Here is a 72089-nt window from a genome sequence, read left to right as displayed (position 1 = left end):
CACTCATCTTCACCCACGCTTCACCAACTCATACATTCACGTAGAAACTCCGTTCCAACCCTGAAACGTTGACATTGCCGTCGACTTTCAGTGACCGATTCGTATTTTCCATATCTCTTTTAGTTTTTCTACACCAGCTGTTTAAAAATCATGAAATTTTCAGCCCTTCTCAGAATTTATAATGGGTGTGTATTGCGTGGAATGTTGCAACTTAGAGTGGGTGATGTCATCGCTAGAGTGCACAGCACCTCTGAAATCATCGAGAAATTTTCTCTTAAACTCGCCATTGCGGCCACATCGTTCACTCTACATACACAAGTTGTACACCAAATTGTAGGAAAAGCCGTTCCGGTCGCAGAGGTGCGACCGCTGAAGAAAACGGATTTAGGGTTTTGGCCGCAGGCGGTCTGAAACGACAACAAGTCCGACCGCCTGCCCCATTCGCTCCCATGTTAAGGGAGAGCCCAAACTTCTGGAAGAAAGCAGACCCTTCCAGTTATGTCCATCGTGGCTCTGGCCTCATTTTTCACACCACAGAAATGAAATTTACACCTTTGCGATCCGCATCCCGTCCTCTCGCCGACGGTGTGCTTTTTGTAGCTGTAGCACTTACGGTTTTTCATTAAACAGTTGGAGTTTGAGAGGAACTTTTGGCTCAGTTTCTGCCTTTTCTCGGTGTATTTAAATATGACTGTGCCATTGCCAACCGGCGATTGGCTGAATCGACTCCAGGCGTTCGGCCAATCGTCTGTGTGTCACAGCACAGTTTAAACAGTTGGAGTTTGAGAGGAACGTTTGGCTCAGTTTCTGCCTTTTCTCGGTGTATTTAAATCTGACTGTGCCATTGCCAACCGGCGATTGGCCGAATCGACTCCAGCCGTTCGGCCAATCGTCTGTGTGTCACAGCACGGTCAAATTTGGAAAACAGAGAAGTGGCTTTGAGGTATACTTAATTAAAGAGACGGTCTTCCTGTCTGAACTTTCACTTACCTTCATTTAGGTCAAATCATAATAGTACACTCACATCTGTGTCTTTAGCCTTACAGAATATTTTACAGCCTCTCCCATACACAACCATTGTAATCTCCACATTTCTCCCAAAATTATCATGATCATGGAACTGTGATTGCTTAAACATTAAAATACCTATTGAAACTTTGAAATACACATCAATAGGTGTATGTTTTGATGTTCAAATGGAGTCTCTGTGTGAAAGTATACCACAAATGTCATTAGCGTGTAGGCTGGCTGAAAAGCCGATTTCAAGAAACGTGTGACTTGGAAAGAGTATGTGTCGCTTGGAGCTTTCGGGGACAGGGTGGGGAACGTCTTGCACTACGGCAGATGAGGGTCACGCTGGGTGGTGAGGGTCACGGTGGCTGGTTTGGGGCGGAACAGGTTAGAACCCGCAAATTGCCGCTTGCGGCTATATTTATTATTATTATTATTATTATTATTATTATTTTTTGTTGTCTGCCGCTTGAGCTAAAATTCCCGTGAGCTGGAATGAGCCAGAAACCTGAAACTTGGCCCATTGATTGGAAATGATGTGCATCAACTTTTATTAAAATATGAGCCCAGTCGGCCACATGGTGGCGCTGTAATTAAGGCTTAAAAATGACTTTTTTGGGAGGCCACGCCCCTCACACCATAAGTCTGATTGACTTGAAATTTGACACACAGGTCCAGCTCAATGTCCTCTACAAAAAAGCCTCTAGGACCATGAAGGTCCGTCATATTAGATTTTTTGCTAATTTGCATAATTTGAAAAACAGTAAAATGACATAAACTTTTACAATTTTGACTCCATCAACACCAAATTTGGTACAGAGCTTTGGGGGATGACTAGACATATTTCTATTACAAATGAGCCAGATTGATCAAAAAACACGGCCGCCACGGACCAATGAATCTTCGCTGTGGGCGGAGCTTAGAATTGATTGGCCATAACTCCCACACCCTTTGACCTATCGTCACCAATCTTGGTGGATAGGTCCACAATGAGACTTGGCAGCTGCCTATCAAAGCATTTTGAGCTCAGCCTATAGGGGGCGCTATAAATGCCACACATCTGTATCTCAAAGACCGTTGGATGGAATTTCACCAAATTTGGTATGCAAGCTCTAGGGGTGGCTATTAACTAATATCTTGGGTGCCATGTTGATAGGTGCAAGTGGGCGTGGCCTATTCGTCATAATTTGCGTTTTATTAATTTATGACCAGCTGGAAGGACCTAGGGACATGAAACTTAATACATGGACTATAAATGACATCCAAATATTGCTCAAAAAAATTGGTCCCAATCGGCCTCATGGGGGCGCTATAACATAGAGTTTAAGTTTGAAAGGCTCTGCCCGCCGCACCGCAAGGGCTATTGACTTGAAATTTTACACACACGTCCTCCCGATTATCCTCTACAAAAAAGCCTCTTGCACCATGAATGCCGCCCTTACAGAATTTTTGCTAATTTTAATAATGTTAAAAACAGTAATATGACATAAACTTTTACAGTTTTGACTCCATCGACACCAAATTTGGTACACGGCTTTGGGGGATGACGAGACACATTTCTATTACAAATGAGCCAGATTGGTCAAAAAACACGGCCGCCACGGACCGATGAATCTTCGCTGTGGGCGGAGCTTAGAATCGATCGGCCATAACTCCCACACCCTTTGACCTATCCTCACCAATCTTGGTGGGTAGGTCCACAATGAGACTTGGAAGCACACCCTAAAAAAGATTTTGAGATTGGCACATAGGGGGCGCCACCGCCATTCCCAGATATATCCTGTTTTTCCCCAAACCGTTTTCCCATTGAAAATGAATGAAGGAATCTTCAAAAATCACCTTTTTTCAAACGGTAACTACCGATTCATACTTTCAGCTAGAAACTCCATTCAAACTGGAAAATGTTCAGCAATTCCTTGACTTTTTACATATGATTCAACTTTTCAATACCATTCAAACTTTCCAAAATATTCAGTGTTTTCTGAAACTTGGTTATAATGGAAGTGGATGAGAAAATCCTTCAAACTCACTCATCTTCACCCACGCTTCACCAACTCATACATTCACGTAGAAACTCCATTCTAACTCTGAAACGTTGACATCGCCGTCGACTTTGAGTGACCGATTCGTATTTTCCATATCTCTTTTAGTTTTTCTACACCAGCTGTTTAAAAATCATGAAATTTTCAGCCCTTCTCAGAATTTATAATGGGTGTGTATTGCGTGGAATGTTGCAACTTAGAGTGGGTGATGTCATGCTAGAGTGCACAGCACCTGTGAAATCATCCAGAAATTTTCTCTTAAACTCGCCGGTGCGGCCACATCGTTCACTCTACGTACACAAATTGTACACCAAATTGTAGGAAAAGCCGTTCCGGTCGCAGAGGTGCGACCGCTGAAGAAAACGGATTTAGGGTTTTGGCAGCAGGAGGTCTGAAACGACAACAAGTCCGACCACCTGCCCCATTCGCTCCCATGTTAAGCGAGAGCCCAAATTTCTGGAAGGAAGCAGACCCTTCCAGTTATGTCCATCGTGGCTCTGGCCTCATTTTTCACACCACAGAAATGAAATTTACACCTTTGCGATCCGCATCCCGTCCTCTCGCCGACGGTGTGCTTTTTGTAGCTGTAGCACTTACGGTTTTTCATTAAACAGTTGGAGTTTGAGAGGAACTTTTGGCTCAGTTTCTGCCTTTTCTCATATGACTGTGCCATTGCCGACCGGTGATTGGCTGAATCAACTCCAGCTGTTCGGCCAATCGTCTGTGTGTCACAGCACAGTTGAAACAGTTGGAGTTTGAGAGGAACTTTTGGCTCAGTTTCTGCCTTTTCTCAGTGTATTTAAATTTGACTGTGCCATTGCCGACTGGCGATTGGCTGAATCGACTCCAGCCGTTCGGCCAATCGTCTGCGTGTCACAGCACGGTCAAATTTGGAAAACAGAGAAGTGGCTTTGAGGTATACTTAAGTAAAGAGACGGTCTTCCTGTCTGAACTTTCACTTACCTTCATTTAGGTAAAAGTACACTCACATCTGTGTCTTTAGCCTTACAGAATATTTCACAGCCTCTCCCATACACAACCATTATCATCTCCACATTTCTCCCAAAATGCGATTGCTAAAACATTAAAATACCTATTGAAACTTTGAAATACACATCGATAGGTACAATTTCAATGTATGTTTTGATGTTCAAATGGAGTCTCTGTGTGAAAGTATACCACAAATGTCATTAGCGTGCAGGCTGGCTGAAAAGCCGATTTCAAGAAACGTGTGACTTGGAAAGAGTATGTGTCGCTTGGAGCTTTCGGGGACAGGGTGGGGAACGTCTTGCCCTACGGCAGATGAGGGTCACGCTGGGTGGTGAGGGTCACGGTGGCTGGTTTGGGGCGGAACAGGTTAGAACCCGCAAATTGCCGCTTGCGGCTATATTTAGGGTTCTAACCCCGAAGGGGTAGAACCCTTCTAAGATTGTACCGGTTTATTATTATTATTATTATTATTATTATTATTATTATTATTATTTTTTGTTGTCTGCCGCTTGAGCTAAAATTCCCGTGAGCTGGAATGAGCCAGAAACCTGAAACTTGGCCCATTGATTGGAAATGATGTGCATCAACTTTTATTAAAATATGAGCCCAGTCGGCCACATGGTGGCGCTGTAATTAAGGCTTAAAAATGACTTTTTGGGGAGGCCACGCCCCTCACACCATAAGTCTGATTGACTTGAAATTTGACACACATGTCCAGCTCAATGTCCTCTACAAAAAAGCCTCTAGGACCATGAAGGTCCGTCATACTAGATTTTTTGCTAATTTGCATAATTTGAAAAACAGTAAAATGACATAAACTTTTACAAATTTGACTCCATCAACACCAAATTTGGTACAGTGCTTCGGGGGATGACCAGACATATTTCTATTACGAATGAGCCAGATTGATCAAAAAACACGGCCGCCACGGACCAATGAATCTTCGCTGTGGGCGGAGCTTAGAATTGATTGGCCATAACTTCCACACCTTTTGACCTATCGTCACCAAACTTGGTGGGTAGGTCCAAAATGAGAATTGGCAGCTGCCTACCAAAGCATTTTGAGCTCAGCCTATAGGGGGCGCTATAAATGCCACACATCTGTATCTCAAGGACCGTTGGATGGAATTTCACCAAATTTGGTATGCATGCTCTAGGTGTGGCTATTAACTAATATCTGGAGTGCCATGTTGATAGGTGCAAGTGGGCGTGGCCTATTCGTCATTAACCGTCATAATTTGCATTTTATTAATTTATGACCAGCTGGAAGGACCTAGGGACATGAAACTTGGTACATGGACTATAAATGACATCCAAATATTGCTCAAAAAAATTGGTCCCAATCGGCCTCATGGGGGCGCTATAACATAGAGTTTAAGTTTGAAAGGCTCTGCCCGCCGCACCACAAGTGCTATTGACTTGAAATTTTACACACACGTCCTCCCGATTATCCTCTACAAAAAAGCCTCTTGCACCATGAACGCCGCCCTTACAGAATTTTTGCTAATTTTAATAATGTCAAAAACAGTAAAATGACATAAACTTTTACAGTGTTGACTCCATCAACACCAAATTTGGTACACGGCTTTGGGGGATGACAAGACACATTTCTATTACAAATGAGCCAGATTGGTCAAAAAACACGGCCGCCACGGACCGATGAATCTTCGCTGTGGGCGGAGCTTAGATGGATTGGCCATAACTCCCACACCCTTTGACCTATCATCACCAATCTTGGTGGGTAGGTCCACAATGAGACTTGGAAGCAGACCCTAAAAAAGATTTTGAGATTGGCACATAGGGGGCGCCACCGCCATTCCCAGATATTCCCGTTTTTTCCCAAACCGTTTTTCCCATTGAAAATGAATGAGGGAATCTTCAAAAATCACAACATTTCACCTTTATTCAAACGGTAACTACCGATTCATACTTTCAGCTAGAAACTCCATTCAAACTGGAAAATGTTCAGCAATTCCTTGACTTTTTACATATGATTCAACTTTTCAATACCATTCAAACTTTCCAAAATATTCAGTGTTTTCTGAAACTTGGTTATAATGGAAGTGGATGAGAAAATCCTTCAAACTCACTCATCTTCACCCACACTTCACAAACTCATACATTCACGTAGAAACTCCGTTCCAACTCTGAAACGTTGACATTGCCGTGGACTTTCAGTGACCGATTCGTATTTTCCATATCTCTTTTAGTTTTTCTACACCAGCTGTTTAAAAATCATGAAATTTTCAGCCCTTCTCAGAATTTATAATGGGTGTGTATTGCGTGGAATGTTGCAACTTAGAGTGGGTGATGTCATCGCTAGAGTGCACAGCACCTCTGAAATCATCAAGAAATTTTCTCTTAAACTCGCCGGTGCGGCCACATCGTTCACTCTACATACACAAATTGTACACCAAATTGTAGGAAAAGCCGTTCCGGTCGCAGAGGTGCGACCGCTGAAGAAAACGGATTTAGGGTTTTGGCTGCAGGTGGTCTGAAACGACAACAAGTCCGACCGCCTGCCCCATTCGCTCCCATGTTAAGGGAGAGCCCAGATTTCTGGAAGAAAGCAGACCCTTCCAGTTATGTCCATCGTGGCTCTGGCCTCATTTTTCACACCACAGAAATGAAATTTACACCTTTGCGATCCGCATCCCGTCCTCTCAATGACGGTGTGCTTTTTGTAGCTGTAGCACTTACGGTTTTTCATTAAACAGTTGGAGTTTGAGAGGAACTTTTGGCTCAGTTTCTGCCTTTTCTCAGTGTATTTAAATATGACTGTGCCATTGCCGACCGGCGATTGGCTGAATCGACTCCAGCCCTTTTGGCCAATCGTCTGTGTGTCACAGCACAGTTTAAACAGTTGGAGTTTGAGAGGAACTTTTGGCTCAGTTTCTGCCTTTTCTCTGTGTATTTAAATTTGACCGTGCTGTGACACACAGACGATTGGCCGAACGGCTGGAGTTGATTCAGCCAATCGCCGGTTGGCAATGGCACGGTCAAATTTAAATAATGGAGGTATATTTAAGTAAAGAGATGGTCTTCCTGTCTGAACTTTCACTTACCTTCATTTAGGTAAAATCATAATAGTACACCCACATCTGTGTCTTTAGCCTCACAGAATATTTTACGGCCTCTCCCGTACACAAGCATTATTATCTCCACATTTCTCCCAAAATGATCATGATCGTGGAACTGTGATTGCTGAAACATTAAAATACCTATTGAAACTTTGAAATACACATCAATAGGTACAATTTCAATGTCTGTTTTGATGTTCAAACGGAGTCTCTGTGTGAAAGTATACCACAAATGTCATTAGCGTGCAGGCTGGCTGAAAAGCCGATTTCAAGAAACGTGTGACTCGGAAAGAGTATGTGTGCTCGGAGCTTTCGGGGACAGGGTGGGGAACGTCTTGCGCTACGGCAGGTGAGGGTCACGGTGGGTGGTGAGGGTCACGGTGGCTGGTTTGGGGCGGAACAGGTTAGAACCCGCAAATTGCCGCTTGCGGCTATATTTATTATTATTATTATTATTATTATTATTATTATTTTTTGTTGTCTGCCGCTTGAGCTAAAATTCCCGTGAGCTGGAATGAGCCAGAAACCTGAAAATTGGCCCAATGATTGGAAATGATGTGCATCAACTTTTATTAAAATATGAGCCCAGTCGGCCACATGGTGGCGCTGTAATTAAGGCTTAAAAATGACTTTTTGGGGAGGCCACGCCCCTCACACCATAAGTCTGATTGACTTGAAATTTGACACACAGGTCCAGCTCAATGTCCTCTAAAAAAAAGCCTCTAGGACCATGAAGGTCCGTCATACTAGATTTTTTGCTAATTTGCATAATTTGAAAAACAGTAAAATGACATAAACTTTTACAATTTTGACTCCATCAACACCAAATTTGGTACAGAGCTTTGGGGGTTGACCAGACACATTTCTCTTACAAATGAGCCAGATTGACCAAAAAACACGGCCGCCACGGACCAATGAATCTTCGCTGTGGGCGGAGCTTAGAATTGATTGGCCATAACTCCCACACCCTTTGACCTATCATCACCAAACTCGGTGGATAGGTCCACAATGAGACTTGGCAGCTGCCTACCAAAGCATTTTGAGCTCAGCCAATAGGGGGCGCTATATAGCCACACATCTGTATCTCAAAGACCGTTGGATGGAATTTCACCAAATTTGGTATGCATGCTCTAGGGGTGGCTATTAACTAATATCTTGAGTGCCATGTTGATAGGTGCAAGTGGGCGTGGCCTATACGTCATTAACCGTCCGGAAGGACCTAGGGACATGAAACTTGGTACATGGACTATAAATGACATCCAAATATTGCTCAAAAAATTTGGTCCCAATCGGCCTCATGGGGGCGCTATAACATAGAGTTTAAGTTTGAAAGGCTCTGCCCGCCGCACCACAAGTGCTATTGACTTGAAATTTTACACACACGTCCTCCTGATTATCCTCTACAAAAAAGCCTCTTGCACCATGAGTGCCGCCCTTACAGAATTTTTGCTAATTTCAATAATGTTAAAAACAGTAAAATGAATAAACTTTTACAGTTTTGACTCCATCAACACCAAATTTGGTACACGGCTTTGGGGGATGACGAGACGCATTTCTATTATAAATGAGCCAGATTGGTCAAAAAACGCGGCCGCCACGGACCGATGAATCTTTGCTGTGGGCGGAGCTTAGAATCGATCGGCCATAACTCCAACACCCTTTGACCTATCGTCTCCAATCTTGGTGGGTAGGTCCACAATGAGACTTGGAAGCATACCCTAAAAAAGATTTTGAGCTCAGCCTATAGGGGGCGCCACCACCATTCCCAGATATTCCCGTTTTTTCCCAAACCGTTTTTCCCATTGAAAATGAATGAGGGGATCTTCAAAAATCACAACATTTCACCTTTTTTCAAACGGTAACTACCGATTCATACTTTCAGCTAGAAACTCCATTCAAACTGGAAAATGTTCAGCAATTCCTTGACTTTTCACATGTGATTCAACTTTTCAATACCATTCAAACTTTCCAAAATATTCAGTGTTTTCTGAAACTTGCTGATAATGGAAGTGGATGAGAAAATCCTTCAAACTCACTCATCTTCACCCACACTTCACCAACTCATACGTTCACCTAGAAACTCCATTCCAACTCTGAAACGTTGACATCGCCGTCGACTTTCAGTGACCGATTCGTATTGTCCATATCTCTTTTAGTTTTTCTACACCAGCTGTTTAAAAATCATGAAATTTTCAGCCCTTCTCAGAATTTATAATGGGTGTGTATTGCGTGGAATGTTGCAACTTAGAGTGGGTGATGTCATCGCTAGAGTGCACAGCACCTCTGAAATCATCGAGAAATTTTCTCTTAAACTCGCCATTGCGGCCACATCGTTCACTCTACGTACACAAATTGTACACCAAATTGTAGGAAAAGCCGTTCCGGTCGCAGAGGTGCGACCGCTGAAGAAAACGGATTTAGGGTTTTGGCCGCAGGCGGTCTGAAACGACAACAAGTCCGACCGCCTGCCCCATTCGCTCCCATGTTAAGGGAAAGCCCAAACTTCTGGAAGAAAGCAGACCGTTCCAGTTATGTCCATCGTGGCTCTGGCCTCATTTTTCACACCACAGAAATGAAATTTACACCTTTGCGATCCGCATCCCGTCCTCTCGCCAACGGTGTGCTTTTTGTAGCTGTAGCACTTACGGTGTTTCATTAAACAGTTGGGAGTTTGAGAGGAACTTTTGGCTCAGTTTCTGCCTTTTCTCTGTGTATTTAAATATGACTGTGCCATTGCCGACCGGCGATTGGCTGAATGAACTCCAGCCGTTCGGCCAATCGTCTGTGTGTCACAGCACAGAGGAACTTTTGGCTCAGTTTCTGCCTTTTCTCGGTGTATTTAAATATGACTGTGCCATTGCCGACCGGCGATTGGCTAAATCAACTCCAGCCGTTCGACCAATCGTCTGTGTGTCACAGCACAGAGGTATACTTAACTAAAGACATGCTCTCCCTGTCTGAACTTTCACTTACCTTCATTTAGGTCAAATCATAATAGTACACTCACATCTGTGTCTTTATTTTACAGCCTCTCCCATACACAACCATTATTATCTCCACATTTCTCCCAAAATGATCATGATCGTGGAACTGTGATTGCTTAAACATTAAAATACCTATTGAAACTTTGAAATACACATCGATAGGTACAATTTCAATGTATGTTTTGATGTTCAAATGGAGTCTCTGTGTGAAAATATACCACAAATGTCATTAGCGTGTAGGCTGGCTGAAAACCCCATTTCAAGAAACGTGTGACTTGGAAAGAGTTATGTGTCGCTTGGAGCTTTCGGGGACAGGGTGAGGAACGTCTTGCGCTACGGCAGATGAGGGTCACGCTGGGTGGTGAGGGTCACGGTGGCTGGTTTGGGGCGGAACAGGTTAGAACCCGCAAATTGCCGCTTGCGGCTATATTTATTATTTTTTGTTGTCTGCCGCTTGAGCTAAAATTCCCGTGAGCTGGAATGAGCCAGAAACCTGAAACTTGGCCCACTGATTGGAAATGATGTGCATCAACTTTTATTAAAATATGAGCCCAGTCGGCCACATGGTGGCGCTGTAATTAAGGCTTAAAAATGACTTTTTGGGGAGGCCACGCCCCTCACACCATAAGTCTGATTGACTTGAAATTTGACACACAGGTCCAGCTCAATGTCCTCTACAAAAAAGCCTCTAGGACCATGAAGGTCCGTCGTACTAGATTTTTTGCTAATTTGCATAATTTGAAAAACAGTAAAATGACATAAACTTTTACAATTTTGACTCCATCAACACCAAATTTGGTACAGAGCTTCGGGGGATGACCAGACACATTTCTATTACAAATGAGCCAGATTGATCAAAAAACACGGCCGCCACGGACCAATGAGTCTTCGCTGTGGGCGGAGCTTAGAATTGATTGGCCATAACTCCCACACCCTTTGACCTATCATCACCAAACTTGGTGGATAGGTCCACAATGAGACTGGGCAGCTGCCTACCAAAGTATTTTGAGCTCAGCCTATAGGGGGCGCTATAAATGCCACACATCTGTATCTCAAAGACCATTGGGTGGAATTTCACCAAATTTGGTATGCATGCTCTAGGGGTGGCTATTAACTAAGATCTTGAGTGCCATGTTGATAGGTGCAAGTGGGCGTGGCCTATTCGTCATTAACCGTCATAATTTGCGTTTTATTAATTTATGACCAGCTGGAAGGACCTAGGGACATGAAACTTGGTACGTGGACTATAAATGACATCCAAATATTGCTCAAAAAAATTGGTCCCAATCGGCCTCATGGGGGCGCTATAACATAGAGTTTAAGTTTGAAAGGCTCTGCCCGCCGCACCGCAAGTGCTATTGACGTGAAATTTTACACAACTGTCCTCCCGATTATCCTCTACAAAAAAGCCTCTTGCACCATGAATGCCGCCCTTACAGAATTTTTGCTAATTTTAATAATGTTAAAAACAGTAAAATGACATAAACTTTTACAGTTTTGACTCCATCGACACCAAATTTGGTACACGGCTTTGAGGGATGACGAGACACATTTCTATTACAAATGAGCCAGATTGGTCAAAAAACACGGCCGCCAGGGACCTATGAATCTTCACTGTGGGCGGAGCTTAGAATGGATTGGCCATAACTCCCACACCCTTTGACCTATCGTCACCAATCTCGGTGGGTAGGTCCGCAATGAGACTTGGAAGCACACCCTAAAAAAAGATTTTGAGATTGACGCATAGGGGGCGCCACCGCCATTCCCAGATATTCTCGTTTTTTCCCAAACCGTTTTCCCATTGAAAATGAATGAGGGAATCTTCAAAAATCACCTTTTTTCAAACGGTAACTACCGATTCATACTTTCAGCTAGAAACTCCATTCAAACTGGAAAATGTTCAGCAATTCCTTGACTTTTTACATATGATTCAACTTTTCAATACCATTCAAACTTTCCAAAATATTCAGTGTTTTCTGAAACTTGGTTATAATGGAAGTGGATGAGAAAATCCTTCAAACTCACTCATCTTCACCCACGCTTCACCAACTCATACATTCACGTAGAAACTCCATTCCAACTCTGAAACGTTGACATCGCCGTCGACTTTCAGTGACCGATTCGTATTTTCCATATCTCTTTTAGTTTTTCTACACCAGCTGTTTAAAAATCATGAAATTTTCAGCCCTTCTCAGAATTTATAATGGGTGTGTATTGCGTGGAATGTTGCAACTTAGAGTGGGTGATGTCATCGCTAGAGTGCACAGCACCTCTGAAATCATCAAGAAATTTTCTCTTAAACTCGCCATTGCGGCCACATCGTTCACTCTACATACACAAATTGTACACCAAATTGTAGGAAAAGCCGTTCCGGTCGCAGAGGTGCGACCGCTGAAGAAAACGGATTTAGGGTTTTGGCCGCAGGCGGTCTGAAACGACAACAAGTCCGACCGCCTGCCCCATTCGCTCCCATGTTAAGGGAGAGCCCAAATTTCTGGAAGAAAGCAGACCCTTCCAGTTATGTCCATCGTGGCTCTGGCCTCATTTTTCACACCACAGAAATGAAATTTACACCTTTGCGATCCGCATCCCGTCCTCTCGCCGACGGTGTGCTTTTTGTAGCTGTAGCACTTACGGTTTTTCATTAAACAGTTGGAGTTTGAGAGGAACTTTTGGCTCAGTTTCTGCCTTTTCTCGGTGTATTTAAATTTGACCGTGCTGTGACACACAGACGATTGGCCAAACGGCTGGAGTCGATTCAGCCAATCGCCGGTTGGCAATGGCACGGTCAAATTTAAATAATGGAAAACAGAGAAGTGGCTTTGAGGTATACTTAAGTAAAGAGATGGTCTTCCTGTCTGAACTTTCACTTACCTTCATTTAGGTCAAATCATAATAGTACACTCACATCTGTGTCTTTATTTTACAGCCTCTCCCATACACAACCATTATTATCTCCACATTTCTCCCAAAATGATCATGATCGTGGAACTGTGATTGCTTAAACATTAAAATACCTATTGAAACTTTGAAATACACATCAATAGGTACAATTTCAATGTATTTTTTCATGTTCAGATGGAGTCTCTGTGTGAAAGTATACCACAAATGTCATTAGCGTGTAGGGTGGCTGAAAACCCGATTTCAAGAAATGTGTGACTTGGAAAGAGTTATGTGTCGCTTGGAGCTTTCGGGGACAAGGTGGGGAACGTCTTGCGCTACGGCAGATGAGGGTCACGCTGGGTGGTGAGGGTCACGGTGGCTGGTTTGGGGCAGAACAGGTTAGAACCCGCAAATTGCCGCTTGCGGCTATATTTAGGGTTCTAACCCCGAAGGGGTAGAACCCTTCTAAGATTGTACCGGTTTATTATTATTATTATTAGGGTTCTAACCCCGAAGGGGTAGAACCCTTCTAAGATTGTACCGGTTTATTATTATTATTATTATTATTATTATTATTATTATTATTATTATTTTTTGTTGTCTGCCGCTTGAGCTAAAATTCCCGTGAGCTGGAATGAGCCAGAAAACTGAAACTTGGCCCATTGATTGGAAATGATGTGCATCAACTTTTATTAAAATATGAGCCCAGTCGGCCACATGGTGGCGCTGTAATTAAGGCTTAAAAATGACTTTTTTGGGAGGCCACGCCCCTCACACCATAAGTCTGATTGACTTGAAATTTGACACACAGGTCCAGCTCAATGTCCTCTACAAAAAAGCCTCTAGGACCATGAAGGTCCGTCATACTAGATTTTTTGCTAATTTGCATAATTTGAAAAACAGTAAAATGACATAAACTTGTACAATTTTCACTCCATCAACACCAAATTTGGTACAGAGGTTCGGGGGATGACGAGACACATTTCTATTACAAATGAGCGAGATTGATCAAAAAACACGGCCGCCACGGACCAATGAATCTTCGCGGTGGGCGGAGCTTAGAATTGATTGGCCATAACTCCCACAACCTTTGACCTATCATCACCAAACTTGGTGGATAGGTCCAGAATGAGACTGGGCAGCTGCTTACCAAAGCATTTTGAGCTCAGCCTATAGGGGGCGCTATAAATAATACACATCTGTATCTCAAAGACCATTGCATGGAATTTCACCAAATTTGGTATGCATGCTCTAGGGGTGGCTATTAACTAAGATCTTGAGTGCCATGTTGATAGGTGCAAGTGGGCGTGGCCTATTCGTCATTAACCGTCATAATTTGCGTTTTATTAATTTATGACCAGCTGGAAGGACCTAGGGACATGAAACTTGGTACATGGACTATAAATGACATCCAAATATAGCTCAAAAAAATTGGTCCCAATCGGCCTCATGGGGGCGCTATAACATAGAGTTTAAGTTTGAAAGGCTCTGCCCGCCGCACCGCAAGTGCTATTGACTTGAAATTTTACACACACGTCCTCCTGATGATCCTCTACAAAAAAGCCTCTTGCACCATGAATGCCGCCCTTACAGAATTTTTGCTAATTTTAATAATGTTAAAAACAGTAAAATGACATAAACTTTTACAGTTTTGACTCCATCACCACCAAATTTGGTACACGGCTTTGGGGGATGACGAGACGCATTTCTATTAGAAATGAGCCAGATTGGTCAAAAAACACGGCCGCCACGGACCGATTAATCTTCGCTGTGGGCGGAGCTTAGAATTGATTGGCAATAACTCCCACACCCTTTGACCTATTATCACCAATCTTGGTGGGTAGGTCCACAATGAGACTTGGAAGCACACCCTAAAAAAGATTTTGAGATTGGCACATAGGGGGCGCCACCGCCATTCCCAGATATTCCCATTTTTTCCCAAACCGTTTTCCCATTGAAAATGAATGGGGGAATCTTCCAAAATCACAAAATTTCACCTTTTTTCAAACGGTAACTACCGATTCATACTTTCAGCTAGAAACTCCATTCAAACTGGAAAATGTTCAGCAATTCCTTGACTTTTTACATATTATTCAACTTTTCAATACCATTCAAACTTTCCAAAATATTCTGTGTTTTCTGAAACTTGGTTATAATGGAAGTGGATGAGAAAATCCTTCAAACTCACTCATCTTCACCCACACTTCACCAACTCATACGTTCACCTAGAAACTCCATTCCAACTCTGAAACGTTGACATCGCCGTCGTCTTTCAGTGACCGATTCGTATTTTCCATATCTCTTTTAGTTTTTCTACACCAGCTGTTTAAAAATCATGAAATTTTCAGCCCTTCTCAGAATTTATAATGGGTGTGTATTGCGTGGAATGTTGCAACTTAGAGTGGGTGATGTCATCACTAGAGTGCACAGCACCTGTGAAATCATCAAGAAATTTTCTCTTAAACTCGCCGATGCGGCCACATCGTTCACTCTACATACACAAATTGTACACCAAATTGTAGGAAAAGCCGTTCCGGTCGCAGAGGTGCGACCGCTGAAGAAAACGGATTTAGGGTTTTGGCAGCAGGTGGTCTGAAACGACAACAAGTCCGACCGCCTGCCCCATTCGCTCCCATGTTAAGCGAGAGCCAAAATTTCTGGAAGAAAGCAGACCGTTCCAGTTATGTCCATCGTGGCTCTGGCCTCATTTTTCACACCACAGAAATGAAATTTACACCTTTGCGATCCGCATCCCGTCCTCTCGCCGACGGTGTGCTTTTTGTAGCTGTAGCACTTACGGTTTTTCATTAAACGGTTGGAGTTTGAGAGGAACTTTTGGCTCAGTTTCTGCCTTTTCTCTGTGTATTTAAATTTGACTGTGCCATTGCCGACCGGCGATTGGCTGAATCGACTCCAGCCGTTCGGCCAATCGTCTGTGTGTCACAGCACAGAGGAACTTTTGGCTCAGTTTCTGCCTTTTCTCGGTGTATTTAAATTTGACTGTGCCTTTGCCAACCGGCGATTGGCTGAATCGACTCCAGCCGTTCGGCCAATTGTCTGCGTGTCACAGCACATCGAATTTGGAAAACAGAGAAGTGGCTTTGAGGTATACTTAAGTAAAGAGATGGTCTTCCTGTCTGAACTTTCACTTACCTTCATTTAGGTCAAATCATAATAGTATACTCACATCTGTGTCTTTATTTTACAGCCTCTCCCATACACAACCATTATTATCTCCACATTTCTCCCAAAATGATCATGATTGTGGAACTGTGATTGCTTTAAACATTAAAATACCTATTGAAACTTTGAAATACACATCGATAGGTACAATTTCAATGTATGTTTTGATGTTCAGATGGAGTCTCTGTGTGAAAGTATACCACAAATGTCATTAGCGTGTAGGCTGGCTGAAAACCCGATTTCAAGAAATGTGTGACTTGGAAAGAGTATGTGTCGCTTGGAGCTTTCGGGGACAGGGTGGGGAATGTCTTGCACTACGGCAGATGAGGGTCGCGCTGGGTGGTGAGGGTCACGGTGGCTGGTTTGGGGCGGAAACAGGTTAGAACCCGCAAATTGCCGCTTGCGGCTATATTTATTATTATTATTATTAGGGTTCTAACCCCGAAGGGGTAGAACCCTTCTAAGATTGTACCGGTTTATTATTATTATTATTTTTTGTTGTCTGCCGCTTGAGCTAAAATTCCCGTGAGCTGGAATGAGCCAGAAACATGAAACTTGGCCCATTGATTGGAAATGATGTGCATCAACTTTTATTAAAATATGAGCCCAGTCGGCCACATGGTGGCGCTGTAATTAAGGCTTAAAAATGACTTTTTGGAGAGGCCACGCCCCTCACACCATAAGTCTGATTGACTTGAAATTTGACACACAGGTCCAGCTCAATGTCCTCTAAAAAAAAGCCTCTAGGACCATGAAGGTCCGTCATACTACGTTTTTTGCTAATTTGCATAATTTGAAAAACAGTAAAATGACATAAACTTTTACAATTTTGACTCCATCAACACCAAATTTGGTACAGAGCTTTGGGGGATGACTACACACATTTCTATTACAAATGAGCCAGATTGATCAAAAAACACGGCCGCCACGGACCAATGAATCTTCGCTGTGGGCGGAGCTTAGAATTGATTGGCCATAACTCCCACACCCTTTGACCTATCATCACCAAACTTGGTGGATAGGTCCACAATGAGACTTGGCAGCTGCCTACCAAAGCATTTTGAGCTCAGCCTATAGGGGGCGCTATAAATGCCACACATCTGTATCTCAAAGACCGTTGGATGGAATTTCACCAAATTTAGTATGCATGCTCTAGGGGTGGCTATTAACCAATATCATGAGTGCCATGTTGACAGGTGCAAGTGGGCGTGGCCTATTCGTCATTAACCGTTCGGAAGGACCTAGGGACATGAAACTTGGTACATGGACTTTAAATGACATCCAAATATTGCTCAAAAAAATTGGTCCCAATCGGCCTCATGGGGGCGCTATAACATAGAGTTTAAGTTTGAAAGGGTCTGCCCGCCGCACCGCAAGTGCTATTGACTTGAAATTTTACACACACGTCCTCCCTATAATCCTCTACAAAAAAGCCTCTTGCACCATGAATGCCGCCCTTACGGAATTTTTGCTAATTTTAATAATGTTAAAAACAGTAAAATGAATAAACTTTTACAGTTTTGACTCGATCAACACCAAATTTGGTACACGGCTTTGGGGGATGACGAGACACATTTCTATTACAAATGAGCCAGATTGGTCAAAAAACACGGCCGCCACGGACCGATTAATCTTCGCTGTGGGCGGAGCTTAGAATCGATTGGCCATAACTCCCACACCCTTTGACCTATCGTCACCAATATTGGTGGGTAGGTCCACAACGAGACTTGGAAGCACACGCTAAAAAAGATTTTCAGATTGGCACATAGGGGGCGCCGCCGCCATTCCCAGATACTCCCGTTTTTTCCCCAAACCGTTTTCCCATTGAAAATGAATGAGGGAATCTTCAAAGATCACAAAATTTCACCTTTTTTCAAACGGTAACTACCGATTCATACTTTCAGCTAGAAACTCCATTCAAACTGGAAAATGTTCAGCAATTCCTTGACTTTTTACATATGATTCAACTTTTCAATACCATTCAAACTTTCCAAAATATTCAGTGTTTTCTGAAACTTGGTTATAATGGAAGTGGATGAGAAAATCCTTCAAACTCACTCATCTTCACCCACGCTTCACCAACTCATACGTTCACGTAGAAACTCCGTTCCAACTCTGAAACGTTGACATCGCCGTCGACTTTCAGTGACCGATTCGTATTTTCCATATCTCTTTTAGTTTTTCCACACCAGCTGTTTAAAAATCATGAAATTTTCAGCCCTTCTCAGAATTTATAATGGGTGTGTATTGCGTGGAATGTTGCAACTTAGAGTGGGTGATGTCATCGCTAGAGTGCACAGCACCTGTGAAATTCTCAAGAAATTTTCTCTTTAACTCGCCGGTGCGGCCACATCGTTCACTCTACATACACAAATTGTACACCAAATTGTAGGAAAAGCCGTTCCGGTCGCAGAGGTGCGACCGCTGAAGAAAACGGATTTAGGGTTTTGGCCGCAGGCGGTCTGAAACGACAACAAGTCCGACCGCCTGCCCCATTCGCTCCCATGTTAAGCGAGAGCCCAAATTTCTGGAAGAAAGCAGACCGTTCCAGTTATGTCCATCGTGGCTCTGGCCTCATTTTTCACACCACAGAAATGAAATTTACACCTTTGCGATCCGCATCCCGTCCTCTCGCCGACGGTGTGCTTTTTGTAGCTGTAGCACTTACGGTTTTTCATTAAACAGTTGGAGTTTGAGAGCAACTTTTGGCTCAGTTTCTCCGTGTATTTAAATTTGACTGTGCCATTGCCGACCGGCGATTGGCTGAATCGACTCCAGCCGTTCGGCCAATCGTCTGTGTGTCACAGCACAGAGGAACTTTTGGCTCAGTTTCTGCCTTTTCTCGGTGTATTTAAATTTGACTGTGCCTTTGCCAACCGGCGATTGGCTGAATCGACTCCAGCCGTTCGGCCAATTGTCTGCGTGTCACAGCACATCGTATTTGGAAAACAGAGAAGTGGCTTTGAGGTATACTTAAGTAAAGAGATGGTCTTCCTGTCTGAACTTTCACTTACCTTCATTTAGGTCAAATCATAATAGTATACTCACATCTGTGTCTTTATTTTACAGCCTCTCCCATACACAACCATTATTATCTCCACATTTCTCCCAAAATGATCATGATTGTGGAACTGTGATTGCTTTAAACATTAAAATACCTATTGAAACTTTGAAATACACATCGATAGGTACAATTTCAATGTATGTTTTGATGTTCAGATGGAGTCTCTGTGTGAAAGTATACCACAAATGTCATTAGCGTGTAGGCTGGCTGAAAACCCGATTTCAAGAAATGTGTGACTTGGAAAGAGTATGTGTCGCTTGGAGCTTTCGGGGACAGGGTGGGGAATGTCTTGCACTACGGCAGATGAGGGTCGCGCTGGGTGGTGAGGGTCACGGTGGCTGGTTTGGGGCGGAAACAGGTTAGAACCCGCAAATTGCCGCTTGCGGCTATATTTAGGGTTCTAACCCCGAAGGGGTAGAACCCTTCTAAGATTGTACCGGTTTATTATTATTATTATTATTATTATTATTATTATTATTATTTTTTGTTGTCTGCCGCTTGAGCTAAAATTCCCGTGAGCTGGAATGAGCCAGAAACCTGAAACTTGGCCCATTGATTGGAAATGATGTGCATCAACTTTTATTAAAATATGAGCCCAGTCGGCCACATGGTGGCGCTGTAATTAAGGCTTAAAAATGACTTTTTGGGGAGGCCACGCCCCTCACACCATAAGTCTGATTGACTTGAAATTTGACACACATGTCCAGCTCAATGTCCTCTACAAAAAAGCCTCTAGGACCATGAAGGTCCGTCATACTAGATTTTTTGCTAATTTGCATAATTTGAAAAACAGTAAAATGACATAAACTTTTACAAATTTGACTCCATCAACACCAAATTTGGTACAGTGCTTCGGGGGATGACCAGACATATTTCTATTACGAATGAGCCAGATTGATCAAAAAACACGGCCGCCACGGACCAATGAATCTTCGCTGTGGGCGGAGCTTAGAATTGATTGGCCATAACTTCCACACCTTTTGACCTATCGTCACCAAACTTGGTGGGTAGGTCCAAAATGAGAATTGGCAGCTGCCTACCAAAGCATTTTGAGCTCAGCCTATAGGGGGCGCTATAAATGCCACACATCTGTATCTCAAGGACCGTTGGATGGAATTTCACCAAATTTGGTATGCATGCTCTAGGTGTGGCTATTAACTAATATCTGGAGTGCCATGTTGATAGGTGCAAGTGGGCGTGGCCTATTCGTCATTAACCGTCATAATTTGCATTTTATTAATTTATGACCAGCTGGAAGGACCTAGGGACATGAAACTTGGTACATGGACTATAAATGACATCCAAATATTGCTCAAAAAAATTGGTCCCAATCGGCCTCATGGGGGCGCTATAACATAGAGTTTAAGTTTGAAAGGCTCTGCCCGCCGCACCACAAGTGCTATTGACTTGAAATTTTACACACACGTCCTCCCGATTATCCTCTACAAAAAAGCCTCTTGCACCATGAACGCCGCCCTTACAGAATTTTTGCTAATTTTAATAATGTCAAAAACAGTAAAATGACATAAACTTTTACAGTGTTGACTCCATCAACACCAAATTTGGTACACGGCTTTGGGGGATGACAAGACACATTTCTATTACAAATGAGCCAGATTGGTCAAAAAACACGGCCGCCACGGACCGATGAATCTTCGCTGTGGGCGGAGCTTAGATGGATTGGCCATAACTCCCACACCCTTTGACCTATCATCACCAATCTTGGTGGGTAGGTCCACAATGAGACTTGGAAGCAGACCCTAAAAAAGATTTTGAGATTGGCACATAGGGGGCGCCACCGCCATTCCCAGATATTCCCGTTTTTTCCCAAACCGTTTTTCCCATTGAAAATGAATGAGGGAATCTTCAAAAATCACAACATTTCACCTTTATTCAAACGGTAACTACCGATTCATACTTTCAGCTAGAAACTCCATTCAAACTGGAAAATGTTCAGCAATTCCTTGACTTTTTACATATGATTCAACTTTTCAATACCATTCAAACTTTCCAAAATATTCAGTGTTTTCTGAAACTTGGTTATAATGGAAGTGGATGAGAAAATCCTTCAAACTCACTCATCTTCACCCACACTTCACAAACTCATACATTCACGTAGAAACTCCGTTCCAACTCTGAAACGTTGACATTGCCGTGGACTTTCAGTGACCGATTCGTATTTTCCATATCTCTTTTAGTTTTTCTACACCAGCTGTTTAAAAATCATGAAATTTTCAGCCCTTCTCAGAATTTATAATGGGTGTGTATTGCGTGGAATGTTGCAACTTAGAGTGGGTGATGTCATCGCTAGAGTGCACAGCACCTCTGAAATCATCAAGAAATTTTCTCTTAAACTCGCCGGTGCGGCCACATCGTTCACTCTACATACACAAATTGTACACCAAATTGTAGGAAAAGCCGTTCCGGTCGCAGAGGTGCGACCGCTGAAGAAAACGGATTTAGGGTTTTGGCTGCAGGTGGTCTGAAACGACAACAAGTCCGACCGCCTGCCCCATTCGCTCCCATGTTAAGGGAGAGCCCAGATTTCTGGAAGAAAGCAGACCCTTCCAGTTATGTCCATCGTGGCTCTGGCCTCATTTTTCACACCACAGAAATGAAATTTACACCTTTGCGATCCGCATCCCGTCCTCTCAATGACGGTGTGCTTTTTGTAGCTGTAGCACTTACGGTTTTTCATTAAACAGTTGGAGTTTGAGAGGAACTTTTGGCTCAGTTTCTGCCTTTTCTCAGTGTATTTAAATATGACTGTGCCATTGCCGACCGGCGATTGGCTGAATCGACTCCAGCCCTTTTGGCCAATCGTCTGTGTGTCACAGCACAGTTTAAACAGTTGGAGTTTGAGAGGAACTTTTGGCTCAGTTTCTGCCTTTTCTCTGTGTATTTAAATTTGACCGTGCTGTGACACACAGACGATTGGCCGAACGGCTGGAGTTGATTCAGCCAATCGCCGGTTGGCAATGGCACGGTCAAATTTAAATAATGGAGGTATATTTAAGTAAAGAGATGGTCTTCCTGTCTGAACTTTCACTTACCTTCATTTAGGTAAAATCATAATAGTACACCCACATCTGTGTCTTTAGCCTCACAGAATATTTTACGGCCTCTCCCGTACACAAGCATTATTATCTCCACATTTCTCCCAAAATGATCATGATCGTGGAACTGTGATTGCTGAAACATTAAAATACCTATTGAAACTTTGAAATACACATCAATAGGTACAATTTCAATGTCTGTTTTGATGTTCAAACGGAGTCTCTGTGTGAAAGTATACCACAAATGTCATTAGCGTGCAGGCTGGCTGAAAAGCCGATTTCAAGAAACGTGTGACTCGGAAAGAGTATGTGTCGCTCGGAGCTTTCGGGGACAGGGTGGGGAACGTCTTGCGCTACGGCAGGTGAGGGTCACGGTGGGTGGTGAGGGTCACGGTGGCTGGTTTGGGGCGGAACAGGTTAGAACCCGCAAATTGCCGCTTGCGGCTATATTTATTATTATTTTTTGTTGTCTGCCGCTTGAGCTAAAATTCCCGTGAGCTGGAATGAGCCAGAAACCTGAAACTTGGCCCAGTGATTGGAAATGATGTGCATCAACTTTTATTAAAATATGAGCCCAGTCGGCCACATGGTGGCGCTGTAATTAAGGCTTAAAAATGACTTTTTGGGGAGGCCACGCCCCTCACACCATAAGTCTGATTGACTTGAAATTTGACACACATGTCCAGCTCAATGTCCTCTACAAAAAAGCCTCTAGGACCATGAAGGTCCGTCATACTAGATTTTTTGCTAATTTGCATAATTTGAAAAACAGTAAAATGACATAAACTTTTACAATTTTGACTCCATCGACACCAAATTTGGTACAGAGCTTCGGGGGATGACCAGACACATTTCTATTACAAATGAGCCAGATTGATCAAAAAACACGGCCGCCACGGACCAATGAATCTTCGCTGTGGGCGGAGCTTAGAATTGATTGGCCATAACTCCCACACCCTTTGACCTATCATCACCAAACATGGTGGATAGGTCCACAATGAGACTGGGCAGCTGCCTACCAAAGCATTTTGAGCTCAGCCTATAGGGGGCGCTATAAATGCCACACATCTGTATCTCAAAGACCATTGGATGGAATTTGACCAAATTTGGTATGCATGCTCGAGGGGTGGCTATTAACTAATATCTCCAGTCCCATGTTGATAGGTGTAAGTGGGCGTGGCCTATTCGTCATTAACCGTCATAATTTGCGTTTTATTAATTTATGACCAGCTGGAAGGACCTAGGGACATGAAACTTGGTACATGGACTATAAATGACATCCAAATATTGCTCAAAAAAATTGGTCCCAATCGGCCTCATGGGGGCGCTATAACATAGAGTTTAAGTTTGAAAGGCTCTGCCCGCCGCACCGCAAGTGCTATTGACTTGAAATTTTACACACACGTCCTCCCGATGATCCTCTACAAAAAAGCCTCTTGCACCATGAATGCCGCCCTTACAGAATTTTTGCTAATTTCAATAATGTTAAAAACAGTAAAATGACATAAACTTTTACAGTTTTGACTCCATCACTACCAAATTTGGTACACGGCTTTGGGGGATGACGAGACGCATTTCTATTACAAATGAGCCAGATTGGTCAAAAAACACGGCCGCCACGGACCGATGAATCTTCGCTGTGGGCGGAGCTTAGAATCAATTGGCCATAACTCCCACACCCTTTGACCTATCGTCACCAATCTTGGTGGGTAGGTCCACAATGAGACTTGGAAGCACACCCTAAAAAAGATTTTGAGATTGGCACATAGGGGGCGCCACCGCCATTCCCAGATATTCCCCTTTTTTCCCAAACCGTTTTCCCATTGAAAATGAATGAGGGAATCTTCAAAGATCACAAAATTTCACCTTTTTTCAAACGGTAACTACCGATTCATACTTTCAGCTAGAAACTCCATTCAAACTGGAAAATGTTCAGCAATTCCTTGACTTTTTACATATGATTCAACTTTTCAATACCATTCAAACTTTCCAAAATATTCAGTGTTTTCTGAAACTTGGTTATAATGGAAGTGGATGAGAAAATCCTTCAAACTCACTCATCTTCACCCACGCTTCACCAACTCATACATTCACGTAGAAACTCCGTTCCAACTCTGAAACGTTGACATTGCCGTCGACTTTCAGTGACCGATTCGTATTTTCCATATCTCCTTTAGTTTTTCTACAGCAGCTGTTTAAAAATCATGAAATTTTCAGCCCTTCTCAGAATTTATAATGGGTGTGTATTGCGTGGAATGTTGCAACTTAGAGTGGGTGATGTCATCGCTAGAGTGCACAGCACCTCTGAAATCATCAAGAAATTTTCTCTTAAACTCGCCATTGCGGCCACATCGTTCACTCTACATACACAAATTATACACCAAATTGTAGGAAAAGCCGTTCCGGTCGCAGAGGTGCGACCGCTGAAGAAAACAGATTTAGGGTTTTGGCCGCAGGCGGTCTGAAACGACAACAAGTCCGACCGCCTGCCCCATTCGCTCCCATGTTAAGGGAGAGCCCAAATTTCTGGAAGAAAGCAGACCCTTCCAGTTATGTCCATCGTGGCTCTGGCCTCATTTTTCACACCACAGAAATGAAATTTACACCTTTGCGATCCGCATCCCGTCCTCTCGCCGACGGTGTGCTTTTTGTAGCTGTAGCACTTACGGTTTTTCATTAAACAGTTGGAGTTTGAGAGGAACTTTTGGCTCAGTTTCTGCCTTTTCTCTGTGTATTTAAATTTGACTGTGCCATTACCGACCGGCGATTGGCTGAATCGACTCCAGCCGTTTGGCCAATCGTCTGTGTGTCACAGCACAGTTGAAACAGTTGGAGTTTGAGAGCAACTTTTGGCTCAGTTTCTGCCTTTTCTCAGTGTATTTAAATTTGACTGTGCCATTGCCGACTGGTGATTGGCTGAATCAACTCCAGCCTTTCAGCCAATCGTCTGTGTGTCACAGCACAGTCAAATGTGGAAAACAGAGAAGTGGCTTTGAGGTATACTTAAGTAAAGAGATGGTCTTCCTGTCTGAACTTTCACTTACCTTCATTTAGGTCAAATCATAATAGTACACTCACATCTGTGTCTTTATTTTACAGCCTCTCCCATACACAACCATTATTATCTCCACATTTCTCCCAAAATGATCATGATCGTGGAACTGTGATTGCTTAAACATTAAAATACCTATTGAAACTTTGAAATACACATCGATAGGTACAATTTCAATGTATGTTTTGATGTTCAAATGGAGTCTCTGTGTGAAAGTATACCACAAATGTCATTAGCGTGTAGGCTGGCTGAAAAGCCGGTGTGACTTGGAAAGAGTATGTGTTGCTTGGAGCTTTTCGGGGACAGGGTGGGGAACGTCTTGCGCTACGGCAGATGAGGGTCACGCTGGGTGGTGAGGGTCACGGTGGCTGGTTTGGGGCGGAACAGGTTAGAACCCGCAAATTGCCGCTTGCGGCTATATTTTTTGTATTATGTTTATATAACTACAGAATTTCAAATGAAATTTTGAGTGTGCCTGATGCTCTCTGCCGACTAGTATCCCCACCATATTGCCAGAAGTACTAATAGCTATAGATGTATCACTGAGGTTGCGTGTGTCTGTGTGTGCACATGCACATGCTGTTGCGCATATGTGTGTATGTTTGCAAGTGTGTGTGTCTCTGTGTATGTACATGCATTATCACGTGTGTTTGTATGTATATGGGTGAGAGTGTATGTCAGTAAAAGTCCCCTTACAGACACAAAGAACAGTTTTTGTGTGTGTGTATATATGAGAAGTTGTGTCAATAAGCAGAACAGAAGAACAATATGGCTGACATTAAAAATGTCAGTAGGCAGCCATGAATATGAGACTTAGAGCTAGACATTCAATTAAGCCAATCACAATCAGCCTTGTCAATTTCTGCCCAGCAACTGTGAGTGAACATGTGTCCACTGTGTAGGCAAGATGGACATTTCATGAATGAATGAATGAATTTAACATTAACCAGCTCAAACTTTGAATTTATTAACAGTTAAAAAAGACTGCTGTCTAAAATGTCCAAGTTGGACACAGAAAGACACAGACAGACAGAAACAGACAGATCGGCAGACAGAGTGACAGACAGAGAGAGACAGACAGGCAGACAGACAGTCTTTTTTAAAATATTAATAATTTAAAACGTTGAGCTGTTTCAGGTGTAATTGTCTCTGTATGAGGTTTTAACTGCAAAGAACTCAGGCTGGTGAAATTGACCAATCACCTGTGAGCAACGGCACATTCAATTTTAATTACTCCAAAAAGAGGCAAAAGTTGAGACAACGTACCTTTCAAACTACAGCTGTTTAATGAAACACCATAAATGCTACAGCTAAAAACTGCATACGGTCAGTGAGAGGACAGGTTGCTGAACGCGATGGTGCAAATTTTATTTCTGTGGTGTGAAAAATGAGGCCACCACCGTGCTCAAACAGCTCAGACAACAGTCATCTTGTTTCTTGTACTGTTTTTTGCCATGTATTGGAAAATGGTTTCAAGTCTCCACAGTTTCATGTGTTTCAAAGATTAAAGTTAGGGCTGCAACTAACGGTTATTTTCATTGTGGGTTAATGTCGATTATTTTCTCGATTAATCAATTAGTTATTTGGTCTATGAAATGTAATTTAGTGTTTCATAAAGCCTAGTATGATGCCCTCCAATGTTTTGTCCACAACCCAAAGATATTCAGTGAACTGTCATGGAGGAGTAAAGAAACTAGAAAATACATTTTAGAAGCTGAATCAGAGATTTTTTTTTTCTTAAATAACTGAGATTTCTTTCTGTCTTCAGGGGCAGAATATACATGAATTATGAGGTATTTTTCATCCCAATAAAAACAATTTAATTAAAAAGCTACCTGGAATAATGAATATTATAATTACATTTAATTTTAGATTTAATTTTGTCTTTCTCCTGTCGTCACCATTACCACTTTTTGTTTGAATGAAAGAGAGAGTTTGCTTGTTCTTGTTACAGAGTGCGCCTGGACGTATTTCCACTTCTACATCAGTCCCATTTGAGAGGAGCTACTGTGATTGGTTTCTTTCTGTGAGGAACACAGCATGTGACCAATTATATTTTAGAAAAGAAAAAAAAGCAACAGCTGACTTCAAAGCTGTGCTTAGTCGAAAAGTAACAACAACCTTCCTAGAAATGTAGTGGAGTCAAAAGTACAATATTTGTCTTTGAAATGTAGTGGAGTGAAAAAAACAACAAACAAAAAAACAAATACTCAAGTAAAGTACAGATACTCAAAAAATGTACTTAAGTACAGTACTCAAGTAAATGTACTTCACTACTGTCCACCACTGATGACTTGTGAAGTGTCTATAGATCGTAAATCAAACTGCAGTGCAGTCACACCATCATCTGCCCTCCACTGGTCACAATGAGCCATTACAGAATATAACTGAGCTCCATCAGTTAAAGAGGAGCCCATCACAGTTCACTTAGATTTGAAGTGATTTTATATATGAATTCATCAAATAAAGTTTTCTAAATACAATAAGAAAATTAACATAGAAGTATTATTAGTATAAATGTAGTATTAGTAGTATTCCTTTAAAAATTCAAAAAGAAAAGTGTAATTTATTTTCTACAGAGTTATAATATTATTTTTCCTTTAGGGAATTCAAATTGTGCATGATTAATGACATCCTTTGAAAACTTAAACCATTATTAAAGGATTATTAAAGATTTCAACATCAAAGTTTCATTGATGCAGCAGCACTTCAACTGAAGAAAACCGCTCAAATGACTCATTCATGTACCCCTTAATATTGTCTCTTAAACAATTTGCATGTCCACAATAATTTATATGATAATGGGGGTGTTGAATTCAATATTTAGGATCAAGAGAAACAATCACTATTGGAAAAAAAATGTTTCTAACCTAAAGTAACAAATTACTTTCAAATACTAAAGGTATTAAGTCACTTTTACACAATTTTTGTTGCACATTCCCAGAGTTCATTGTGAGATTTAAAGTTGACCATTAGAGGGCAGCAAATTGACTCTATTTGGGAAAGACGTGAGGTAGAAGAGGAAGAATCCTCATCCTGAAGGACACGTTCTCATGTAAATGAAGGGTGTCAAAGTCAAAACATTTGGGGGCCACTGGCCAAGCTGTTCTGCCCACCCAAAGTTACCTGTTTAACTCGGTGAAACAAATGAACACACACGTAATTTAATTCCTATGGCTTTGTTTCATCACTTCTGCTCAATCATAAATATTCTGAGGTAATTGTAAATTTACTACTTACTTTTAAAACTGGAACTTTTCATCTACCTGACTTCTGGCCCACCTGCCGGGTATAAAAAAAAAATATTTTCCTTGCATAATTGAGGAGTAAAACTAGAAGTGAGTGAGTGAAGTGGGAAAGTTTCTCTTCACTCACCTTAAATCTCAGTTTAACATCTGAACCTACCAGCAGGATTTGTGACATCACAGTTTGGGAAATCATGTCCCAGTATGAAGCCCGATGCGTCCAGGACGTGGACACTGAAAACAGGCTATTCAGTGAAGTAGGACACATCTTGTATCCAGCAGTTAAACTTTCTGAAATGACGATTATTCACTCACATTCATAGATTTTGTGTTTTTCAGTGAGGGGGAGTCGATGTATTCTTAAGAAGGTATTTGTTTGTATAAAAAACAAATAATTAGTATTTCTTTCTATGCAACATTTCTAATATAAATGTTGTTTTCACCAAATAATGGCTCTACAAAAAACAGATTTTTCTTGTTTTAAATTATCAGACCTAAATCATCCAAAGAACAGAGTGAAATATTTCTCCCCAAAAAGCATAATTATGCATGTAAGTTGTTTTTGCTCATCTGATCATGTTACCTCCTCATGTTACCTCAAGAGACAAAGACAGAGAAGCTAACGCACACACTGTTAGGGTAGCATGTTTATTAGAATTTGCGATTAGCGATGTAACATTCACCTACATGGTGCAAAGGAAGTCATAAATATGCTAATATGCAAATATGCACGCCTTTATTGGAATGAGCTCATCTCATCGGGGGGATGTTATATCCAAGGAAAACTCAGTGACACGCCTCCACGCGGCTGAATGGGGTGGATGCACATACAGTACAGGAAGCCTGTCGCTCTGATCACACAGAAAAAAAACCAAAGTAGAAAATTAACGGCAACAGAGTTCATATCAAATATTTAGATACAAATTAAAAGAAGTTTCAAAAAAGTCAGAAGAGCACTGGATGTTGAGAGAGTGATGCGAAAAGAAAGAGAAAGAAAAAGCTGTGTAATGCACTGCACTGCACCCGTAATCGTCGTGTTTCTCTTCATTCACATGGAGCTACAGTACTAAGTTGGCAGAAAAAGGTGCATGGCTTTTGTTTTCGTTTGAAACATACAGGGAGATGATCACCGGTGGATGCAGTATGGCGTTTCATTTATTTTACAGTGTAGTCCTTATGAACCCATGAGTCAAACAATCAACAGTGGCGAAAGAGGTCAGTCTGTGAATAAAACTTGGCAACATCTGTTAGAGGAAACAAAGAAAAAATTTAAAAAAAGAAACATTAACGTAGAGAAAATAAGGAAAAGAAAGCAATGATAACGTTGAATCCCTGTACCAAAGTGGTGTTGTGATATTTCATAGCATGTCATGCTCCATTAGTGAAGTCCTTTAATTAAACGTGGGAGCGGCCGTCCCACTTGTTTAACTATTCAGATGGCGGCCATTTTGGAGTCTGGCCTGAGCTTAATGTGCAGGATGGGAGACGGTGAGCTCAGCGAAAGGCAGTAGTTGTCATAGTCGAGGTGAATACAATGATGTCGATGGTGAGGATCCATGGTTGATAATGGTAGAACAGGGGGAGGTCATGCAGCTTGGGCCAGAGGCGAGGAGGGTGGGAAAAGCGCCCCCCCCTGCCCCAGGGGGTGGGGTGGGGAGGGTAGAATTCTCCGTCACACTGCGGCCCCTGGCCTGGCGGTGCTTTAGGTGGGACACAAGACTGTAGAGGACAAACAGTGGATAATAAAATCACATCAAGTCTCCACTGAAAAGAAAGATTTGATAAAGTGACTTCAATTCAGTGATTCTCGCAGCAAAATAAAGAAATTCAAGTTCACAGTATCTTAATATTCCAGTCAGAGAGCATCTTGATTTACTGGTGCAACTGTCAATAGTCAGTTTACTAAATGAACTTTATAACTGACTTTTCCTCACCAGTCACTTTGTAGAAGTATTCACACTTGGCCAGAGGCAAGTCTACACTTTTTGACAGGAGTGGTCCAACATGGGAACTGACTTATGCAGGAGTGGCATAAAGTACATGTGTGCACACTCACACACATGTCAGTATAGCATTAATATACCATTTCTCATATCTGCTAACACCTATATTTATTAAAAAAAAGAAAAGCACCATTGGTTTGTTTGCTCTTCGAGCTGGAAAAACAAAACTTTCTGTGAAAGCTAGACATAACAAAATCAAACTTTTAGATTTCACATATTTATCATGCCTTAACTGGAAGACAAAGTTAATTTTCTTTTTTTAGCCTTGTACTTTTACCACTTTACAAAAATTTCAATGGATTTGTGCTAACTCAGCTAATCCTTGAAGATAAAATTCCATTGTAGACATTAATGGGTTTATTAGCGACATTACAATATCTTTCAGTTTCTTACAATCCTGTGTTTATAACTTTTAAAATAGTCCTACCCATCACTAGAGTGAGTCAGTGCCACCACACTAATATAATATAAAACTTCCATAGTTTATTTTTTAAGTCCTCAAAAAGAAATAGTACCTTCATTCAACCTCTGTCCTCAGACTGACACTCCTTAATTCATCCTCAGCTTTCAACCATGAAAATCTGTTTTAGTTTTATGATTCATTATTTGATGTACAAAGTTTTAGTTATAGTTAGTTGTAATTTTTTGTGTATAGTTTTTGTGTGTCGGAAAAAGGGAACCACAACTAACATCTCATTATATAACCCAGTGTTTTCAAATGATCCATAAAGTAAATGAATGCAAAAGGAAACAATGCCACTTATGAAACACATTTGTCAGGCAACAGTTGGTTCAAACAAAGGTCCCGCCTCTCACTGGGCAGATAGGCAATCATACTTGAGGATAATCAGAGATCAGATTTCAGGTATGACATCGCCCCTCCGTTTGCCCCTCTAGAAATGCCCCTGAATGTGTCCTCTGACAGAGCATACAGAGCATATTGAATTTGTGAATGATACACTGGATGACGATGGAGATTTTCTTACCTATGACTCTTTAGTTTTAATATATGAGGATATATAAGGCATTGCTATGCAGCTACTGTCTGCAATCCCTTTATTATAGAGAACTATGATTAAAAATCCCAGGATAATTTAAGTGTTTGTCATCCTTGCATTAGAAATTATAAATGGTTGATTAATTACAAGATCAACTATGGTATGTATATTTTTATGTGCTTTAAAAACATAAACCTGTCTCAGCCAAAAAAAAATCATTAGGTTTATTTACTGGTCATGTTATTTATGGGCTTTCCAAGATGCTGCCTACAAAAAACAGATTTTCTACCCATGAGGAGGAGGAGGAGGAGGACCTTATGCTTTTATTTTGGTATTGTCCAGTTGTTGCATCTTCCTGTCAGCAGGTGGCAGGTTGGTTATCTGAACAAGCAATCTTTTTACCATCATCTCTTCTTAATTTAATATTTTTTTCTTAAGATGATCAGAATACTTCAGTAAACATTGTTTTGCTGCTGGCAAAGTTTATATGTTCAACACTTCAGAAACATTAGTTTGAGCTTTTCTATTTTCTATTTGTAAGGAAGGTTATTATGAAAAGAAGTCAGATATAAATATGATCCTGACAATAACAAAGACCTGGAATACTGAGTTATGATTATTCAGTGCTGTCATAAATTAATATTAATGTAAAAACATTACTTGACCCACATAATATCATCAACTTAATCACTCATGAATCTTTTCAAAGTTAAAGGAGGAAACAGAGAGAAAAAGTATTCAGACGTGTGTTGTTGTGTTTACCTTTCAATATGTAGTCAGTTAGCAGTGTAGGCACCTTCTCACTGTCCTCCTTCATGGCATAAAGAACTGGATGGAAGAAATAAAAAGATTATCAGCTCTGGTTCTTGGCTGTTTAGTCATTATTATCATTTGCATGTGATGGTTTGATTGGATACTTACTTTTTGTGAGCATCTGCAGGTCGTCAACAGATGGAGGGGTGCCTTTCTTCTCATATGGAATAACTGTGTTTAGATACTGAAAACAGAGTCCAGATTCAGAGGGTTTGATACTGAACTGGGACATTCAACAGACAAGCTAAGACGTAATGATCAAATAGATTTAGGTCCTTGCTTATCAGAGGCAGCTTTCTTTCATTGACCTGAGCTGAAGGCAATAGTTCCACATTTTAGAAAAAACATTTATCCACTTTCTTGCCAAGAGTAGGATGAAAAGATTGACACAACACTCTCATACTGTATCTGTGAAGCTGGAGCAATTTGTTTAGCTTAGCTTAGCTTTACGACAAAGAATAGGAGGAAACAGTCTTTTAAGATTTCCTTTCCAAGCATAGTGAGCTCATAGAAATCCTCAAGGAATGAGTGTATATCCAAAAATGTTGAACCATTCCTTTAAAAGTCAGTGGACTATCATTCTGTTCACTGCAAACAATTAATTCCAGTATACATCATTACAAAATGTCATGGCAACGGCAACTTTTAGGGGGAGATTTTGCAGTTTGACATGGCGAGAGCCTGTGTACCCGCTTCAGGCGTGCGAACGAGGATCAGGTCTGAGAGGCTACAGTTGATATTTAGGATAAAAACATGGTGTAAATGGTGTCTTTTTGCGTCACATTTTAATGTCGTGGCTTACTGATACTTGGATTACTCCACACGAGCAGCATGGAGACATTTTGTGTTTTTTGTGGGCTTTTACATTTTAAAACTGGTCACCATTCATTTCAACTGCACTGGATTTGTCTGCAACGCTGTTTTCTGCTGATTCTCCGGGAGTGTTTTGTGAACTGGAGATCTTCACCCATCCTCACATCAGTACAGGGGTGAGGAGATATTGAGTGAAATTTCATTTTTGGGGAAACTATCACTTTAAGTAAAAGTGAAAAAGTACAGGCTCTGAAATGTCCTTAAAGTATGTAAGTCCTCTGGAGGACAGTGCTGCTCACTGTTTCTGTGCAAAGCTAACTGAAATTCCATGGTCGAGTCTCCCTCTCTGTCGGTTGCATTTTGTTTTGTGTCTTAAGTCGTTTCCATCTTGTTATGTCTTTTACATAATTTTCAGCTTGTTATGTCATTTCTGGCTTGTTTCATCTTGTTAAGTAATTTTCGTCTTGTTATGCCTTGTTAGTTTTCTTTTTTTTTTTTTTTTTCGTGTTACTTCTTTCTTTCATGCCGTTTTTGTCCTGTTACATCTTTTGAGAGTGACATCCACTGCTGGAAACACCAAAGAATCATCTTTCCTACGTGTTATCGTTCCAGCTATTTAGGCTGAAATCGATCTTGATGTTGGGAAGATGGCGCACAATGATGCAAATTAAAAATAATCAATGATTCCCCTTAGACGCATTAAAAATAAAGCCTGTTTTGAAATGGTAACGAACAGGAAGTACAGATATTTGTGTTAAATGTATGAAGTAAAGTACAGTACATCTACTTAAGTACAGTATCAAAGTATTTGTAATTTGTTACTTCCCATCTCTGTAAATAACCAACCTCTTAGTTAGGCTGAGATTCATCAGAGCTGACAGTGTGATGCTGCTGTACTGTATGACTGTAATGTTCTCCAGCAGCCTCCCACTCAAGCTCTCCATCAGTAGTAACTGTCAGCAGCATCATTTATCTCATGTTTACCACACTGACAGTCAATATTCATGTTTATTATGAGCCTCAAAACTCAATGTGAGAGCTCTGGTTATTAAAATGGTTGTTTCTAGGTTCTTCATCGGCATCATTTTAATAATCAATATTTATTGTCATCAAAAAGCAATTTACACTGCTGCCATAATAAACGATTAAGGTTCTCTGGAGGCTCGTACATTCTTATTGCTCTCCTTTTGGGATGAATTTCTTTTCATGGAAGGATGGACAACTGGATCTGGAGTTGGACTGTTTTTACAACCTGCTGTACAGCCACTTTTCACTGTTTTCCTGTTTCTCTCCGTATGTGAAACTGCAATTATTTCCCCCAAAACAGGGCGAAGCCTTTCCACTTGATGACCTCGCTGGTCTGTTGTGCTGGAATCTGCTATCACTCCAAAACTTTTTTGATATAACTTACATCTTTTATTGTTTGTTTATTATATTTTTTTTTTTGTCAAAGCGAGGAACATCATGACAATCACAAGGGTCTTTCTAGATGTTGACACACACCACGACATGTTTCATGCGTGCAAAAATCCCACCGAGTATTCAGACTAATCTCATCATTGAACCAGCTGAAAATGCTTGGAGTGATATCACAAAAATGAAAAAATCAGTCAGTGTTCCTACTGTATCTCATTTTGTCAGTCTAAGTAAAGTTGGATATCATCATCAATCCAAACACCAGTTGGTTCATCTTTTAACAAACAGACTAACATCTAAATATAAGTTATAAATCTTTTCTAAAATGACTGTTACATCCAGTAACAGCTGCAAAAATGGAGCGAAACATACCTACTGTACTGTTAAATTTATGTGCATCTTCCTGTAATTTATACGGACACAAAGCAGGGACATTTCTTGCAGTGCACCACAGCATATTGCTTACACTATCACCAGAGATCAAATTACACACAGTGAGCTTATCATCCCTGCGTGTGTGTGTGTGTGTGTGACCTCAGCTGTGCACCAGACCGAGGCAGCGCTGCTGTAAATATAATAACTGTATGAAGTGCGGCCGATGCAACTGCACTGGCCGCCGCAGCACAGCTGGAGCGGGCTGTAAACAAGTCATACCACCACTGTAACACACACATAAAAACAACAGGAGCTGTAACCTCACTGCAATCAATAAGCAGCTATTACCACAGCATTTATGTTTTCAGTAACTCATGTCTGTCATACTGCAGGTTTAAGTCAATGTCATCATAAAACACAATTTATGATATCTATGTTACATGTCTATACAGCTGTGAGGAAATGAACTTTGTAAGTTCATTAATTAAATCATTTGAGAATATTGCTTTTTCTATTTATCATGTGCAGTGACTGCTGGGAAATACTGCTGTCCAATGCGTCTATTTCATCATGTGACAGTTATTTTTGTATTTGACCAGATAATTTAAAGGACCAGTGCGTAAGATTTATTTGTCAGAACATGGTGGAAATGGAATATAATATTCATAAGTATGTTTTCTTTGGTGTGTAATCACCTGAAAATAAGAGTGTTTTATCTACAGAGGTAGTGGGTCTTCTTCACTATATTTCTACAGTAGTCTAGAAAGGACAAACTAAACTACACTAAACTCTAGATTTTGCAGCCACCATAGCTTCTCCTACACTGTGGGAAGGGGAGGGTGAGAGGATCAGTATTGAGTTGGTTGCAATCTAGTAAAACCCTACCACTAGATGCCACTAAATCTTACATACTGCTCCTTTAATTTTTCAGCTGTGTCACACTTGAACTTTTTTCAAGACATCTGACCTTTGACCTCACCTGTTTGTCATTCCCTGTGCTTCCAAATGTCTGTCTGATGCCCGTCTGCAGGATGTTGGACAGTCCCTCCATGCTGAAACGCTGCAGGGGACAACCAGGACACACACACACCAAACACACCGACCACACACACACACACACACACACACACACACACACACACACACACACACACACACACACACACACACATACAAACAATTATTACAAGCTACTGATCATTGGTTCCTTGATCAGACTGAGAGACTTTCTGAAATCTGAGTCTTGTTTTTTTAAGCCTCTTCAGCCTCTCATACAAACCATGTTGCACACAAACATGAAATCATGGTGACATATGATTAGTTTGATTGTTTATCACTAATTCTTGATAATCGAGCCTTCAATTTTTACTCTTTAGTTATGCTGGAAAATATATTTTAAAAGATCAAAGTCTTGGCCATTTTATTTTTTTATTTTTTAAACCATAATTCTCATTTAGCTTTGATTTAGAAGGGCTATGGAGTTGACATGTTATGGCTGAGGGTAAAACACATCTGATGGCAATATCATTTATTGAATTTGACTATATATATATATACATATATATATATATATATTTTTTTTTTTTTTTGGTTTGTTTTTTGTTTACCAGTACTTAAGCAGTTTTCCTGCCTTCTTTTGAACCATGAAGTTGGATTTGACACCAATCTGCGACACAACTTTAAAGGGCCAAAATTTTCATAAGATTTTTTTAAAACAAATTTGATCATAATTGCACATTTCTATACCTGTGTTATTAGTAGGTATTGTTACTTTTTTATTTTATAAGCTTTTAATACATTTTTAAATCAGACAGAGTTATGAGCTATGAATTCTTGTCTGGGATGAGGGTGTTTTCTTACACAGAGCAAGCTTAGCAATTCATGTATTTCACAAATATAAATCGTCAAAGAATACATTTTCATCAAAAAATTGGAATTAAACTGTTGGTATTAATAATTTCCAGCTTTTTTATTTGTTTGTTTTTTTGCTAGGACATGATTTGTCACGATTCCCATGAATAGATGATCTACTGTATCCATATATACATTCACACTACTTCAGTGAAGCAGCCTCAGGTAGTCACCAGATAAAAACACTGCTGCTGTGTTGATATGGAGGGAAAAACACATTAGGTTGTTTCTGTGTTACGGCACAGGAGGAGATGGGACTGAGCGGTTACTGTATGAAGACGACGGGTCACTTCCACTTTAGGATCTTTCCTGGAAGATACTTTAGAGGCTAATGGACCTGAGATCCATTATGCTAACAGTCACAAGGAAGGAAGGAAGGGGGGGGCTGTCAGCGCTGTGGTTTCACTGCTCTCCCAAGTAGGCTACATCGGAAAGGATTAAACGTGAAAGTTGCTGGTTTTAAGAAAATCTAATGGAGGTGGAGATTAATTAACACATTATGTGATTAATGTAATGCAAAACGAATTGTGCCCCCCCCCACACTTTGCCCCTATGTTCCACAAAACGACACATAAGTGCCCTCTTGGATGCCCCTATGGTAGATGTAGATGATAGAAAATGTGCTCTCTAGGGCGCCTTTCTAGTGGACAAAATGTGGTAAAGTACCCTCTTAAAGTGGCTTTCCAGAAAATGTGATGAAGTGCCTTCAGGCTTCTTTTCATACAAAAAAAAAATATTTCGCCTCTATGTGCCTTACAGTTGTAGTTGTTCTACAATAAATCAGTTTTAATCTAAACAAGGAACTGGAACTTTCTCACTTTGCATCACAATTTTCGCCGTATTGGTGCCCCACCACGTCCCTTTTTGGGTTTTTTTGCCCCTCAGACAGCCTGAGTCTGCCACTGCATGATGTAAATAATTAAAGGTGTATCAAGCATTAGGCCTCTCCCTCACTGCTCCTCACCTTGACAGGCATGGTCCCTGTCTTCTCCGTGGAACCCGTGGAACCCGTGGAGCCCGTATTTCCTCCGTTCATGGACATCAGGCCTCCCCCCTGCAGGCTCAGGGCCTTGTCCCGGCGCCGGCGTTTGCTGCTGTCTCGCTGCTCCTTCTGCCTGTTCTGCACCTCCATCAGGGCCGTGATGAACGTGTTCTTCACCTCCTTCTCAAACTCCAGCTCTTCACGCCGAGCCAGCTGGCTGACTAGCTCCTCTGAGTACTCGCGGATGGCGGCCTCCACCCGGTGCAGCAGCTCGACAAGCGCTGAGCTGGGCATCAGACTCAGGCCTGTAGAACACATGAAGAGGGAGAGACAGACGGACAGCTCTTACTCATGGGTTCAGTCAGAATGCTAAAACATATACTGAATTTATATGTTGTATAGTCCCGGTCAGCAGGGGCAGGTCAACACATCTGGATCTGGTGTCCATACATTTGCACATCTATGATTGTGTTTGTGTATCAACTATTTTTACAGTATAGATCTTGTGGGGTGATTGTTATGTTTGATTGTTTATAGCACACACATGCAGATTTAATGTGATTTATTTAATGTATTGTAATGTATCTGCCGTTTTTTTTTCTGTTACCTGCCAAGGGACTACGAACATAAATCAGCATTCTTGCTAACTCCAGCATATTCACATCATGTATTCTATGTGTCCCTTTTTAAATAAACAAACAAATGAGCAACATTAGTGGAGATAAAATGTTCAGCAAGTAGCTCAGTTTGAGCAAAAGAGCATAAGTAAGAATTAATCCGACTCAAGTGGGACTTTCATCAACAAACTCAAAAAAATGCGTCCCAAATCAGACATTATTGTGACACTATTTGGTTAACAGCAGACCCCTTTTGGGTATGAAAAAGTAAGTGTTTCATTAGGAAAAGGCAAAGACTGGAGAAAAAGTTTTGTGTAGCAAAAGAAGTAGCAATCATCTCACAACCCCCTCAATACATTTTGTGACCCCTTGGAGGATCCCAGTCCCCATGTTGACAACCGCTGACATTCTGCAGCAATGACAGTTTGGTTTAATATTTATTTTCACATGATCACACTCATGCCTGTTAAGTTGTAACTAAACTAAACTGAACTAATTGTAAAGTGTATTATTATCCTTAAAAAAAAAAAATAAAATCTATTTACAGTCCCTTTTTCTGCCCCAATTTCTAAGTCTTTCCAGCTGTTGAAGTAAATATCCATCCATCCATCCATCCATTGTCTTCCGCTCATCCGGGGGCCGGGTCGCGGGGGCAGCAGTCTGAGCAGGGACGCCCAGACTTCCCTCTCCCTGGACACTTCCTCCAGGTCTTCCGGGAGGATCCCAAGGCGTTCCCAAGCCAGCCAAGTGACATAGTCACTCCAGCATGTCCTGGGTCTTCCCTGGGGCCTCCTCCCAGTGGGGCATGCCCAGAACACCAGAAGGCATCCGATATAGATGCCCGAGCCACCTCAGCTGACTCCTCTCGATGTGGAGGAGCAGCAGCTCTACTCCGAGCTCCTTCCAGGTGACAGAGCTCCTCACCCTATCTCTACGGGAGCATCCCACCACCCTGAGGAGGAAACTCATTTCAGCCGCTTGTATCCGAGATCTTGTTCTTCCGGTCATGACCCAAAGTTCATGACCATAGGTAAGGTCTGCCTTTTGGTTCAGCTCCTTCTTTCCCATGACAGACCGATGCAATGGCCGCAATACTGCTGCCGCTGCACCAATCCGTCTGTCAATCTCACACTCTGTCCTCCCCTCACTCGTAAACAAGACCCCAAGATTCTTAAACTCCTCCACTTGAGGCAGGAACTCTTCTCCGACCCGGAGGGAGCAAGCCACCTTTTTCCAGTTGAGAACCATGGCCTCGGACTTTGAGGTGCTGATTCTCATCCCAGCTGCTTCACACTCGGCTGCAAACCGCCCCAGTACCTGCTGAAGGTCCTGGTTCGAAGGAGCCAACAGGACAACAACATCCGCAAAAAGCAGAGATGAGATCCTGTGGTCCCCAAACCGGACTCCCTCTGGCCCCTGGCTGCGCCTAGAAATTCTGTCCATAAAAATAATGAACAGAACCAGTGACAAAGGGCAGCCCTGCCTGAGTCCAACATGCACCGGGAACAGGTCTGACTTACTGCCGGCAATGCGAACCAAGCTCCTGCTCCGGTCATAAAGAGATCTTATGGCCCTTAGCAAAGAGCCCCAAACTCCATACTCCCGAAGCACCTCCCACAGAATACCACGAGGGACACGGTCGGATGCCTTATTGAAGTAAATAATAAAATAAAATAAAACTACAAACAGTTGTATTTGTAATCATCAAAGTTTTTTTTAATTTGTTGTATTTTTATCCATCTCATCTGGCACAAAAACTACCAAAAGAAAAATGCAATAATGATAATAATAATAATAATAATAATAATAATAATAATAATAATAATAATAATAATAACATACCATTAAAAACACCAAAAATAATGTAAAAGCATTAATAAGTAAGCATTAATTTAGTCATAAAATGTGACATAAATAAATATTTCTTTTTTAGTTTGTATTAATTCCCTAAATTTAATTATTTTCCCATTTCATTTTCTACTTTAGTCTTTTTTTTTATCTTTTCATCATGAACAAATTAATAGATAAAATAGACAATTAAAAGGGAAGGCAAGTTAATAAAAAAATTGTAAATAAATAGTAAATGAATACAGTGGCAGAGTAAAACAAATATCACTGTGTCTCAGTTTTGTGTTATTATATGGATTTATTTATTTGTAGTTTTGGCAGTTTCCCTCTCTATACTTTTCCTCTGAAAAGCTCCAGTTCCCCCTCATTTGACCTTTTGTCAAGCAATTTTAGGGCATGGTTAAACATGAAGTGACAGACGCCTACATAACCAATAATTAATCAAAATGCGGATGTAAAAACATACGATATTACTACTATATTTATTCATCTCCCACTCTCACAGTGGTCAGGACAAACCACTGCGGCTCAGACGGAGGAGACACATGGATCTCCAATATGTTCACCGCTGTGGCGCCTTATGGCAGAGAACTCCTTGTCCTCTTGAACTCTCACCTATGGACCCGCTGGAAAATGAGATGACTAATTGAACCATGTGGACGCTAAATCAAATCCTAATGTGCGGGGGGTGTCCCGGTGGCTCGGCTGGCTGAAGTGAACATGACCGCTGATGCATATCTCTGCACAAAAATATGACTTAAAGACTGAGAGTGGACAATTTGTACAAAAGATGGATGTATATTGCAGTTTGTGCCCTTGACCTTTGAGTTCATGCACTCACAATAACTGGCCTATGTGTTGGATCGTCCATGCATAGGGATGATGGTATTTTTCATGTCCAGCCTTTGGCAAGGACTCATTTAAAAGGGGTCTCACCTTTGGTATTTTATTGATGTTTAACAACACGCTTCAAGGAGAAATATTAACTGCAACTTAAAGCACTGACATTAGAATGATTCATGAGGAGCAGTGTTTTGACAGGGATGTAGCCTGTTCACATCCCCAATCAGCTGAGGAAATCCTGATACAACTGCTGCCCAAGTGTCAAACATTAGGACGTTCTGTTAATTAATGGATTATGTCCAGTTATACCTTCATAGGAGCAGTTGTTGTTGGAAGCCTGTGACAGCTGCCTGATCTCCTCCAGCAGGGAGGGGTTGGTCCTGGAGGAGCAGTGGCTGCTCTCCTCTTCGTCCTCCTCCTCAGTTTCCCCAGGATCCGGTGAGTTCTCCATCATCTCGACTATCTCCTCAATGACCTTGGAGAGAGGGGCAGAGAGAGAGAGCAAGAGGGTAAGATAGATGGAAGGATATTGCAAGATGAGTGGATGGACGGGAAAGAGATTAGGAGATGGGGTAAGTACACACACATCCATAACAGTCCATTTGTCAGTAGAGTGTGGCCGCTAAAATGCCAATAGCCTCCTTTACAAGTGTACATATCATACTTAAATCCATTATTGATGTCTACACAGGCTTCAGCATGGATGGCTGAGGCAGAATTGTATTTAGGAGACATCTATCTAGACTCGTACAGCACGATATAAAAGCAGTCCAACACCCCACACATGACAGGAGCAGTTCAACAGGACATGATAAATAGCATTTTCCAAAAAACTATGCAAGAAAGAAAGACTAGACATGTACATAGTTTGGAACTTTAGAGGTAATACATACACACATATCAACTTTCTTACCTCCATGACTAGCAGGGTGGAAGGAGCTGGAATCAAAATGGGAATGTCACATCTAGCAATGCAAGTATTGTCTCTGGGGTTCTTCATGGGTCTATTCTTGGTCCTTTGCTGTTTTCAATGTCACTTTGTTTTGCTGACAATACAATATATTTGTGTAAATTCATCACACAAGAGGCTATAATCTAGGGTCGTCTATCTAAACTCTTGTACCAGCATGATATGCTAAGAGCAGTCCAACACTGTCATACATGACATGAGTAGTTTTATTGGACATGATAAAAAGCCTTTTGTAAAACAGTATGCATTCAAAAACAACTGCACAAACACAATTTGGTTATGTACTTTGGAAGTACATACACAAACCATCAGCATTGTTAATCCATGTAAAGATTACCTGGGTAGAAGGTACTGGAGCTATAAAAACAGCAATGTAAGATCTAACAACATTATAATTGTCTCTGGAGTTCCTCAGGGATCTATTCGTGGTCCCCTTACTTTGTTGTGCAGACAGTAAGATCCTTAAATTTACCACACAAGAGACAATATTACAGCAACCTGTCAACTCATGTATGCTAATATATGCCTTGGTCTCCAGTCATCTAGATTACTGGAACTCCTGATCATTGGATCACCACAGAAATCAAATGCCTCCCTTACTATCTCCATTCTATCTTCCCTGCACTAGTCAGCATGTGGCATTTCAAACTGATATTCAAATTTCACTGTACATTACATACACTGCACATTATTAATCCATGTAAAGATTACCTGGGTAGACAGTACTGGAAGCAAGAGCTATGATCAGAATTGGAATGTCACATCTAGCAAAGAAAAGATTGTCTCTGGCATTCATCATGGCTTTATTCTTGGTCCTTTACTGTTTTCAATTTACTTTGTCATGCTGATGCTACATTTCTCTATAAATTCATGAGAAAAGCGACTAGAAATATAGTTGGTTCTGACCAACAAAGATAGAGTCTGAATGGAAAAAGCACTACTTCAAATACTGCATGATGCTTGAAAAGTGGAAGGTAAAAAAAAAAACCTGAGCTTCACCCTGAGATGAATCTATGTTACAAACTGCTTTCTTTTTCTCTTTATCACAAACAAGACACAGACAAACTGTTTGATCTGTGAAACACACACACACACACACACACACACACACACACACACACACACACCTGATCAGCTGTGATGAGAGGCTCCTCGTTCAGGCAGTTGGCGTTGTCGTTCTTCTCATTCATCTCCTCCTCCTCTTTTTCGTGGATCTGCAGAATGTGGGACAAAACATGAGAGGCGAGCAACAAACAGATGGCTGCTGCAGTGTAGCTTACTAAGAAGAAGAGGCAAGAGTCAAAAACTGTCTATCCGCATTAGAATAACAAACTAAATCCACAGTCATTTCCCAAAAGAACTCGATCAGTTCCTGTAGAAGGAGACATCAGTCTGGGATTGCACTTGAAAGTCTCATGCTTAAATATTTTAAAAGGTTTACATTATTCAGTATCACTTTAAAAAACAATTTCCTATTCCATTTGTAAAACCGTTTTAATAGTTTATAGCTTATTTATTTGCAATATTTGACTTTCATACTTTTGATAGTGACGTCAGTACATTAATCAAAATTTGAAAATCTGTGACTTAGGGATGGTGACGTTGGTCTATCAGTGGAAACTGACTCTGTACAAATATTCATGGTTCCAAGAGGATGAATCCTAATGATCTTGGTGATCCGCTGACTTTTCCTCCACCTCACTACGAGCTTGACATTTATGATTTTATGTGAAATGTCCCCACAACTATTGGATGAACTGTCATGACATCTTGTACAAACAATGGTATTCCTCTCTCAGGACGAACTGTATTCAAAATGTCGATCCCTTAACATTTCATAAAGCACAAAATTAGAATTTCTCAAACACCTAAGTGTACCTAATGCCTCCAAAACTAATGGCATTCCCATCAGCCTCAGTTGTACTTCGTGATTTTTGCAAACGTTAGCATGCTAACATGCTAACACAAACATCAACATGTTAGTCAGTGTAAACATGCTAGCTCGGTGGCTTAGCATTTAGCTCAAACAAAGCAATGCTATGCCAAAGTCAGTGTTGTCCAAGGTACTGTAATTTAGCAATTAATTTCAGTTACTAGTTACTTCTCTCAAAAGTAAGTGAACTACGTTAGTAATTACTGCATATAGAAGTAATTAGTTACTGGCAAAAGCAACTTTTCATTATTTTTATTTTAAATGTCTGCTTCTATTCTCTTATTAATGCAGACACAGCTTAATTATATTAGTGTAGCTATATTATTTCACTAACAACAAATTGTTAATACTTCCAACCACCAGGGGGCAGCAATGACTAGTGTTCCTACCCGTAAGCTACACTTTAACTGCCTCAGACAGTAGAATTTGATAGAAGACCACAGTGTATGCTGGATATACATGTCAACAAAGTGTTGCTACAGTAGTTAACAAATAATATGAAATGTTACAAATAAATATGAAATGTTACAACCAACATATCACGTCCTTCGTCGCTTGAAATGTTTTGTGTGATCATATAAGTTGGTGACATTGGATCAGAACCCAAAAAGACTATTAAAAGAAGAAGTACTGATTCAACTTCTTTACACAAGCAAAAGTGAAAAAGTACAGGCTCTGATAAAGTATTAAAGTGAAAAGTAGCCCTCTAGGACAATTCTACCGACTGTTTCTGTGCAAAGCTAACTAAAATCTCTTTGTGGTTGAGTCTCCCTCTGTCCATTTCTTCTTTTTACATCTTTTTTGTGTTGTTAGGTCTTTTATATCTTGTCACATCTTTTTTCGTTTTCATTTTGTTTCATCCTGTTTGTCTTGTTTTGCCTTTTTTTTGTCTTGTTATCTTTTATGTCTTGTTACCTCTTACTTTTTGTTATCTTTTTCCCAACTTGTTACCTCTTTCTGTTGTTTTGTTAAATCTTTTTTGTCTTGTTGCATCTTTTGTGTTTTGTTACGTCTCTTATATCCAGGTACGTCTTTTATGTCTTGTTACTTCTTTTTTGTTGTCACATCTTTTACATTTTGCTACATCTTTTATATCTTATGTGTTACATGTCTTTGTCTTGTTACGTTTTTTACGGATTGTTATGTCTTTTATGTCTCGTGACCTATTACTTCTTCTTACCTTTTTTTAAAAACATCTTTTCATCTTTTTATGTTGTCTTGTTACATCCTTTGTGTTTTGTTACATCCTTTATATCCTGTTACATCTTTTTTTTCTTGGTACATCTTTTACATTTTGTTACATCTTATATGACTTGTTACATCTTTTTGTCTTGTTACATCTTAACATCTTGTTACCTCTTTACAACATTTTGTTACGTCTTTGTCGTCTTGTTATGTCTGTTGTATATAATATGCACTGATGGATTCACCATGGAATTGTTTCAACTAAAGTAATGATCCTGTTTTGAAAATGGAAGGAGTAGAAAGTAGAAAGTAGAAAGTATTTCTGTTCAAATGTAGGGAGTAAAAGTAAAATTTGTCAGAAAAATAAAGTACAGGTACCTGAAAACTCTACTTAAGTACTGTAACAAAGCATTTATACCCCATTACTTCCTACCTGTGAATTTTCGTCTCAATATACGAATGTCTACAGGGCTAGAGCTGAGTATTTATGCAGCATGATAGTGAGGCAATTCATAAAATATTTGCCATTTGCTAAAAAATCCATGGTAAACAGCAAGCATGTGTTTTTGTTTCTGGTATGTTTGAAATAAACAGAGGAACATGGTTAGCATAAGCAATTAAGGGCAATGTGGTGGAAGAAACAGAAGTTTGCACTCCTGCAATATCTACAGAAGAAGAAAATTGCTTTGCCCTAAAGGGAAGCCGTCGTTTGTGAACTTTTTTACCAGTGTCCTGCTTTGGTATAAGACTTTTAAATTAGAAAGAATTCCGACATTTCGACTGAGGGCAGGCTCTAGCTGAATATGAACAACCCTCTCCCTCTGGGGCGTAAACGTCTGCTCTGGCCCTGACCAGCAAAAACATGGCCCAGACTGCTAAGTGCCTGCTGTCCAGTTGAATGTGACAGCCAATTAAGGGAGGAGGAGGAGGAGGAAGACCAGTCAAGGTTGGTCAAGCATGTCTTCAAGTGTCAGCATGAGATTAAGCCTCAGAAAGAATGAAGCAGTTAGCTCCTCAGTTTGGTACGTCAAAATGAAAAATACTGACACACTGTGCACTTTCATTTACAGCCTTTTGAAAGTATAGAAACAGCAGCATATTTCCTCCTATAAACCGGTGGGACTGACATTAGTGAACATTTGTTCAACCATTTGTAGCCAGTATAAATACATGTGAGCACTACATATTCCTCCTGCTGCAAAAAAGATGGAAGACCCGACTGTGAGAGCAGTTTTCTGGGGTGGTGAGCCTGTTTTCTGGGTCAGAAAAAACATGCTCATTTGGGGATAAAACAGCTAAATAAACATTACAGTAAATCACAGAATCAGTTGTTCATTTGAGGCACTTCTAATGCAGTTTCATACCTTTAGCTTAATACCACACTGTGCAGGACATTGCTTCAAATAACATTCATATGGTTTGCAGCAATGGTACTAAACTACACCCAAAGATATGCAAAGAAAATGCAAACTGAATACAGGATTTTCACTCTTCTTTTACTTAGCCAGGTCTTCTGCTTTACGTGAGAAAATAATTTGCTGTATTGCCCTGTTGTGCAATTACGGTCTTCTTGCAATTTTACATACTACTGTGTTTTATTGTTCATCTGGTCTTTTGTAGCCAAACCACTTCTACTCTACTGAAGTTGCTTCCCTTTTTGGAATTAACTCCTCCACCATAATATTGCCGTCATGACAATATGAATTTATTGTCATTGCCAATACTTCTATTTTAGTTACTTCTATTTTTATTCTATTGGCACTTATATACATTTATTCCATATATATATATATATATATATATATATATATATATATATATATATATATATATATATATATATATATATATAATATATATATGTATATACACATACACATACATATTTCATTTTATATTTAATCTTCTATTGTTTTCTGTTATTTTTATTATATGTTACTGTAACTTTGGAGCAATCTTATCTTATCTTACTCTTGCAAAATTACCATTATCCTGATATGAACCTTCTAACACCTTTTGTCAGAAAATCATGTAGCTAAAATTTCTATAAAACCAATTTAAAATTCATAATTCCAAAATGAAAAAGTAAAGTTTACTATGGGGATGTAACAATACAAAAAAACGTGATAATAACATGATAAAAAAAGGGCATGATATGATATTTATTGTGAAATTAAAAAACAAACAAAAAAAAAGGACGAGTTGAAATAATTATTTTTATAAAATTCCTGGGGTACAGCATTTTTTTGTTTTCATATAATTTGTTTTACCTTTTAACTTAAACTGCTTCTGCTTCCCTTATTTAATAAAATAAAATATAAGTAGCCAATGTATTCTAATCGGAAATTCTATGTGGCCACTGGTGGTGGTTTTAAATCCTCCATCTCCCATTTACCTCAAAGCAAGACATTTGAGGACGTCATCTTGAGCTTTGGGAAACACTGATCAACATTTTTCACCATTTTCTGACATTCTATAGGCAAAAAACTAACTGATTAATCAAGAAAATAATTGACCAGAAAATAATCATTAGCTGCAGCCCTGGTACATTTTATCTATTGTTAGGCCTGATAAGATCTAAACCAGATAAAAGATGTGGAGTGACGTACCTCCTGGTCAGAAAGGTTCCCGTTCAGTCCCTCTGTGGCGGGGCCGTCCCAGGTGGAGATGTAGTTGTCAGTTAGGGCGTCCCACACACTGCAAAACAACACACATACACACACGTGCACACGTGTAAGCAAGGGAAATTTCAGGAGCTTCAAAAACAAGCATCAAAACACTATTTCTGGCTTCAGCTCTGAAGGCTGTCTACTATTTTAAGCACCACCCGGTGTAGTTAGACAGTTATATAACAGCATTAAACTAGAGTTTGGTGTATTATCTCCTTGGTTATAAGGCGGTCCTCTCAGCCTCGTCTTCAGCAGCCTGCAACTCAGTCAATATTTCTATGTGTCAAGTCAATGATGGTGGTTAATGTGCAGAGCTGGAGGCTGCAGAGGAACAATGCACAACAGAAAAAAACACAGCTTACTACTCAGTAAAAGGTATCCTTAGCAGAGATTTAGATAAAGCTCCTCACATCATTGTTCCACTGGTGTGGAGTGTAACCCAGGGCGAGCGTCTGTCCAAGGACAAATGACATCAAACTGGGAGAGAAGTCTCCTTTGTGTTTTTTCCTCCTCCACTCAGAGGATGGCTCAGGCCTGCTGCCCTGCTCCCAGTGGCACTGCCCACGCCCGACACACAGTGGACACCATTCAGCTGACAGCTTACCTCACCAGCCGTGCGTGTGCGCCATGGCCGCATGCACCAGCACATGAACAGATAAACAGGAAGAAAGTTTCAAGAAAAAAAAAAACCCTAAGCTGTAAAAAGTGTTGTCATTGTCATTTCTAAGACACACTTTCCTCATCAGAGAATTAATTCTGAGCTAAGAAGTTTTAAATATTTATGAAGTTAAATAAACGAAATGCTATAAAACTGAACCCACATATTCAGAGGGCGCTGCAGCGTGCTACTGCTATCATCATTTACACTTAAAAAAAAACTTGATATATAATACCATGTTTATGGTATGTTTAGTAGGATACAATCCATCTTTGTTACTGTACTTAAGTGGTATTTTCAGGTATCTGTACTTTACTCAAGTATTTTTTTTTTTTTTACTTTTACTCTCTACATTTTATCACAAATATCTACTCCTCACATTTATAAAACAAACTTGAAATTTTAGTTTTAATGCATATGTGGGGAATTATGTATTTTATTTTTTTAATTTTTACGTCATTGTGCATTGCCTTCCCAACACCAAGACAGATTTCAACCTAAATGGATGGGACCATTAGGAGGATATAGGGAATCAGCTGTTGGTGTATACATCACTGTATATCAAGCACGAAAAAAGACAGAACATGACAAAAAATTATGTCACGAGACAAAAATGAAGTGACAAGATGAAAAATGACATAGCAACATAATAGATGTAACAAGACAAAAACCTATGTAAGCTCACACTTCCAGTTGCTAGTGCAAGTGTTTTTTCTAAAGCTCTCATTCCATCTCAAAGAAAAGAAAAAAAAAATAGAAAGCAAAACCAACATACTAATCGTACAAAAGTCATCACATGTGACTACGTTCAATAATTTAACATTTTGGGAAATGTCACTTTCTTGCTGAGTTAGATGTAGCCTACATCTCTGTAAACTTAACATAAGGCTACAGCCAGCAGCCAGCTTCCAATAGTAGCCTGTGTGAAACAGCTAGCTAGGCTCTATCCAAATAAAAACATCTGATTACCAGCACAAACTGACGATATCTGTTGTATCTTGCTTGTTTACTCCATAGACTGAAGTGTAAATATGAAAATGTTTGGTTTTACAAGGAGTTATGCAACACTATTTCTTGGCAGGGGCCAAGGTTGGTAAGCAGATATTTTTTAACTTCTGGACGCTGTTCCCCCTGTATCTAGTCTTTATGCTAAGATAAGCTAAAAAAATTGCTAGCTTCAGCAGACAATAAAATTGGTTTTGATTGTGTTTCCCTAAATGTCAGACTTTTCCTTCTCTTTCAAAAGGAGCTGAACACTTTAAAGGGATAGGTCAGATTTTTTGAAGTTTGGTTGTATGAGGTATTTATCCATAGTCAGTGTATTACCTAGATGTCGACATGCCCACACTTTGGAGGAGCAGCGGGAGCACCAGTGAAGGAGGATAAGCAATGTACTGCTGTGGACAGGGTCGGCAGCAAAACGTGTTTTAGTCATGTAAAAAATATATTTAGAATATTTTGCTGCTTTACTTTGCCATCACACAGCTTTTCCCACTGGAAACTGCCATTATTTAAGCCATTGTACTATTCTCTCAAAAACCTCCAGACTCCTTTGGCAAAATCAATAGTTTTACCTCGCAGAACATGAGAGTTGCTGGTCTACCACTGCCTCGATCAGTTAGTTAGTCTGTGTTATTGTGTGACTTTGGTGTTTTAAAGGGTGAGTTAAGATTCACTGAAATCACAACAAACTAACCAGTCGAGGTGGCATTAGATCAGCATCTCCCATGTTGAGGAAAGAAAAAATTATTGTTTTACCAAAAGAGTCTGGTTGACTGGTTTATATAATGGCAGTTTCCCATCAGTTATCTGAAAGCAAGGTAAAGGGATGAAACTATTGTAAATAGAACATACACTTAAACTGATTGAATATTTAGGTAGCTAAAATGTACATTTTGCTGCTGACTCTATCCACAGGAGTACTTTGCCTCACTTCCTATTCTGATGCAAGTCAACAATCATCTACTGTATAATACACTGACCATAGATACATACCTCATATAAACCCAGTTCAAAAAATCTAAACTATCCCTTTAAATGAAGTAAAAACCCACCTCATTAAAAGAATCTAATCAGTAATAACCAGTCGTGCAAACCACAACAACAACACAGGAACAGCACAGACTGCATGCATAATACAAGGACACGATTTGGTCATCTGGCCAGCAGGAACTGGAACTCCATGTTACAAAGCTGTCCTGCTGTGTTCGTTGGCTCGCAGCCACTGACGGAGGAGAAATCGTTCTGTTTAATATTCTACTTCGCCGTCAGCTTGTCTGCCTCACTCATATCTGCGTTTATAATCAGGCAAGTGCAGGGATTAGACTGTTTTCAACTAAATATCAGATTTACATTGTTCACGATTATTTCTGTTCATCTGTAAGACTCTCTGGTTTTAAATGAGTCACCTTAAATGTTTCCTCACTGTTACGAACATCAGGGCTGTCTTAGTGCCACTAAGGTGAATAAATATCCGGTGGTTGAGACTCACTCGAGGTGATTTAAAGTCACAGTATGGATTGTCACTGGCAAGAACTGTCATGAAAAGAGGAGGAGGAACAATGAGACGTTGTTAACGGGACAAAAGCTCCAGCAGAGGTGGAGAATTACAGACCAACTCAGTTCTCAGAAATTCTAGAAAATCTATTTGAACAAATACTTGATAGTTTCATAGAAAAACACAACTTACTTAGTGATCATTAATATGGCTTCAGAGCAAACAGTTCTACCTTAATGACAGTAATAGAGCTGGTAGAAGAGATATCCACTGCAATGTGGAACAAGGAAAATACTGTGGTTTTTTTATGGATAAATAAAACATTCTATACTATTGATCACAGCCTATTAATGGAAAAAAAACTAGAGTGATACGGTATTAGAGGGATAGCATACTCATGGAGGTTACCATGATAATAGATATCATTATGTACAAATAAATATCAGATCAGTTTTGATGAATGTGGCCTGTGGGGTCACCTAAAGTCTTTATACAGTATGTAACTGATATCTGTACATTGTCTAAATTGTTAAAGTTTGTTTTATTTGATGATCACACTAATATATACTGCTGTCTGGGACAGGAATTGAGTCTTGTTGAGGCAACAAAACTACTTAGTTATGTTTGGGCAACAAAACTAGGTGGTCTTAGATCAGGCAACAAAACTACTTATTGTCCCATTTGTTACCTGATGTGTGGAGGTAGGTAAAACTACAAAACTAACACAAATACAATTTTCATGCCGCTGAAGAGAGCTGTAAGAATTAAGTAGATCAAATTATTATTAATCAGTCAATGCATTATTTACTGATTTGAGAAGAAGTGAATGTGAAGCTTATTAGAACATGTTATGTAAAAAGCGTAGGTATAATAAGTTTAAGCTTCAGCCTACACCTTTTCAGTCAGTATATTTATTTATCTTACATGTTGTTACTTATTTACCTTTCTGTGAAAATGTTAACTAGGACCAAAATAGGTGACTAAATGAAATAAAAAAAAAAAAAAGAACACTGTACATGTGACCTCACTATATCTACACTGGTCTCCTTATCTGAGCCACAACACATCAGCGTATGGTACTGTATCTTGGTCCTTACATGCAGATTAGTGTAGCATCCACCCACAGTCCTGTGTTCTGTGCTCAGTAATCACTAATTCTAACAGCAATTTAATGTTTGAAAAACCTTGTGATTCTTTTCCAAAACCTCTCCTCTTACACCTACAGTCGGACTATTTTTAGCACGATTCATATCCACACAGTGTGAGGACGTGTGTGTTTCCGCCTCAGAGCCTGCGAGCAAAGGGAGGAGGATCTGGCAGTCAGCTGGTGGAGAGACAGAGACAGACCAGCAGAGCCAAAGCCAACTGAGGCGAACAACGCTGCACATTGAATAATTCAACGTGCAGCCTGACTGTGGTGCTGCTGGGGAGGGTGGGGTCATGCTGCTGATTGACTGGTCGTTTGGGATGTCGCGGTCTGTGTGTGGAAATATTTGTGTGACGTGCTGGGCTGCAGAGCCACTGTTTTGTCTCTGAGAGTGTGTTGTGAGTGACCTGCATAATGAGTAGGCTAGTGTCCAGCAAACATAAAGGGTTGTGAGGAACAATATCTACTTTATATGCACTGGGAGTATGTTTGTGGTACTTTACTATGTCTATATGTTTGTGGTCATTTTGGTAAATATATTATATTATAGATGGTCTAAGGTGCATTACACAGCCCAAATGCAACCAAATGCTCAAAAGTTTCAAGATTCAAATATACATGCAATAAGTAAAAGTTTTAGTTCAGTTTTCTGTTAGCTGAGACCGGGTTTCTGAAAAATCTAAAACTATTTAAGATACATTCTGTATGTTTACATTGGTGTAAAATAGGAATTGGGAGAAGTTAGCCTTTCTGCCAGAAAGCCTTTTGGAAATTAGGTGATATAGTATAAAGAGGGACCGAGTCCATGTAGGGAGGAGGTTGTGGTGGATGAATAGGTCAAACACAGGACAGGACTTTCACCCAGGAGACCAGGGTTCATGTCGTGTGAAACCAAGACTCAATTTTGACTTCCTATTTTTAGACTTTGATGATTGATTATTTTTATTTTCTTTAAAAAGATATTTTCAGTTTTCATTCAGTGTGGTTAGTTTTAGGCACCAAAACTACTTGGTTAGGTTTACACACCAAAACTTGGTTACATTTAGGTACAAAAACACTTGGTTACTGCAGGTTTAGACACCAAAATGACTTGGCTAGATTTGGACACCAAAACTACTTGGTTAGGTTTAGGCACCAACTAGCCTTTGCTGGGTTTTGGCAGCAACACTATTTGGTTAGATCTAGGCACCAAAACTACTAGGTTACAGTAGGTTTAAGCACCAAAACCACTTGGTTAGGTTTAGGCAATAAAACTACTTTGCTAGATATAGGCACCAGAACTAAGTGGTTACAGTGGGTTTAGGCAACATAACTATTTGGTTGCAGAAGGATTAGATACCAAAACTACTTGGTTATGTTTAGGCACCAACTAGGCCTGTTTAGGCAATAAAACTACTTAATTAGATTCAGGCTCCAAAACTACTTGAGTACAACATGATTAAGTAACAAAAGTACTTAGTTAGGTTTTGGCATCAGAACTACTTTCTACCTTTCTGGCATAAAGGTTTTCTGCCAAAAAGTCTTTCTGGCAGAGAGCCCTGAAGTCTAACTTGTCCCATGAGCTGTAACATGCGTAGGATGCTGTTGGGAATGTCAAGTTATTTCTATTTTCAACCCAAAAATACTGAAAATTATAATGCTTTTTGATGGACTTCAAGTGCTGTAATTGCCAGTTTAGGTTTGTCACACAGGAGACTGAGCTGTATCAGACAAATTAAGACCTCAGCTTTGACGGTTCTTGAATACTGCATTTTAACAAATCAGTGGACCTTGTGCTATGAATGTTTTGTCAGACTGTGGGCTATTACTGTAACTGTGGCCACTCACTCTTCGTCCTGCAGCCTCTCCTCATCCTCCTGGTTATGTGACTGGTTGCGGATAGGTGCCAGGCCCTCCGTCTTGGTGTTGTAATTGTGGAAGCAGACGTTGAGCTTCTCGTCAAACTCATTGACCAGGTCCTCCATCGACTTGAAGCTCATCATCTCAGAGAAGTTCTCCAGCTCAGAGAAGTCCTCGCGGGTGATGGAGGCCAGGGGGACGGTGGTGGTGGTGGTGGGAGAGTAAGGGGAGTGGTTGAGCGCCGGGTGGTCCAGCTCGTCCATGCGGCATGGCCGGAGGTCGTCAAACTCCTCATCTAGACACACAAGAGGGGCTTCCATGGCGTCCCCTGTCTGTTAATCCGCGAGACCTGCACAAACACAGTAGTGGTGATATAGTGTTTAATGCATTAAGTTTGCTACATCAGCATGATCTTTTAAGTTTCATCAGCATTCCTTTAATGAGGCAAGGCTACTGCTGCAGCAAATGTGTTGAAGAAGAAAGACAGGATCAGACAAAGACGTCTGTATCTGTCCCCATCTGGTAAATTGACCAATATCCCTCAAGGATTTCTCTGGCACCTCCTAAATCCCGCCTGCCTCACCTCATGTGGAATGGCACCATGTTGTCTAGACAAAGAGGAGATGGAGGTAGATGTGCCAGAAGGGGACCAGGTCCCAAAGGGAACCTAACCAGTTGGCTTGACTGGTAAACCACAGTTAATTAAGTACCTCTACTGGGAGTTATTAACTGATGAGGTTTCCAAGATTCTGGGACATGAAATCATGAGAACATTTGTCAAAGTACCATTATATATTGGAGTATTATTCTATTTTTAGTGTTTTGAGGCTAAATAAGACATGGCTGTAAAAATGTATCCTTCACTGTCAGATAATTAAAATGCTGCTCGGAGAATGATTCTAATTTAGCAAGATGGAGTCATCTTCCAGTCTCAATTAGGGCTGCAACTAAAGATTATTCTCATTATTAATTCATCTTCGAGATTCATCAATTACATGTTTAGTTTATGAAATGTCAAAAAAATGTGAAAACTGCTCATCACAACTTCCCAGAGCCCAAAGTGATGTCTTCAAATTGCTTCTTTTGTCCAACCAACAGTCCAAAACCCAAAGAAAAATGAATTAAACAATTAATTGATAATCAAAATAGTTTTTTTTTTTTTTAATTAGTTATTTAACGCAGCTCTAATATCAATGCATGCAAGCATGTATATGTATGTATATTTCTCATTGTACATTTTTACAGAACTGAACCTTTACAGCTCTGGGACAAACTTTTAAAAAATGCTTCAAAATATATTTGGAAAGGTAAGAAAACTAAATGTAGCACATTACAAAGAGACAGAGGATCAGGAGCTCCAAATTTAAGTTTTACTTTTGTTCTTTTGTTTTAACTTTATTACCTCCCTTGTGCATTTGGTTTGGGATGTCAAATAGCACAGCTTGGACACCACTGAAGACTGTTAGCTATACCCTAAGGACCTCATTCCTAGTGTTTCAGCTGTTTGCCCATCCCTTGTTGGTCCTCTGTTTGTCCTCTCCCTGTGTTTGTGTGTTTGTTTGGGCGTGGCGCTTCAACTCACTCCTGCTGCCAATCCACCTGCACACCTGCGACCCATCATCTCATCAAGCTCTGTTCTAAAATTCAATGTTTGCCAGATTGTGCAGTTTGCCAATATACTAACACTACAGACAAATGAAAGTCAGTGTGTTCTCGCGTTCCTGAATCCTATCTACCTCTGTTTTTACCTGAGCCTCAGGCTTGTTACCGTCTCTGTTTGCCCTCCAGCTAACACCTCTCTCTAGCTGTCCAGCTCCACCGTTCACTGTGGCCAAGCTCTCCAAACGACATCTCATCAAACTTGATAAAACTGCACTGAACTGATGCCAGCTGCTGTCTGAGTTCTGCTTTTGGGTCCAAAAACTAACAGAACTTAATACGTTTAATACCAGTTTGTTCTATGTCTTAGAAAGATATGAAGTTTCTAAAGGGATAGAACATATTCATAGTTTCTTCTGTTCAATAATATACTGAATAATTAACTGGTAGACATGTTTCTTTTTTCTCACAGTGGAGTGACAGAGGAGTTCCAACACTCTGATCTTACTGTGTGCACCCAGGTGAGAATAGTCACACAGCAGCCATTCAGCTATTTACACCCAGCATCCTAGCTTAGAGCGACAAAGTCTCTGTAGAGAGGATCTTGTGGTGGATGAATTGGTTGAATGCAGGCCTCTGCCCTGGGAGACTGGTGCAGAGTCCTCTGTAGTGACTTTTATTTTTTTTTACTTAGTTGACCAATTGACCCTTTGCTAAGCTCCACCTCCAACAGCAACTGTCCAATCATATCTTAGCAACCATACTAGAGCTTACAAGCTTTCCATTTCTCCACATGTTGATGTGGTGTGCAGGAGTCTCTGAGAGGAGCGATACTCTGCGTTAATGAGTTTGGACGGTCACGTCTTGTCTGTAGTCTTTTAAAAATGTAAAACATAAGAACACATGTGTGACAAATGGATTAAACTCTGTCTTCATCTGCTCTTACATAAGCTGCAAATATTTGTCCAGCTAACTAAGACTAGCTTACTAGCTGCAGTAACTTTACCTCCAGCCAAACTTGTTAGATACCACTGCATCTGCATTTGTTCTGTGGGGGTTTGAGGAGGAGGATGTGGGCTGATGCAGAATCAAAGTGGGTCAATGACGATGCATCTCCCAGGTCCAAGCTGAGTTAACTTAGCTCCTATCCCAGCTATCTTCTGCGACCATGGGCTGGCTGTTCTGGCTGGATGACCTGTCTCACAGTCCGCTGCACTGACCTAGTCCCTGCGCTTCCTTTTCCAACATTAATGAGTGTATTTCTGTCATCTATCATGTAGATATACCCGCTGTCTTTCACCATCTGACCAATGTTTGCTGAGATGTAAACTAGCTTTAGTCTCAGTTTTTTAGCATTAACATTATATCATGTGCGTAGCTGTCAGGTAACTTTACATTTACACTTTCACAGGGTTCTTGTTTTAAAACATGTCAGATCTTAACATTAAAACAGACTTTTCAGCCGAGTCAAGGAGTTAGCAGTAGCTTACATCAGCCAGCTACAATTACACATAAAATCTGCTTGGAAGTCATTATGTTAGCCGACAAAATCCACTGTCATCAGGTAGACAAGAGCAGCTGCTTTTGTTTACGTCTCAAAAGATTCAAAGACCTCATGTTTCAACAATTACCATCAATTTTGATGTTATAGCTGCCACAGTTATCACTAAACTACATAAATGCAGTGTGAGAATGAAAAGTTTGACAGACTTAGCAACAGTAACTAAGGAGGGTGGGGCTTAGCGAAGGATCAATTACTTTTAGTTACATTATAGTTTTCAGTCATGGTTTGGTTAGCTTTAGCACAGGGCCTGACCAATACTGGATTTTTGGGACTGACACCAATAGTGATATTAGGGAGTAAAAGACATTGCAAGAATATATATAAAACTATAGAACATATACATACACAGACATTTTTTGCATTGATCCCTTAACACTAAACATTATTGGCCAAAATGACATCAGGGCCCATAAACAGTAAATGTTTACTGGTATTTTTAATCATTATAAATAACCATAAAGAAAAAAACACAAAGGGAAATATGCATAAAATGCTGCTTATGAAGCTAGCAAATAAAAACAATCTGCATTATGTTCTGTTTATAAAAGGATTTCATATCAGTGAATATCAGACAATATATATGTTGATACTGATATAGACTGATATAGCTGATAGGCCGATTTCAGGCCTAGAAAATGTACAATGAGATTTATTTTCATGAGGTTGTATTCAGTAGATTACCTTAATTTTCTCTGTTCATTATTTTGAGTCCACATAAATTAATTAATGGTAACTACATTTATGCATGTTGTATTTTGCTCTTTAATTTATAAATGTATAATATGTCCAACCTTACGTGCAGGTAATGTGAGTTATGAGTGAGAATGGCAGAGTAATATGTAAGACATGAGGTGCCACTTTTGTTGTCAGTGTTCAGTTGTCCTGTGTTTCCATTTGAATATTAAAGTGGATCAAGTTACACAGACGAAGCTGTCGCTGTGCTCTTGCTTTACCCACAGACCTTCAATAGTTAAATTCAGTAACAAGTAAGCTTATAGTTAAAGCAGAGAACACTGTCTTACAATCATATCATACAATCTATATTGGTCGGGCTCAAGTTTAGCAAACAAAATTACTTGGTTAGACCGAGGAAAAGGTAATGGTATGTCTGCAGATACTATTGTTATCTACAAATATCTGGGTGCTCGTGTCTGCCATGCTAGCTATATAAGCCACATCTTCTGTTGTCTATTTACACCCTGAGTGCAAATAGCATTGTTGGCTACTGACACTTGGGTGCTAATAGTGCCTGCCAAAAAATAGAAATTATTTCATGTTGAACACATTTGGGACAGTTTAGGGTAAATACATACATTTTAACAGTTCAGTAAACTGGAGTTTGAAAAAACAAAAAAACAAACAAAAAAAACTCTGTACTATCAATCGGTCCATTATAAATAAGTTCAGAGCATATTCTACTTCTCTGATTTTATATCAGTTAATTTTGTTGGTGTGTCCCTGGTGAGTCATGCTCCAATATTACTGAGACATATTATTACACGTGGTTTAAATTTGCCAATAAATTGCTATGTTTTAAAAATATATAATATAGGTTCTTGCTCTTGTTTCTAAACTGCCTACTAATCCTACATGATCATTCTTTATGTGAGTGTCTTCACGTAATTATCCTTCACAGAAATATACTTTTCAACTGGAAATCACCTGAAACTCCTCTATTCAGACGCTGGATTAGAGATCCGCTGATGACTTTGTCTTTACTGGAAAGTAAATCCAACATTTCTCTCAGATCTGGGACTCCTATAAAGCTTTCTGATGAGTCATTTTTAACCAATTGTTTCTCATGCTTTTCATGTAAAACACACAACTCTGAGTTGTTGTGGTTTTTTAAATCTACTGTTATACTGACACGTATTATCTATTTCTGTCACATTTGTATGCTTACATGTGTTTATAGCTTGTCGCTCTGATCGACTGTTTGTGTTTGTATGTCTGTATAATTAACCAGCTATGTAATGATCAATAGACCTGAAATGTTCTTGTTCTACTGTGAACCAATTTTTAAAAGTTTTTTAAAAAGGAGTTCACAGAAATAGTCTACACTTAGAGAAAGCAGCTCACAGTACCTGTAATTGTTTAATGTATGAATAAAATAATGTCATGAATCATCAATAATAGAAAAATGAAATCTAATTGTCTAAATCAGGAGACATTAAAAGGTGTAAACCTGTATTAAGGAGCAGCATTTACTGGGAGGTAAATGCTGCAGTCAGACTTTTAAGAGAAGTTGAGTCTCAGTCGGTCAGGTTCTCAGACGCAGTGTAATTACAGTAGTGAGGCCTAAATTTCCTCCTTGGTGCTTTGCTGGACCGTGGCCTGGCTGCCGTAAGTGGGTGAGTACAGAGGAGTCCATTTAAAAACAAGCTTGTGCAAGCCTCTTCCTCCTCATCACACCACTCAGCAAAGTGCTGCTCCGTCACAGCCAGCCGGATGTTGTTTTCAAGGATCTCATCCGCTCCCTTTAGATCTCACCTCTCTGTACTGCTGTGTTTTCTATTTGTTCTGTTTTTACGTCTTTGGCTTAAAACACTCATTTGTAATGTCTCTGCTGAGACTCCATGTTGAATAAATCCTCGCAGCGGAGAAATGAATCACCCTGATTTATGTGACAGTGACTGACAGATCGCTTCTGTCAGTGGACCCAATTAAGGTCATTTTGTCTGCTTAAATACGGAACAAGGATGTGGGAATTAGTAGCTGACTCTAACCTTGCCACCGGGACTCTTTGAGGAGGCAGTGATGCACTGTTGCTTGAAAATTTGGCAGTGAGAAAGATCACAAATTCAATCTCCTAATAGCACTTTCCAGTCATGCTGTACCCTTTATATTTACTGCTGGGTTAGTTGAGCAAAATGGACATGGAAAACTCTGGAATATTTCTAGTAAAGGCAGACAGATATATCAGTCACCTGATATTATCAGCCTAATAGTGGCCTACCACAGCTAAATTAGTCTATATTTTAACTTTAAGTCGTGCATTTTTACTTATTTATTTATTTATTCATTTTAGAAACAGTATTTTATGTATTTTTGAACCTTTTTCTTAATTCAAGTTGTTTTATTAGTGTTCATTTACTTTGTTATTTGTAATTACTAAAAATACAAGGTCAAGTTTACGGTGTCAGTGCTCTAATGTCATTTTAGATTTTACAGGGGAGACTGGGGGAAAATACAACATGGGGCAATTGCAACACACTCAAGTCCTCCAATAAGAAACAAGCTAGAGAGATGACACTCAGGAGAATCTCAGCAGGAGTTTTCAACAAAAACAAACGAACAAAAAAAAGATTTTAAAAAAATGGGGTTACTTTTTGGATGTAATTTTTTTTCCTTTTGCTGTCTAAAGTTAAGATGACTTCAAATTTAAAATCATATCAATTTGATAGGTTACTGGCTAAAAATTAACATATTAACACACACTGATGAACATACTGTGCTATATAGGTGTTGCTAGCTAGCAAGATTTTATCAATGCTGCAAGATCGGGGGCAATTCAAACACTGTGTTACAACCAGTAGTGTTTCCAGACCAATTTTACTGAGGCAAGTTGTCAGAGGGTGACCTTTGATCGAGATACTAATAATACATAAAGTAGTAGCACACAAAAAAACAACATAAAATACCAATATTTGTTTATATGTTTGCAAATCAAATTAGCACCATTAAAAGTAGCCAAATTAGCTATTAGCCGTTCCTGATTGCAACATATCTATGTATGTACAGACAACTATCACTGAATTACTCTGATACTGAAGAAAACTTAAAGATTCACAGGTCAGTTCTGGAGTTATGAGGAGCAAATTATCCCTCTGTTTTGTAAGTGGATTTATGAATACTGCATCACTCTGTGGAGGTGTCAGCACCATATCATCACAAGAAAATGATCATTTTATTATTATTAATACAGACAATTGGAGTGGGGAGGCACAGAGGGGTCAAACTCAGCGTTACAGAGGCAGTGGCCCCTATGAAAACTGCCCCAGGTTACTATTGCCCCTGCGCCACATGGCCCAATGTAAAAACCTCATTGTATGTTTTGTGTTAGAAAATTTACAGTTTTCACAAAATCTTCATGTAAAATTGCTTTTAACTCAATTTAAATAATTAAAATCTGGTCACCACCAGAATAGTTACCTTCTGCAAACATAGAAATACATTTTTGCTTTCAATGCATAAAATGCCTGACATCTAAAAGAATTTGAACCACAATGCAAAAAAGGTGAAATAACATTTTTAGACACCCCAGCAGTAATGTGATTGCTTTGAGGTGAGCTTTTATTTGAGCTACAGTGGATTAATATTTTTTTTTTTCAGTGTTACGATTGTCCCCACTGAACAGGCAACTTCTTGCATTAAATTTATTATTATAATTCTGTCCTTATTACTGAAAATATAAAGTGTATTATTAATTACTGCACATATGTATGTTTCTTATATCAAAAGATGACTAATGCATTTCAAGTAGTTTGAGGTAAAATGAAAAAATAATGTTACAATCGCCCCTGGTCTCCCCAATAAAGATTATCAGATAATATATTGACATCAGAATGTTTTAATCCCTACTATTGGTATTGTCTCTAAGAAACAGTATCGGTCGGACTCAAATTTCTAGCAAAAGTGAAATCACAGCATCCACATGAGAACTGACAGCAGTGTGGATGGTGCAAAGGTGTTTGCAGGTATTGAATGTCTGCATGGTGTGTGTGTGTTTGAGACGTATGTCCGTCAGCCTTTTTTGTATGTGACCTTCACGGAGAGCAGTGGTGGTGGTCTCAGGTGGTCCACGAGCATGCAGGTATGAAAAGAGCCAATCACAGGAGCTCGTCAGAGGTCATTTAATGTAATGGAGCCAAAACAGGGAGGGATGTCCACAACTACGAATCCAATTCCACTGCTGATTTTTAAAGCATTTTTCCTATTTTGTGTCAGAGTGTAATCATATTTGTACTGAAAATGTGTCAGATCATCCTGAATTTGTCCCACATTAATACAACTAAAATGGATTCCACATCAAATCAATTTTCAAGCGGCTGTGGCAGAAATGGAAATCAAGCAAGTGCATGTCATCAGCTCATCAGAGGGAGAGAAAAAAAAGGAGGAGAGTGGGGAGGGAGAGAAGAGCAGAGAGGAAGAAGAGATGGAGGAAACCATGGTTACAAGGCAAAGGATGGAGGAAGAGGAGAGATGATGCCCAGCGAGGACCTCAGAAGGGTCAGGACTGGGAGGATGAAGAGCGGGATGGATGATGGGTACAGCAAGGAGACAGATTACCTGCAGTCGATGGTGATGTGTCTCTGTTATTATGGCTCTGGTGTGGAGGCAGGATCTTCTCGGACAAGGAGAATCTGTGCCTCAAGCCTCCCTCCGCTGCAAAGCCCAGTGATGAGCAGCAGCATTCATTCCAGGGTTGAAAGGGAGAGACAAGATGAGGGAGGTAAAGATGGCAGCGTGGTCTGAGCTTTGGTCTGTATCCCTTCCCTCACCCGTTAGCCCACAGCCACCCTTATCTGTCCTCCCACAGCCCGTTGTTTTCCAATCAATAGGCAGCCAGCCCAGCACACACGGAGCCTGCGCACTGCCAGGCCTCTGACGATATCAGCCCCCCCTCCTCTCCCCTCCCTTTCTTCCCTCACTATCCTCTCTTTCTGCCTTTGTCCCTGCCTCCTCCCTCCCTCCCTCCCTTTGCACGCATTAATTCCCCGATACTCATGAGGAGAGAAAGAGGAGGAGCAGGAGGTTTGGGGGGAAGGAGATGTGTCTGTAAGAAGGTAGCACATTGTTTATCTGTCTACCTTGTACATTAAATCCTATTTACTGTATTCACCAGCTGAGCTTCCTATTGTCTGCTTATTTTTTCTGCCACAGATCTGACTGGACTAACATGCAGAAGAAAATGTAAATGTCAAAAATTATTTTAACCCTGTATATTTGCACAAAAAACTACAAGGTGATAAAAATGAAAGAGAATCACTCTGTAATTTTTAGACTGGATGTGAACATTAAGTGGCATAAAAAAATGTTACATTTGGATATTTTAAAGGGGTGCTGAAGTGTGTCTGTACAAGGTGGTTGTGTCCATTTATCACAATGTCCTCTTCATATCCAAGACAATCACTATACCAGATAAATCACATGAAACCCATTGTAAGATTACTAATATATTGTATGTAACTTATGAAATACACATTAAATATGATAATAAAAAGTGCCAGTGTGTTTCTTATTTTCATGTGGTCATGTCCACCTTGTCTTCTGGTCAAACAGAGATTGAGAAATTTCTTGGCATTAAAGGGATAATTTGAGTTTTTTGGTGTTGTGTTTGCATGAGGCACTTCTCTATATTCAGTGTATTGTCTACAGTAGTTGGAGGTGGGCGGGCCCACCAGGTTGGTGAAGCAGCAGGAGAACCAGAGCAGGAAGCTAAGCAATGTATTGCTGTGGACAGGGTCAGCAGTAAAATGTATTTTAGATTAGACGCCTAAAAAAAAAATCTAAATCAGTATGCTATATTTAGAATTTTTTTCATTTTCCACTGATCATTGAGATTGAGAAATTTCTTGGCATTAAAGGGATAGTTTGGATATTTTTTTACCCATATTGTGTATTACTAGTGTGGCTCACCGGATGCACACTGCGGGTATAATCCTGCTATTGGTCACTTGGTTTCAGTCAGCATTGTAGCATCCGCCCCTGGGAAACAACAACAACCTCAGAGACAGCGACTTGCATGCAGAAAGTGGCAAATTAGCAACTGGGTTGCTAATGGTACAAACGTCAGTAAGCTAGCAGCAGTTACCCTTTCTTTTGTGAGAATTTAGACATTTTAATACCCGGGCTTGCCTCCCCACATGCAAACGTTTCTCATGGCACTGGTTTGCTGGAAAAACTGACCGCTGCATCCTGGGCTTAGCTCCACCCAGGATGATTGTGATTGGTGTAGAGAAATACAAACAAGGCAGGGCACTGAATATCAGTGCATGAATATCAGTGCTGTGGAGAGAGGTCTAGCTATGCAGTGTAGTGTGTTACCTACAGTAGATGACAGTCGACAAGCCTCCAGTTTGGAGAAGCAGCAGGAGTAGGAATTTAAACAATGTACTGCTGTAGACGGAGTCAACAGCAAAATTAATTTTAGACATCTAAAAAATCGATATCCACGCACTGCATTTAGAATATTTTCACTGCTTTACCTTGCTGTCAGACACCTTTTTCCGACTCCCTGGCAAAAACAGTAATTTTACGTCACAGAACACAGGAGTTGCTGGAGTACCACTGCCTCGATCTGTTAGTTTGTTGATGGTATTGTATGACTCTGGTGTTAGTTCAGACTCACAATATCACAACACACTGACTAATCAAGACATTAAATCCCATTTTCTGAGAGGTAGGATTACTTTTTTTGCAAAACGAGTCTGGTTGCTTTGGAGAGAGCAATATTTATTATATAACAGCGGTTTCCCATCACAAAAAGCTGTCTGACAGCAAGATAAAGAAGTGAAAATCTTCTAAATACAGCAGATACTTAAACTGATATTGATTTTTTAGGTGGAGACTATCCACTCCCTTAACACCATAGAAAAAATATGAACTGTAGTTAATGGTGCAAAACAAATGATTTATTAATTCCATTTATATTGTGCCCCACAAATTACACATAATGTTTGTCAATTTAAAAAATAATTTTACAAGTCAAGAAACTTGCAGTTTGTTGTAAAACTGTTAAAGTATCTGAGTGTGAAGTCGTGTGAGTGACATCATGATTTTCTTTCCCTTCAAAAGCTAATGTTAGCTGCTGAAGCTATAATGCCTGTGTGATTTCGTACTACGATGGAGTCACACAACAGTCAGTCTTTTTTGTTCTTTCTCTTCACAGCTGATAAAAGCACCAGGAGTCACTGGATAAAACTCGTCAGGTAAGACAATGTTCAAGGGACAGTGAGACTGGTGCTGGTGACCTATACTGTGCAAGACGGGAGAGACGTGGTTCACTCAGGAGTTTCACATAAAACTAATTAACCAAGGCAAACTGAGACTTTCTTGACTTGTTTTAATTTGACAAAACAACATGTGTGTAAATCATGGTACAGTCCAAACAGAATCAAAAAATTATTTGTCTCTCGCCATAGACTAGCGTTCAGAATTCAGGTCCCATAGGTCTCACCGGACAGGGCGTAACTTAGAGCTTGGTATCCTTTAAAAAATTATGATACCAATAAAAGTACCCTTAAAGTGATATCCATACCAATGGTTGGTTGCAAGCAAAACAATATAAATAGTCTTTTTTTTTTCTACATCTGGGTACCGAAAGGATTGAAAGCAGGTATTGTTTGACTGGAGAAGTTTTGATACTACTGGTACTGGGCTATTTCAATTGATACCTTAAAGGTATTGAGAACAGATACCAAACCCTGACCATCATGAACTTGATGTTGACCCCTCCCTCTTTCACAGCGTGTGTTCAAAATCTGCATAATCCCTGATTTCAATCCGGGGTCGGTCGGGGTTTAGACCTCCCGTCTAAAAGCCTTGGCCGTATGAGTGTAAACACATGCACTCACATAACAGTTCACATGTTATTATCACACCCAGAGTGCACTGCACTCAGCCTGGAGAATATTATCATATGGCTATCTTTGAGGTCAGGAACATCCAGCTCTCAGATCTGAGCAGATTTGACAGATTAATCTTTTTATACAGCCTAATGGGTTGGAGGGAATTGAGAAAATAAGCAGTCAGAGTGTTGGCTGAGGACTTGATGCACACATTTCCTTTACATAGTTCAAAACCTGATGGTATGATGTCTCTTGGACTTTTTTTTTCCTGTGACTTTACTGATAAAAATGATGTATTTTGTGCATGCTCTGAGCTGGTCATTTGAACAAAACAGAAAATGAAAAAAAAAATGTTTGTGTCCTTCAAAAATAGATCCCAGAGAAAGAAATTGGCAGGCAGATCCAACAGGCGAAGACAAAGAGAGAAGCTGCAGACTGATTCACTGAACGCATGACGTCAGTGCACAGGAGGTGCTGTGCCTACCTGCTCGGCTAAACATCCTGTACACTGTAAAATAAATAAATAAATAAATAAATCTCACTGTAATCAGTACGTTCTAAAAACACATGACCCTGCTTACAAATTTCATCATCAGTGGGAGACCAACAAATTTTGGCCAACGAACACAAACTTCATTAGCGTCTGTAAGCAGCTGCTTCTTCCCCACGCAACAAGAAAAAGGGAAGAAAAGCAAAGAAAGGCGATCTGGCCTGCCTGTCAGAGGCCTCCCATTACTACGGCAACGTAGCTCACACAGCCCAGCATTGCACAGACGCTGGTTGCCATGGTTATACCGTAATTGTGCTGGCAAAGGAATTACTCCACGAGCAACAGAGGAGAATAAGACGGAGACAAGGCTCACTTTGTAAACACAAGCAGAGCTGGCTGTAAATGTACAGGATTTATTTGAGGAGGTTTTAAGATTTCAGTTTAACATGAGCAAATTAAACATCAGATAGAGGAACTGGCAGCGTTGTGATTTGTACCAGCATGGACATAACTATACTTTGATAGAGAGAAAACAGTGGTAGCTCGATTTGTTTGTCATTCTGACACTAAATCAGCATCTTATTGTTTTAAATTGGTTGGGTGAACGTAGATGTTCCACGTGGACGTGGAAATGAGGTGGTTATTTATAGTCTTTAAACACAGACAGCTGTTAGGATTTAATTGGATGGAAACAGATTCAGTGTGTGTTCAGGTGTCATTCCACTCAAACACTTCAACAGCTGATTCCACTGATTAGCACACCTTCAGCCTGCTAATGAGCTGCAGAGAGGCAGAAACAGTGACTGAGAAGTGAGTATACCATTAATCAGGGTTGGGATAGTTACTTAGAAATGTATAGATGCTGATTTCTTTAAAAAAAAAAAATGTAGTCAGTTACTTTTGGATCACCTCGATATAAAATATGGTGAAATAGTTTAGCCTATAAGGTGTTTTTAGGGCTGTGACTACCATTTATTATCATCATCAATTAATCAGTTGATTATTTTCTCAATAAGTCATTAGTTGTTTGGTCCATGAAAAGTCAGAAAATGGTGAAATGTCCAAAAATGTGGAGCACACAGACGCATGTTTGGACCTATTTTTCAAATCTTTCCTGGATTATTCTTTCACTATCGATTAATCGGTCAACTATTTTCTCCATTAATCGGTTAGTTATTTGGTCCATTAAATGTGAAAGAATGTTGATCACTGTTTACCCAAAGTCCAGGATGACGTCCTCAAATGTCTTGTTTTGTCCACAACCTAAAAATATTCAGTTTACTGTCAGAGAGGAGTAAAAACCTAAAAACAGAAAGTATTCACATTTAAGAAGCTGAAAAAAAAGCTGAGTTTTCATGTTCATTGTTCCGGCCTTTGTTGTGTATGATTGATTGATTGATTGATTGATTGATTGATTGATTGATTGATTTAAAGACAAAAAAATGTGAATTTTCTACCCAGTGATGCTTTTTTTTCAGTTGAGGCCCCTGATAATGAATTGACACCTCTGTGTGCATCGTGCATGGCAGTATACTATTCTTTATTTTAAAAATTCTAATCCTACTAATAATCCTCATTTTTGCTAAATGTATCTGTGATCTGATTATTATATTATATATTTTTTTAATCTGTAACTGTAATGGAATGCATGTTTAAACTGTGGCTTGTTTCATGTTATTTAACCGCTGTACCGAGGGTGGCAAGTTCACATACATTATATGACTGAGCCACTTTATGAATAGTTTCATTGTGTTAAGAATATTACGCAACTGTCCACATGAGCAATCACTGCCTCTAAATTATATATATATATCTATATTATATATATTTTTCACAGACATAGACTGATATGTGTGTGTTTGTGTATTAATCACTCAGTGATCTGTCACGGTGTACTTGCAGGTTACTTTTCATACAAACATTTGTAATGCTTCACACAATAAAGTGTATAAAGGCTATATGGTAACACTTCATTTGTGTAGTCCGCCTACAGATAGTTTCTGTATATTTTAGTTTCTGTTGTGTGTATATGTATTTGTAGGTATGTATGTGTGTTAAATAAAAATTAAAGTGTGATATCCTACATTCTTTTCACAATATGCCACCAATATGCCGCCAGCGCAAGTGATTTTGCTATCTTACACCAGCGCAAGTGCCATTTTTGCCATGTGGGTAAGATAGCAAACACGCTTGCGTTGGGTCTGTGCCGCTGTGGGCGGGAGGTCTAAGCATGAAGGCAAAACGAAGGCGTGGTCAGCGCGTTTGCTATCTTGTGCTCAGCGCATTGGAGTAAAATGTGCTTGCGCTTTAGACCAGCAAAAGCGCAAAGTCTGTGGTCTTTCAGCACAAGATAGCACTCGGCGGGCTTGGCTGAAACACACACGTCTTCACAATCACAAAACACCGTATAAACACATATTTTTTTTTATCAGCAATAAAATGTAAATATTGAAATTAAAAGCATTCGCGTGTCTCGCGCTTGGCTGAAGCGCACACACGTCTCCACGATCACAGAACACTTTTCATCAATGTTAAACAGCCGTGTGCGCCTGTGTCTTTAAAGATAAACTCACTAATGAGGAAAATAATTATAATTATAAAGCCTAATAAATCTAAATAGACCTGCAAAGTGAGCACGGGCCACGATCACAGCTGTCAGATCGTCTTTATCAAATGAGTCAGCATGACAGCTGGAGCAGCTGTAGTGTGTATCTGCCTGTTTGTTATGATCCAGAAAAACAATGTTTAAACAATTATGATCTATAACAAATAAAATATACAAGACACTATATTTGACCACAGGAGTCCAGCCTAACAGAGAAAAAAGTTATGTGTGCTTCTGTCAGAGCTGGTTGGGTAGATCTGTGCGTAATTTTGCGCACTCCAAAGTTCAGAACAGAACAACTTGTTTCGCAGCGGGACAGAGGAGGGAGGATGAGAGGAGGAGATGAGGATTAGGTGGGAGAGGAGAAGAAGGAGGAGCACAGACCACCGCTTAACTGCTCCTCAGCGGAACCAGGAAGCTTCACGGCTGGACTGGATCTGTTCGCCTCCCCTCTCTACTACACCATCTCTCTCCCCGCTCCTCAGCCAGTAAAATTAATGATATATAATGAATAATTAATTATTATAAAATACAACACAATTTCAAGGTGCTTTAAAACATAACCAGTTACATATCTGCATGACATTTGCAGTTCATATTTATTGTATTAGTTTTTGCAGGCGTTACTGTAAAGTAAACTATTTCAGCCTGAAGCTGTTTTGGAGACGTCCTGCTGTCTCCATACATTGCGTGCTCTTGCACATTCTCTTCTCGAACCAGATCTGTGTCCTTGCTTTGTAAATCTTTTCTCTTTGTTTCCTCCTGGTAAATCCGCCGTCATGCTGCCTCTGCTTGCGCTGCTGGTCACCTGCCTCTTAAAAGGTGATGAGAGCTGACTTTCTGATTGGTTTATTGCATGTTCGGCCTAAACTCGCCTGTGAATTAATGAGGGCACATGGGTACATCTGATAGGTGTATCCCGCTTTGGGGCAGGGCGAAATATCACTCCCACCCCTGACACAGGACGGCAAAGGTGGATTTGGACACGCCTTGAATAAATTAAATCCATTGCGCCTCCCGCTTGCTTTTGATCAGCACAAGACACGACCCTAAAGCACAAGCACGTTTTACTCCAATGCGCTGAGCACAAGATAGCAAACGCGCCCGGCCACGCCTTCGTTTGGCCTTCATGCTTAGACCTCCCGCCCACAGCGGCACAGACCCAGCGCAAGTGCGTTTCCTATCTTACCCACATGGGAAAAATGGCACTTGCGCTGGCGTAAGATAGCAAAATCACTTGCGCTGGCGGCGCAATGGCTTTGCACCGGGCGTAAGATAGGGCCCTGTGTTATAAACAGTGATGTAAAACTTCTCTTGCATAATAAGTTCAACCAAAAATGGGCCAGTAGTATTTGCACATTATTGCTTAACTTCTACAGCTTGAGTTCAGGGAATAAAGACCTTTATGAAATTAACATCAGACACAGAAGAGGTGCAGATTTTACTGGTGAATACTGGCCCACAGACTCTGGGCTTTCAAGTGATGTAACACACATGTTGGTGCGTTAAAGCACATCATCTGTCATTTCAAGAATTTCAGCAAAGATGTTTGGGCACCAAGGGTGTTAGAGGATTTTTTTTTCTTTTGTGAGAGTCTTAACTATATTATATTAAGATTTTATAAGTTTATGTCAACTTTCCATACTTCAGAAGTCAGAACACTGAGTGGAGAGGCAGAACAGGTTTTGATCTGTGACCACATGGTCAGCTTGTATCTGAAGTCACACAAAGAAGTGGACATTCTGCACCAACCTGCATTTCTTTGATCTGGCTGCTACAAAAAGCTGCTGGATCCAGTACAGGTCAGACCACCGGGCCTCTGGGAGACCTGCAGAGGAGAGTCACAGTCTGCACATTATTCAAAAATGGTGCAGGAGCAGGGTCTGCAGCGGGAAGATGTTTGTTTAGTGTGTAAAATGCAGCATGTGTTTCAGAGACAGAGAACTGCTTTCTCATGTGGCTTTTCTAACATATAAGCATGTTCACGTGTTTTGAGTTTCCACCATCAAGATCTACCCATTTAACAGAGCTTTAAAAAAAAATAAAGGACTACTTTATTGTGAAAAATGTTTGTTGAAATAACAAATGATGCAATTTGTTTTAAATTTATTTCCAATATTCATCAAATAAGAAATAGAAATGCTGAGAAATATTGTGGTAAATATTGACCTCATGTTCACTACACAGGACATGTAGTAAAACATGAACAAGTAACATTTGATGATATGTTTCTTACATCCCAATTACTTAAATTACGTAAGAATAAATCTAAATATTAAAACCAGTGCCAGCTGGTGAATTTTTCTCCAGGGGGGCTAATCAGGCAAACATCTTAAAGTATCGCACCAGAGTATTTTAATTTATGAAAAGGGCCTTTATTTGTACTTGCAGAACTAAACTAACATGTTTTATAAACAAATGGAACTTAGTTAAGGTAAGTTAAGCTACTTCAATTTGTGCAAATCCTTTATAATAATTATATTTAATTTTACAATTTATGCTGAAAGACTAAAGTAAGCAAAAAGTACCTCAATACGTATGAAAGAAATCTGATACCACAAACCTTCAGACAATGAAAGAAAATAATGAACACACTAAAACCTGTTATAAAATAACTAGATTTAAGAATAAATTAATTAATTAAAATTGCTATCTTGTGGCTTAAAATTAACTTTTTGTCTATAAATTCTGTCTGAGAGATGTAAATGTCTCAGAGACTCTGTGGTTAAATGTCTGTTTATATAAAGTACCTACTTTAAGGTGTGTCACACACTTTTCTGCATAAAACAGCAACTATTTAAAAGTTTGTAAAAGATCAAAACCACACATTCATCTTCTGTCACCTCCAGTGGGAGAATTTAACTAAGTACATTTACTCAAGTACTTTACCTAAGTCTAATGTCAAATTACATCCATATCATATTACTTTATAGTTCTACTTAACTTTTTTACTCCAATACATTTACCTGACAGGTACAGTTACTAGTTACTGACAAGGAACATTTTACTGCACAGTGGTTACTTTTACTTTTCATACTGAGAGCAGCTGATAATGTTTACATACTTTTACTCAAGTAAGGTTTTGACTGCAGGCCTTTTACTTGTAGTGAAGTATTTTCACAGTGTGGTACTGGTGTTTTTACTGAAGTAAAGGA

The 72089-nt window shown here is 40.1% G+C and overlaps 1 protein-coding gene across 1 annotated transcript; it reads right to left on the bottom strand.

The window, feature by feature from the left end:
- Positions 1-29218: 29218 nt before the first annotated feature.
- Positions 29219-62839, bottom strand: fez1 (fasciculation and elongation protein zeta 1 (zygin I)). The gene is made up of 10 exons (XM_084730669.1): positions 62559-62839; positions 54095-54455; positions 47906-47993; positions 43306-43392; positions 41518-41683; positions 37883-38205; positions 35987-36067; positions 32512-32587; positions 32353-32418; positions 29219-30308 (listed from the first exon to the last, which is right to left on the bottom strand). Exons 2-10 carry the CDS (start codon positions 54424-54426, stop codon positions 30292-30294), a joined length of 1236 nt encoding a protein of 411 aa, XP_084586795.1. The 5' UTR covers positions 54427-54455; positions 62559-62839; the 3' UTR covers positions 29219-30291.
- Positions 62840-72089: the final 9250 nt, after the last annotated feature.

Source organism: Lutjanus erythropterus, chromosome 11 (genome assembly GCF_056507025.1).
Source record: "Lutjanus erythropterus isolate fLutEry1 chromosome 11, fLutEry1.hap2, whole genome shotgun sequence".
Taxonomy (NCBI): Eukaryota; Metazoa; Chordata; class Actinopteri; order Lutjaniformes; family Lutjanidae; genus Lutjanus; species Lutjanus erythropterus.
Note: the sequence above shows the minus strand (reverse complement) of the source record. Positions and strands in the feature narration are given on the sequence as shown.

What these genes read in the sequence shown, in the direction of transcription:
- fez1 (XM_084730669.1), bottom strand. Translation starts at nt 54,426, where the DNA reads ATGGAAGCCCCTCTTGTGTGTCTAGATGAGGAGTTTGACGACCTCCGG. An exon ending in GAGAGGCTGCAGGACGAAGA is followed by an intron (nt 47,994 to 54,094) that starts GTGAGTGGCCAC and finishes GTTGTTTTGCAG; the next exon opens with TGTGTGGGACGCCCTAACTG. An exon ending in CTCTCATCACAGCTGATCAG is followed by an intron (nt 41,684 to 43,305) that starts GTGTGTGTGTGT and finishes CCTCTCTCCAAG; the next exon opens with GTCATTGAGGAGATAGTCGA.